This window comes from Lonchura striata, chromosome 1, assembly GCF_050655825.1.
Source record: "Lonchura striata isolate lonStrDom1 chromosome 1, ASM5065582v1, whole genome shotgun sequence".
In the NCBI taxonomy this organism is placed as follows: Eukaryota; Metazoa; Chordata; class Aves; order Passeriformes; family Estrildidae; genus Lonchura; species Lonchura striata.
The window spans coordinates 12463843-12535931 of NC_140703.1; the positions used below are offsets into that span (position 1 = coordinate 12463843).

The 72089-nt window shown below is 37.1% G+C and overlaps 1 long non-coding RNA gene across 1 annotated transcript; it reads right to left on the reverse strand.

The window, feature by feature from the left end:
* Positions 1-18687: 18687 nt before the first annotated feature.
* Positions 18688-25657, reverse strand: LOC110475177 (uncharacterized). Its single transcript, XR_014949403.1, has 6 exons — positions 25417-25657; positions 24811-24936; positions 22906-22953; positions 21970-22027; positions 21045-21164; positions 18688-20326 (listed from the first exon to the last, which is right to left on the reverse strand). It is a non-coding gene; the product is annotated as an uncharacterized LOC110475177 (long non-coding RNA).
* Between the last annotated feature and the right edge of the window lie 46432 nt (positions 25658-72089).

Consider the following 72089-nt stretch of genomic DNA (forward strand, 5'->3'; position numbering starts at 1 on the left):
AGTAATTTTTCTGCCTTTTTCTGCAGCTATTTATCATTCAGTGTGTGACAGCTTCAGCAGGACGTAGACAGTCCCCTCAAACTGCAACATCCATAAATGAATGTTTGCAGTACTTTCCTGGATACAAAGATTATCCTCGAGCAAGGAGAAATGATGGCTGAGATACCTCACCTCCTGATGTGAGTAAATAAGCTATTTGTCACTTGAGTGAGGACTGGTTGGGAACATAATATAACAGCAGGGCTGGGGGTTGGGAATGGAGAGAAATGTCTTGCTACAATTTAATTACAAGCCCACAGAGCAGGGAAAAAATTAGTAAGCCTGCCCATTTCAAATTTTCTAATGGAAACCAGGAGGCCATTTTCACCTGCTGCAGGTTGTATTTTGGAAATTCCTACTTATTTGCTTAAATCTTTTAAAATAGCCCTTAAAGGATTCATGATGCAAGTTTAGTTATATGATTTGAAGTTAAGTTTGAAGACAGTCTAACTTCCAGTTGTCATGCTGATGTGGTGGCTGGAAAGTAGGAAAAGATCTGAGGATTTTATGGGTTTCACATCTATTTCTTCTGGTACAGTTTGGTATAAGACATTGGCAAAAGCAGGATACTGAAAAGGATGATATTCAAACTTGATTTTGTCTGGTTTTTCACCCCAAACTTCTCCAAGATGAGTCCTTTTCACAGGCTACAGCTCTTCACAAACTGCTCTGGTACAGCTCCTTTTCCTTGGGCCCCAGTCATTAAGGAACACACTGCTCCAGCATGGGTCTCCCATTTTTCCTGCCAGAGGACTCTCTCCTGTGTGGAGTTCTCCCCATGGGTTCCGCCTCGGGTTGCAGCCTCCTTCATTGCACCTGCACTTCCTTCAGATTCACCTGCTCTGCTGAGGGATCCTCCAAGGGCTGCTCTATGTATCTGCTCCACTGTGGTCTTCCGTGGGCTTCAGGGAAATGTCAACCCCACCATTCTCCAGGAATGGCAAAGGAACCCTGCTCTGGCACCTGCATCCCATCCTCCTCTGTGTCTGGCACGGGTCAGCTCCAGCCACTTCTCAGACACTGCCCAGCAGCCCCAGCCAGACCCTGGGCACCTTCATCCTGCACTCTGCAGTCCAGGGATGCCATGCCCTAACAGTTCATCGGATTGAAAACTACAGGAATACTTGTGAAATAGGTTTGGGTCTGCATTTCCAAATATATTTATAGTGGAGACAATAAAAAGATTAATTCATTCCTTTAGAGTAACAGAGAAAAGTACTTTGCTACAAGATAAATACATTTTAAGCCAATGTGATTATATTTTCAGATGAACAAAAGCAATGAAATGTGGCCCTATATTAAATAAAAAAATTCTCTTGGATAAAATTTTAATATTATCCAAAGGACAAATCTAGAAAACTCTTCACATTTTTCATCCTCCCTCACATCAATAAACAACCCTCTGTCTACCTTTGGTCATCCTCAAATATTTATTGCATCTGATAGTGGTTCTCTAAAAAGCAGATGATCATCTCTTTGGGACATGTGCCAGACTATCAATATCCCAAAAACTTAGGTACATAAGCCTTATGAAGTGTTGCTGGCACTGGTGGCTGAGGCACTTAGTTTAATGAGATGGGCTTGCCATTGCTGAAACTGCTAAATGTGTTTTCAGCAGAGCCATGGAAATAATCTAATTCATTAGACCTCTGACTGTGTTCAACTATTGTTATTGTGCTGCAACATTTTGAATATAAATACAAAAGGCCCACAGAAAGCAGTATTTCACTGTTTGAATTTGCACATATTGCCGAAGGCCATTTCAGTTCTCCCGCTGATGTTGCACTGCCTATAGCATATGATTATATACCTGATGCCTATAAAACTATGACAAAACACACAGTTGTTACAGTATGTAAGTATTGCCCTCTGTGATGACAAATGACAGGACATTTTTGCAGTATGGTGCCTTGTCTCTGCTAATACAGAAGCTAACACAGTTATAAGAAGAAGAAAAGCAAAAATAATAGTGCCATCACTAATAGTTGAGTCTGAAATAGGCAGAAAATGAGATTAGAGACTTTACAAAAAATCATCAATCCCTTGGTATGTTTTTTCATTACTTTTTTCATAAGAAAAAGCGATATGAAGGGAAATCATGACTAAGACAATGAGGAATCAAAACCTGAACAACCTTACTTTTGAATATTAGCCTATAACACTTCTGGTTTAAGATATGACATTTTTTCACACAGTGGTGCAGTATTTTTCAAATAATTTGAAGTGAAAATGTGTCAGTTCTAGATTGAATTTCCTTAAAAAAATGGCATTTCTTATAGAATCTGTCTTCAGTTGGAAATGGGTGTGTGTATCCTATTCCTATCTGTTAGAGGTGGTGCAGTTACCTTCTGTTAATTGGGCAGCTTTCTTAACTCTTCCACAAACCAATTCTCCCTCCAGGAGATATCTTCTGTTAATGGGTCATTGAGTGTCACTGCAAGACTGATAAAATTACATCATCCCTGTGTAAGAAGCTCTGCCCAGGAGGAGGAGCCAAGCATTCCTACCTGGATATAATCTGAGGCTTGGAACACCACAGCAGCCTTTTCCCACTGGATTCCCAGAGGAACAGCTGTCTTCTAAACTAGATTCCCAGAGGAAGACCAGGCCCATCTACACCACCATGGGATATTCAGAGGAAAACTCCACCCTTCTACAGGATCACTGCTCCCACAGAACCACAGCTGCTACTGCAGGAGGGCTGCAGCCACCATTTCATGGGACTGCCAGCAACTCCCTGAACAACACGGTGTCAGGTCATATTCTGAATCTATCAGTAGTCTTTTTTTTTTTTTTTTTTTTTGTACTATTACGTTTGTATTTTTAGTTTTCCTAGTAAAGAATTGTTATTCCTATTCCTATATCTTTGCCCGAGAGCTTTTTAATTTCAAAATTATAATAATTTGCAGGGAGGGGATTTACATTTTCCATTTCAGGGGAAGCTCCTGCCTTCCTTAGTATACACCTGTCTTTTCAAACCAAGACAAAATCCCATCATTTTCAAAATAAGACAGAATCCCAGTCATAACTGATCATACCACCAGAAATTTTAGAGTAGTGAACTCTACCAGAATAGAGGGTGAATTATGTGAACAGTAGCTGCAGTTTTCTCAGTTTATGTCACATTCCATTTGGTTAGTTACTTTATTTGCATTTTATCTTTAGAAAACCAAAGGCCAGAAGTCCAACATCTTGTCTGAGGGGATGCAAGAAGTGTGCAGCTAGATTTCAGTGAACTCCAACCCCAGGCATCCTCCTTCTTCCATGTTGGCAAAACTCCCACTCCAGCGCCTCTAATCTCTCTGATCTTGGTTCTTTTCCTTGCTTGCTCAAATGGTTCTTATCATACCAGACACTTGACTGTTCTCTGGAAAGAGGTATCCAAGGAGAGAGATGACTCCCAGAAGTCACCACAAAACTCCAGATTACTGTGCAGCACCAAAATGTTTCAATTATTAAAGCTCATTTCATTATTAACTGTGGGGAGGAATTGGTTGTTCCTTCTTTAAAATCTTCATAAATAACTCATTTTCAAAATTTCATTAAACATTAAAAATTTGTATATTTAAGCTAAATTCTCACTTCTGTCTCAGACTATATGCAGGCTATGGTATTCATACATTGTAAAAAGTATAATGTACTCTTTATTTCCTGTCCAGCTAGAATATTTAGAATAAAATTAGAGAAAAAAAAATCAAAACAAATAATTCATTTCCATGATTCTGAGATCTGGTTCATGACACCCAACTTCACTCCTCTAGGCTTGGAGATCTCTTCCTTTATTTTAACAGAGGCTATGGCACTGACTATGAATGTCAGAAGTGGAACTGCATAATGTGTTTATGTTCCAGTGTGAATGGCCTTGATAAAGAGTCTTATCAGCAACAGCCTCGTGAGTTTTCCAGTCCATTATTTGCACGAGGTCCTCAAACCAATCCCCCAAAGGAGGTGCACTGTTCTTGAAGAGCTCTGCCTTGTGTCTTCACTTACTGTTTCGCTGCTTAAAGCAAGTTTCTACCTGGGAAGAACATCCTTTCCCCATTGCCACTGGAATCAGACACTCCCACAGATGCCACAAAGCTCTGAGAGTTCTCTTATGACATCACTAGTGAGTAACTACAGAAACCATTTTGTGGCAATTTCTATGCTTTTTCTTCCATTTTAACATTTGCATTGTATCTTCTGTGAAGTTGCCTTGAAAACTTCAAAACTTCCTGATTATTTTATTATTCAAATCTCTCAGTCCAAATAGATGCACATGAAAATCCACAACTTTAAACCTCAGAACACTACACAGGAAGACCTTCAGATCTTGTTCAATGGTGAAGCTCCTGGCACTCCTACAATATTGAAATGATAACTTTCTCAATAGTATACCATGGTGGTTTGTGGCTATTAAATATCTTCCTTGGAATTAACCTTTGAGATTCATACTCCCTCTCAATCCCTGATTTAAAATATCATTGAGTTTCACAGTAATTTTTGAGACATACTAAAATGTTCTGCAGCAATTATGAGGGGCCAGAGTTGAACAAATTTACAGAATTTTAATGAGTTTGCAGTGGTAATTATTTTTAATTGCCTTCCATCTCATTAGCATACCAGGTGGCAGCTATGTAACCTCACCATGGATGCTGATTGTCTACATGGACATATTTCTCTGCAGACACTAATGAACACACATATCCACAGCTTCTGTAGTGGTCTACTCACAGCAATTTTCTTGTTCCTGTGAACAAGGAGTTTGGCTCTGACCTCATTCACACCAAAATTAACTGCTAGGATAGCACAGCTTCATACAGCTTCCAGTGCACCTTTTTAAAAAATAACATACACATATTCAAATATATTAAGTTCTATTTCTGCTGTGAGCTGTTTAAAGGCTTTTACTTTTACTTACCACTTTAGAAACAAAGAGAATTATCCCTGTTCTCTGTTTACACAGCAATATAGCAAAAAAAAAAAAAAAAAAAGGAATGTTCCTCTACACTTTCCTCCCTTCTATAAGAAGTTTTTATTAAAGTTATTAATTATTAATGATCATATTTTAAAAGCATCAATTTCCTCATGTGATCAGAAGAGAGAATTTCAAATGTCAGCAAAAAAGCAATAACAACAGAGTCCTGTGTGACTGTTGATTGCTAGAGGAATTCATATGTTGTTACTTACTGAGGAAAAAAACCCAAACACAAAAGAAACCAAAAGCAAGCAACCTAGCATTGGTTTAAGAAACACGACACTGAAAATTTAATTCCTTAGTTATAAAAAAAGGTTCATCTGTTTAGGATTAGTACTTTATAATAAATGCAGATTAGAAGCTTCCTTATAAAAGCATGCACTACAGGAAAAAAAAAAATCTAATCTATAAAGAAACCTCTTATTTTTTGCTTCTATAATAAAATGATTGTTCCACCATGTTGTTAAGGCTGTTTAAGAGTTCTGGCTTCCAGATGTGTGAAATCAAAATGATTCCTATTTCAATTATACACCATCAGTTACAAAGTTCCAGATGCCATCTAAAAGCTCTGCAATATCTATCAACCTGTGATGAAATATCTGTAAAATTTAGAAATTTCCTCCACTGCTTTTTAATAGAAAGAAACTTTAGGAGATAAAACCTGTAATGAAGTATCATTAGGTTCTCCTCTTTCTGTCCAGATAGATGTTGACTTTACACTTTCTCTTTTTTAAGAAATATATTCTACAGAATAATTGATCAGTTTATTTAATGTGTCTTTCTTTTCATATCTATATGTTTTACCTTCTTCCCAGGAATTTATTTCAGACACTTCAATTGCAGAGTTAGAAGATGTATGTATTTTTCCTGTTTCATATTAATAATATACATCTATATGGTGTTGGTTTTCTGCTCCTAATTGAGCCTTAAAGCCACTCTTAATTAAAATACTTTCTTCCCTTGGCACAAGGCAGTGAATAGCCAAAGGCATTGTCATCTCAAAAGATATCTCTCACCCTATATATCATTTAGAAAATACAAATTTTACCATGACCTGAAGTATTTTGTAAGACTCTGAACTGGTTATCTTAAACTATATTCTTTAGCTAAAAGTTCCTTTTGCCTTGGAGTTCCTACACCTATGACATGACAAAAAAACCAATGTTCTTAAACCTACAAAGTGTGCTTCTGAAAATCAAGGTGTTTCAAGATGGGTCTGTTGTTACTACTTGAAAACATTGGCTTAGAAAATTTTTTCTTTTTTTTAGATTGAAATCGTACAATTTTTGCTTAAAAAACCTTTTAATTTCTGTGTATGCAGGAGTTTTTTTCACAACAGTCCTATTAGAAAACTAAACATAATAAACTTTCTTGCTACTAAATAATGGTATGTTTGAGAGAACAATTACATATGATTAGATGCAGATTAGATTAGTGTTCACGGCAACAATCTTTTCAATTCATTTCTGTGCAGCTGGGGTAATTAAGAGAAAAGAAGAGCAATAAGTGTCTGAATGGTTGGAGTCATGTCCTCTATCCCTTATGTACACATGAGTGCATGACATTTAGTTGTCATCTTCTTGGTTTAGGGGAACAGCCTGGTCTATTTTTATAACCTATATGATCACATAAACAGAATTTATCAGATTCATTCATATTGCAAATATCACAAATAACTCCAAACCCAAAGAAATGTTGCACCACTCTTCAAGCCAAACAAAACAAAACAAAAGAAAAGTAAATTTAGAAATAATTTCTCTTTAATACCAATTTTTATATGCATAAAGAGTCTTAAAGCTCACCCTGGAATAGTCTATGAAAGAAGCATGGAAAATGCAGTGAAGCTTCCATGTGAAAGGCTGTAGGTGAGTTTGCATTAACGATGAAAGATTTTGCAGTTCAAGCAGCACTCTCTCCTTTGCAAACGTGTATATTTTTTGTTATTACCTTACAATTGTGTCAGGACTTTGTGTATCAGCACAGCTTGAACTCATCAGCAGCTAAGCTTGTTATGGATAATCTTATTTATTCTACCACCTCTCTGCAAGATAATCACATTATGGTTCTCTCAAGGGCTTATCACCTTGAATCCACCCAGGACCTGCAACATGCACACAGAGGGAGAAAGAGATGTACAGATGAAAAATCCAGCTAAATGTCTTTTTTCCCTATGCTCAGAATGATTACATGAAGACTGAAAATTATAACTGCTACTATTAAATATTTCAGAATAACAGAATTAATTGGCATAGAAATTAAATATAAATGTTAAGAATTGCACTTTTGATTAGGAATGAACATTTATATTTTCTATTAAAAGTATAGGGAATCTTCTACTCCCTAATACTCTTATCTGTAATGAGTTACCAATAATATCAAAGACTACAGATATGATTTCTGTAAGAAGACCAAGATAATATTTGCCTTTCAATGAGGCACAGTGTAAAAGGAATACTTTCTTTCAACCTTCTACTAAGCACATGAAAAAATGCAATTCCTTTTTTTGAGTAACTGAAAACTGGACGTTGAAAGGAACTTAATGGAGTTAAATTAAATGTCCTGCTAGAAATTTTGCTCAATGTCCATTTCAAGAGACAGAATTATCTATTATTTCATCACTTCCAGCTGTAGTCCAGATTAGATTAAATGCTATTAAGTATTAGGTTTAAATTGATCTTCCACTGGCTAAGATATGTATTAATGTGTTTCTTTTTACAGAACCCAATACTATGCACAAAAATATAAGGATAATTGTTTTGAATGTAAGAGTTGTTTTTGTTTTGGTTTTTTTTTTTTTTTTTTTTTCAAAAGCATGTCAAATAAAGGTATCAGAGCCTGTGCTTTTATATACTTGGAAAACACTTCACAAACCAAGTCCAAATTAATTTTCAACTAGGGAATTCATATTATCCATTAGGACTTCTCTTTGAAGGTAGACTTTGACCCTTTGAGTTGTTTGATCCTATTTGATCCAATATGATGACTAAATTGGTAAAATTAAGCAACAACTCTGTCTTCATTGTATTCTCAGACTAATTTCCCTCTCCCTAGTGTCTATTAAGACTGTCTTAAACACACCAGTCCCTCTGCACACAGTTCAATATGTCCATATTTTCATATGTTGCCACTCAGCAGAAGTTCTGTGAAATATGGAACCAAGATCTGACTTCAGAAGCATTCATGTATTAGTAGAAATTTGCTGTCCCTGTGGGCAGAACATAACCTTAAATTCCAGGAGCTTTTTATTTGGCTGTATTCTTGTGTGACTCACATGGGTATTAGTTTGTATTTATAAACCTCAGATACTTAATTCCCATCTATATAACTACTCCTTACATAAGCACAAATGTTAGCACACCCTGTGCAGTGTGGAAAGTGATTAAGTGTGAAGTGCTATTTTGAATTTCAAGTGGATCCTTCTGAATGAAGTACAACACACTGTGCAAAGTAAAAGATTCAATTGTTTGATTTGGTTTTCCTCCTCCCTTTTCTCCACAAAGAATTTTCAGTGTTAGAAAAGGAAGTCATTTTAAGACATGTCTTAAAGCAAAAACAAAATCAAGCTATAGAATTTTTCAAAAGATATTTTATGATTTAGATGTAATTATTTTAAATGTTTGTTTACACAGTATTCTTTGGTGACATAACACTGCTGTGATACACAGCAGTAAAAATATACAATAATGAAATTATTGTTATGATTTACTTTTTTAAAAAATATTTTCCAGAGATAGGGAGATATATCTAAAAATTCACAAAAAAAATCACCAAAAAATCATTTATTAAGGAAGGTAAAGATACTTATTCACTTAAGCTAATATGAATAGTACCAGAAAAAATGCATATTACCCTTAGGGGGGTCAAAATGAATCAAAGTTATGAGATACCAGTATAGCTTTACTTCACCTTCCTCATGCTCAAACACTATTAGACTTTCTTTTTATATTTATAGTTCCTTATTGTGTTCTCCACATAACCCACCCTTCATTTACAATTTGGAAGGGTTTGTAACCACTGGCAAAGGAGATGGCGTAGGGACCAGGTCCTGTTCATGAGGCAACTTAATATGTCTCTCCTGACATATCTAGAACAGAATTACACAATATTTTGTTCTCTAAAGGACTTTTCTGGATCAGAAAGCAAAGTAGGACAGACAATGGCTTATTGGACAGAGAAGGTGTTTGCTTTGTGTAACCTCATTTTAAATACCTGAGGTAATGGTGAATAGTGATAAAAGGAAAAATGGTACAAACTGGGGGGAATACAGGAAGTGGAAGCCAGGGAAAGTTGAATCATTTTGGTTGGAAAAGACCTCTGAGATCCTCAAGTCTCCAAATATTAACCAAGCACCACAATGTTCAGTTCACCATGAGAGCTAGATATTATGAGGAAATGGATAAATTTGTTCTCTTATTTTACCTACACCTCAGTCATTCAGAGATGCTTTGCCTGGGTCACTCACTGACTGTGCCATGGCTCAGAGGAAGCTGCTCAGAATGTGGTGGTGCTCAGCATGCCCAGTCCCACAGGACTGCCAACAGACCTGAGCTGGCTGCCTCGAGTGTCCTAAAGGGAAACTTTCAAATTAATTTTTAATGGTCCTTGTGCATCTCACCTTACTTAAGTTATTGCAGGCTATTGTAAACGCAGGTGAACTCAACAGGAAGAAATGATGATGTCTGACTCAATTCAGAAGGCTGAATTATTTCTTTATTATAACTATGCTAAAATACATTAATATGCTATATAAAAGGAGGATACTCAAACTACATACTACTTTCTCTGACCCTATCTCTAACTGTTACACAACTCGTGACCCTCTCTCGAGAGTCCAGCCCTAGGTGGGTTGGATTGTCCATCAGGCTCAAACAATCTTCACTAGAATCCAATCAAGCAATCACCCCAGGTAAACAATTCTCCAAACACATTCCACATAGGAAAAACAAGGAGCAGAAATAGAAATTGTTTTCTCTTTCATTTCTCTCTGTGCACCTCTATAAAAAATCTTGAGAGGGAGAGAAATGTGCTTGCGATAAAGGGCTTTTTTATTTTGTGTACCCCTGCCCCTTGTTGGTCCAAGAAGAGGAGGGCTGACCTATCATCAAACATTTATGTTTAGTATCAGATGCTCAACAGCTTATTCAAGAAAAATGACCCTCACTCCTCTGCTCCTCCTGTGGGTACAGAAGTCAGTGATCCACCATGCAGGTAACTGAGCTTTTAAAATGAGGCTGGTGATTTTCACATATTACACCCTGTGAGAAGGGAAAAATTTAGCATCTTTGAGAACACAGATCTTGGCTTTTCATCACAGAAGGGAGATTTTCTTTCTAGACTTCACTACTGAGAAATGAAACTGATGATAAAAAAGAGCTCATCTCCTTCTCCAACTTCTCTCCCTGTTGGCAGTATCTCACCAATTTTCCTTGATGAACTAGAAAGTCTCAGATGACTTCTAGGATTTTTAAGGACCTTTCCATTTTCTCTGCAGCGTAGCCATCTTTTTTAAAATTTTGAAAGCTCTTTTTTCCAGATTTGCTTAGAAATAAGAAACCCAGATATAACAATAGTAAAAAAGGTATGTTATTCACCTATGTTGTTCACAGTTGCTCACCTGGCAACAGTCAGAAATCCTGTGGTACTTTCCACCATGCATTAAACATCACTCTGACCTCCCTGCTGGTCTGATACCTCCTGGTGCTATAAAGGCAAACCATCAGCACAGCTCAGAGCTAAATTAACACCAATGGTTTTCTTCACTTGGATCTATCTGCTCACTGATTCAAGCAAACCAGTTAAAACCAAAATGTGTTTCAGGCCCTTGGTTCTTCATCAGTATATATCCTGTTGCTAATCTCTGTATCCTGTAGCTTCTTCTAATTACTGATCTGCTGTCTCTGCAGCAAATGCAAAACTTAATAAAATATTGCTGACAGATTTGCCTTGTAGCAAAATCCTGAGTGCTTATTTTGAATCCAACATTCTGTCAAAATCAAACCTTTTATTTCTTGGCAACCTCCTTTTTTTTTTTTTTTTTTGATACTGCAATCTTTATTGACACAAATCTCAAATACTGCCCCTAAGTATACTTTACTTACATACTGATACATATTTCTGAAGAGAATACAAAGATCAATAATTACAAATAAAATGGCCTATTGTAACTTAGAGTACTTTAGCTAAAAGGAAATTTATAAAATAAAAAGGGCAACTTTTACATAGATTTTAATGTATGGCATTCTATTACTTCAGATCTTTTACTTGAATATACACTTTTGTATTACAAAGGCCAGAACTTCTGCCAGTGTGAATAATAATAGTTCCCATATTTTGGGTATATGGTTTACTGGAACTAAGAGTTTCAGCTTATAAACTAAAAAGATTCTTTAGTCAAATTCCAAAGACTTATTTTTCTTGGGTTTATTGTTTGTTTCTTTTTGTTTTGAGTTTGGGTACGCACGTGGCTGAAACATCTCTGGAAGTATACATGCACATCAGTGTTTACAGGGAATCTAAGGGAAGACCAGTTAAAGAAATATCATTATCTTAAGCTCTAATTTCTGACACGCACAACCAAAAGCATCCATGAAGTGGCTCTCTGACAGTCCCAGGAAACAACACAGCTGTACTCTAATACACTCAAGCAAAATCATTTGCAAGCTTCAAATATTTCTGTTCTCTCCTACAGAAAGGAGACCCTCCTGCCCCTTCAAGTGAACATTGTCACATAAAAACAAGCTATAGAGGTCACAATTTAGTCTAGAAGCTGTAAATTTCTAATGGATTCTGTCTAATAGAGACAAAATTCTCCTCTGCTTCCCTCTTCCCTTCAGACATCTTTGCATATCAGCTCTAAAGCCTGTCTCGTGCACCCTTTTGAGGTTACATATCCAGGTTCCAGCACGATCAGTCATCAATTCTGTGTCACCACAACACCCACTACATAAATAAAACAAATTAAATTCTCAGGCTGTTTTTAAGGTGAGCCTTCTTCTGGAGCTGGCCATATATGTAAGTGAAGTCTCTGTGACTCTCTTAGATTATCTTAAGGAAGGAATCCTGTCTTTCCTTTTCATCTTCATACAGCATTTAACACCCTATCAATTAATAGCAACATCAACTAATTAAATAGCTTGATTGAATTTGGTATGCTAAATAGATGGATAGAATGCTTTAATTGGTCACGCTGGATGGACGATGAGCGAGAGAGGTTTCAACTTCACCTGTTTCCACTTGGTCAAGACTGAGAGCACTTTTCCTTGTCTTCAGAGCTGTACGTACTTAGCAAAGAAATTTATTAATTTAAGACTGATACAGTAAATTCATCATTAAACAAAACAGTAAAAGCATTCCTGTACTAGAATACAGATAAAAAATATAATTTTTTTTCATGTCTTTATTCTTCACTGTATCACTCTCTCTCACCAATGAAAATTTTGCTGTGTAAGCAATCACATTGTTTCTATGTGCCTGTATGCAAGTTACTCAGAGCATTACAAATACTGAACGGTTTGAATAAAAAAGGAAAATCAAATCCTACAAAAAAATTCCAAGACAAGAGACCAAGATTTAAAATATCCCTTAAAATTCCACCCAGTAGAAGGCTGAAATTTTCACCTAGTGTCAAGGTTTCCATGCACATGTCTACATGAGTCAAAGCATACAAGAATGAAATATAAGAATGAAACATCTCTCAAGAGTGGCCTTGAAATCCAAGGACAGGTGCAGAAGAAACCAGAGTAATTCTGGCTGTGATCCTTGCTACTCTGGGAAAACATCCTAGCATCTCCTCTTTTGTTCCACTGCTCACTGCTATCATGGAGGTAAACAAGAACAACCTAATGTAGATAACAAACTCTGATCAACTGTAATTCACATCCAAAATGGATGGCCATAACTAACAAACAGTGGGTTAACCGTGGCAATGTTCCAGTGACATTTTATAGGGTATAGGTTCAGTGTTGCCAGTCAGGAACATTGTTTGTTTCACCCAAAAGATTGAAGGATCACCCCACGCGGCAGAAAAAATGGCCACTGACCCAAGCATGGGGGAGTGGGAGGATGGGAGGCACTCAGTCATGAGAAGTGTCCTTGGGGAGAATCCCAATCCCAAGGGAGGGCTTCCAGTCACAGAGCCACTGCTTTGAGGAAAACCACTTCAGGGGTTTCTGTCAGGGGCATTGTGGTGAGACAATAAGGGTATGAAAGGCTGGTTGGCACCACGACTCTACAAACTCCACAGGTGCCTGAAGGAAATAGTGCATAAATAAAATATTTAAAACTAATACTACAATGCTATTTATATGGCTTTACGAATATTACACTAAATGAAGCGTCAAAATCCGCCAGAATTTGATAATAGTCTCAAAACTAGATCCGTTATAATCAAAAATTATGAAACTCTTTAGTATGCACTGAAGGGTTTACCATCACAAATTTTATCTTTTTTTCTATTTGATCAATTAGTAGTTTATTGTATATGAGCTTTTCATTCTCTGTGTTTTAGCTCTCCATGAATCTGCTGCTCAGGTCTACTGGATAACTGAGCTAATAAAGACTACAGGTATCAGCGTGTGAATTCCTAGCCTAGTTTTCAAAGGCAAATTACAAGACAAAATTTTAAATATTATCTGTATTGCAATTTCTCTGTTAGATAGTTTTTTATACTATATACACCCAAACAAAAATGCATTTAAAATTAATCTTTCATGAAGATTTTTTTTTAAAAGACAACTTTATGTTACAATATAATCAAAATTCTGTAGTAATTCAGTTTTACAGAAGATAAACTGTCTATAAACTGCTTCTTCTATAATTCTGTGAACTAGGACATAATCCATGTTGTTTATTAAAGGCTGTTTATTGAAGGCTGAGTGTTTATTTTCTCAATCTGCAGTTATTTCTTTAAATTGTTAGAGAGAGAAAACTTGAGAATTGAAGTGGATCTGCAAACAACCAAACCAATAACAAATTGCAGCCTAGTCTAAGCCTAAAAGTTTTTCAAGCTTTCACTGACTAATTTTTCAATAAACCCCACTGAGTCACAACCACCTAACCAAATAATTCAAAATCCATTACTAGAGTACAAAAATATACCAACCAAAATTTTCTTGCTATTTATGACTGGAGTTCACAGATTGAAGTAACAACAGTGAAAACTAAATCTGAAATGGTTACTTGCACAGCCTCCTAGGGTAGATCCTTAACTAACATAAGCCAACATAAAATTGCTCACCAAAACAGGAAAAAGGCTGCTAGAGATCAGCCTCTGAGCTCAAAAGATTAGGGATTTTCTTTCTATATCTGTGATTTTTTGGTACTGCTTACAAGCAAGCTTAGCACTTGCAAGGAAAAGTCTGTAACTTGCAGTTTATCGTTATTCTGCCAGAATGAGAATTTTCTAAAAGTCTTTTGTATAGAGCCCTAAAAGCAAAAACCCATGCATCATTCAGCTTGCCTCATTCATAGAGGTAGTACATTTACTATATTAAGATAACCTTTTAAGGAATGACCTAATTAAAAAAATTGAATGAAGGAAAAACAAATCACTGGCACTTTAATCTAATTATAGGAGAAAACACTGTGTTAACTGCTGATCCTCAGAGAAATCCAAAACCAGCAAGAAGAAAATATTACCACTCAATAAAAGTCTTGGCAACTTCCCACTGAGACCTGAAACACAATATGTACCCATCAAACACACACCAACTTATTGGATCATTAGGTAAAACCCAGAGTCAGCTGAATGAAGTGCTGGTCTCTTTAAAGCTGAAATATTTCCTAGTACAATAAATAAAGCAGGCACAAATAGCCCCACATAATAGGAATCATTAGGAATAACAAATATTAGAAAGGAATGTGCTAAACTGTGTCACTTTGAAAAGTTTCACAGTGAAGTTAACTTTTCTTTGTTGTAATGTTCAAGAAATAATAGCAGTCCAAACAATGTTACTTTCCGTCTTCTGTAAACACAGAAACCAGAATGTCAAGGACATGAAATTCAAATGTTCCTCAGTGGAATTAAAAAAATGCAGATGGAAAGGAAAATGGCATCTGAAAATGTTATTGCATAAATTGCATAAATGTGCAAATAAAGGCAATATTTTTTCTTAACTATCTGTTCTTTGAAAAACATTTTTTGATCCCTCCCCTTAAGCTACTACCATCTATCCAGAAATCCTTCTGACTTTGCTCCATCCATACCTTCTAGAGCCTCTTCTTCTTACTTCCATTCCCCTTTATAACACTGCAGTACATCTCACAATTCTGTTTCTGCCTCCTATTGTGACACCTCTCTTCCTCCTTCACCATTAAATCTCCTTCCCTGACTAATCCCTCAAGTCTGCTTCATGACCCTTCTCTCATGCCTTGTCTCTCAAGTCACCTTTCCCCTCTCTTCCACCTCCACCCTTCCTTTTCTCCTTGCTGTTTATGACTGGGAGGTGAAGATAACCTGTGCACCACCTAATCAAAAAAATCCCTGAAGATCCTCTCCAAGAAGACAAGCATATTTCTGCACACCAAATACTATCTCAGTGGAGAGAAAAGTGTTCTTTTCCATTAGATTCCATTATCTTTCCATTACACTTTTTCTTCTTTAAACTCTTTTAATGTTCCTTAATGCTGGATATTAAAAAAAAATAATGTGGGAAAATTTTAACTAGATTAATCAGCTATTAGTGACTGAGAATGAGTGGGGAGGTGTGAATTCCTCTGACTTCTACAGGGGAAAGTCTATCCCAGCTGCTATCCACAGTTGTAGATCTGCTGACAGCCAGGGACCTAGGAGGATTTATGCCATTTGGAGAACTACTCCAGTATTTGGAATGCAAGAAAAATTGTGAGACCACCTGAGTCTTGTGTGAGGGAAAAGTCAACTTATTTTCAGGCATTTGTTCATAGGAAAACAGACTTTTTAGCAGCAATCAATTACATTTAATGTATTATTTTCTTCTTAGACAATAACAGAATGTGGTAACATTCCATAGCTCTCATTTAACTGTTGTTTTTAATGTGTACTCAAGCAGTTTCTTTCAGAAAAAAAGACACAATGAAAATACTATCATGCAGATATTTGCTTTCTTTTGATAAGACAACCTATTTGCTGTTCAACCCTCTTGCACTGTCTAACTCCTTGAAAACCATAAGGCACAAATGGCACACAAGCTATAACATTATTACAGCATTTGTAATTAGTTTTGCAGCACTTGACACAAAAAGAACAAAGAAATGTGCAATATTGTCATTAACTATTAACTGGACTCTCTTCATGTGCAACTACAAGTATAATTATTTTCTGCTTTATGCATTGTCTTTTGCATGAAGCCCTCTTCAACAAAAACTCTGTCACATTCAAACGATGGCATACAGTTTTCTTTTACTCAGGATTGAAGAAAATGTGTTCATCTTTTCATCCAGAGTGAAATTGTTGATGGGACATGAGGGAAAATAATAAATTACTTGGATGAAAATCTTTTTTGTGGAATAATTTTCCTGATCTAAGTTACAGTGGTTGCGTTCATGGGCTCCAGAGGAGAAGGGTTTCAGAGATAAGGAAAAGAGATTTGAGCAAGGTTTCTTCTTGTACCTTTGAACCCTGTGATATGCACAACTCAAACTCAGAGACAGCAGTGAAATGGGAAATAACTTCTTTTTTTACACTTATTTCTAGAGTACTCACTCTATTGAAATAACTTAGGAAATACTGGCTTCATGTCTTTACCCAGAATATACTACAAAAAAAAAAAAAAAGATTTAAAAAAGTTAAGTACACTTGGAGACAAGAGTTTAAGACAATACATTCTTTTTCAAAAATCTGCTTTCCCTCAAAAAAAGAAAAACAAACAAAACCCCCAACAACCAAACAACAACTCCAAAAACTTCAACAACCATGCCACTCAAAATCAATAGTGTCTTATATTTTTATATTTCAACGGCTAAGCAGGGGTGGAAACATCCAAGCTCTAGGTTATCTTTCCTTAAAAGGCAGTTTTAAGGTAGTTTTCTGTTCCATTTCAGCGTGTTTTCACCTGCTTGTAAGGCAGCACTGTCTTTGTGGCACACTCAGTTACACTCTATAGGCATTCTCTGGCTTATTTAGCCCAAATTCTAGTGACTTTTATTTAATGTGTTGTAGGGTTTCAGTGTCCTAGCACCACCTTTTGTAGGTGTTTAGGGTTGGCAAGGATGCTTAGCATCCAGCAGAGCTACATATAGAAAATTTCTCTGGAGTGATCCAGCAAGGAGATCAATAGGCATGAACATTGCAGCCTCCTTTTTTCTTCCCTTGGGGGAAGAAAAAAAACCAAACATGTAAGCAGAATCAAAGGCAATGTGATATGGATGGGCAGGAATAAGATCAGAATATTTATGAAAGCTCACAGCCAAGTGGATTTTGTTTATTCCTGACACAATACAACATCATTCCCATTTTTACTGTGCAAAAGTACAGTTTTGATGAAATTTTCTACTCCCCACCCAACAATCCAAAGAAAATCTATCTCACTTATCGAACATTGGCATGTCAAAATCCTTATAAATTTATGGGTTATAAAACATGGATGTAAATTTGTAGTTCAGAAGCATCTCACATTCCCAGAACACTTTCTAGTTCCCCATCTGCAATATAAAGTCAGACTGATCTCTCTAAATCAAAATTGGATTTTTCTGACACTTCATCTCTTTGTCATGTTTTCTCCTCACAATATCTGTGCTACAAAACTCCCTTTCTTTATCCATTTATAGCATCATAGGACACACATCAATTTTACAGGTAACAAGACTAATGTATATAAAAAAATCTTATAAATCACATTTGTAGAGAGGAAAACTGTTAAACAACACAGTCATTTAAGGAAAACCCATTTATTCTGCAATTTTTTCAGTTGATGTGTAATATTTTGAAGTCAGGCTCTGTTGGACATATTTATTGTGATGTTGTATATGATGTGCAATGCACATAAAGCTGTGATAGGGTGTATTTTTCCCAATGAAGGAAAACAACATTTCTATTCTCAAGTGCTGTAATACCTCTAACTTCTCTTTTCTTCTCTCTCATTACAAATTTTTTTACATGTTCAGCAACTCATTTGTCCCCTTTGCAACAGACAGAAGGATGAGTATCTTGTAATTCTGTCAACTACTTTCCTCCTCCAGTTACTCTCCATGAATTTGCATCCAAACAACCTTCCTAACTGGGCATAACACCATGAGTGAATGGATCACTCCAAACTCTGATCTCTTCCTGCCTTCTGCTGTACAAACATGCAAAAGGAATTATCAGTGTTAATTATCTCTAGCTATCTCTAGTGAATTTTAATGATCCAAAGGCAATAGTTTTAAACAATTCTTTTGAAACCTACTCATTCAGAAAAGTTCTTACCCCTCATTTGCTTTTGTTTTTATCATAAACAAATACCTTAAATGGATTGTGGATAAAAAAAAGCTGGGGGTAAAATGAACCAAAAATGGAAAGTTATAGACACAGTTATAACAGTACAGAAGTTTTAGAGTGAAATTTGGCTGCTACTCCCTGGATGGAAAGTGGCCAACATGCCCAACTTCCCCCACACAATACATGCTGAGGGGTGGAGCAGAGTGGAGACACCATGGCCAGGCTCTGTTGAAATCCTTGCAGAGATGTGAACTCCATGCTACCTTTTAGCTCATAAGCCACAGAGCAGCTGTGAACCAAGGGAGATAAAAGCACCACTGATGCACATCTCCATCCCAAAGTTACCTGCCTTCACCGTACAACCACACCTCACTGAGCATTATGTGTGACTAGAGTCACTCAAGCTGCATGTGATCAAAAAGAAACAGAATAAAAGTGAGTTAGGAGTGGGTGGAAGTCAGACTAGACTCCATCATAACTTCTGGAATCGAGCTGAATTTGTCTTCTCCCTCACAGGGCTGCCTGCTGGGTAAGAACCATCCTCTAGGAGCACTGAATGATTACCTGGAGTGAGCTTTTGTTAGGGATGAGAGCTATTCAAAGCTGTGTATTGCTTTGAATACATTTTTGCAATCAGATACTGCCACCAGCAATTCTCAAACTGTCACAGTGTTATTAATAATGAGCATTCCATGAGCCATCAGTGTGAGTCCTTCAAGGGAGTTAGCAGTTGTTGGCAGGGGGAAAAAACTCAAATGAAAGCATGGAGACCCAGGGAGGGGAGATCTTTTCTATTCTGTGTGTGTCTCTGAACAAGTCAGTCAAACTACTCTCCTATTCAGGGGGCTGCTCACTGAAGTGTCCCCAAAAGGGGATGATGACAGGCTGGTTGGGCACAAGGAGCTTGGCTTACCTGGGGTGATGACAGACTGATCAAACACAAAAGGTTTGGAGAAATCTCCCTCTTCACATGACATGGATCAAAATGTGCACTGTCTCTCCTTTTCTTGTACTGCTTAACTAAGTCCACAGAGATAACTGTGAGGGAGAGTTAGCATATAAAACAATCCATCCTTATTTTCAGAATATTTCAATTAGCTAAACTGTTTCATGTACCATACTGGTAGTTCCATCTGGATAATGATTCAACAGAATTAAATATATTTTTATAGAAATCCCTGGATTAATAAAAATGGGGACTAAAAACAACCCTTGACTTTAAGCAGCCCATCCCAGATGAGAAAAGACAGTTCTGTTTCTTTACATTTCAACAAAACCTGAAAACTTGCATCTTGAAACACTTCATTATTCTTTTCAGAAGAAGCAGTATCTTTGATTCCTGATTCAGTTTGACACTCAGCCTTTCATCCCTTATTCCCCAAGGCTTGCCTCAGAAAGATTAAGAGAATATTTTCCCATTGTAGTAATGACCAGCATAGCATGAGACAAAATTCTCAGCCATAATTAAATATCAGGCTGGGGCTTGGGGTCTAGTAAATTTACCTGTTTTAATTGTTTCTGTGACCTAAGGTACCTCCTGTTTCTACTTCTGTTTCTTTAACAACATTGCTCTGCATTAATCATGGAATTTATAGGGTTGAGAGGAGTCTCTGGAGATCATCTGGTCCAACCCCTCTGACAAGGCAGGGTCACTCAGAGCAGGTGACAGAAGAATGTGTCCAGGTGGGTTTGAATGTCCCCAGAGAGGGAAAATCCATGACCTCCCTGGGCTGCCTCTTCCAGAGCTCTGCCACCCTCTATGTCAAAAAGTTCTTCCTCTTGTTGTGGTAGAACTTCTTGTGTTTTATTTCATGCCATTGTCCCTCATCCTGTTTTTGGGCACCGCTAAAAAGAGTCTGGGACCACGCTCTTGACAAGCACCTTTGAGACATTTATATGCATTGATGAGATCCCCTCTCAGTCTTCTCTTCTATAGACTAAAAAAAAAAAAAAAAAAAAAAAAAAAAAATATATATATATATATATATATATAAATGTATATATATATATATAATAAAACTATATAAACCTTTTTAATCCCTTTTATTGCACCCTGGAAATCCTAGGCTGGTGTCAAAATGTGCAAAATGTGCAATAAAATTCTGTTATTAAATAATTTCAGAGCTGAGGATCCAGCTTTCTGAAGTGAGGCTGCTGCTGTTCTGGAGGTTTAAAAAAAGGTTGCACTAACCTGCAGGAAGTATGTAAGAACACTAATTTTTAAATTATGAAAATCCATAAAGGCTATTGAAAATGGAAATTTTATTCACACTCAAAGTCAATTTATGCTCTGAGTTAATAATAAAATCCAAAATCTGAAGAGTCTTCTGATGTTATAAGTACCCTTTAGATATTTTTGTATATCCTGTGGAGGGGAAATCTATTTTTTAATATAGGTGCTCAGCAAAATAACACTGTTAAATAACATAGCTGCAGTGGCACAGGTCTTCTGAGCTATTCTTTACTCTTCTCATACCAGCCTAACCCTATTGACATGCAAGTCATTAAAGCAAAATTCACACCCCTGTTCTTGGCCTATGCATCACTTAAGTTCCACTTAAACCCCCAAACCAGAGCTTTAAAAGGATTTATGAGGTGTGCAGCCTTATGAGCCTTCCAGGCTGGCAGGTGAATGTCACCACTAATTTGCTTTACCTCTAGAAATGCTTACAGCAAAGTTTCAGTAACTTCAGTTCTTGTCTTCCTTGAAACAGGTTCAGCAAAGCTTGGCAGGACTCTTGTGCTCCTGTCTGTTCTTGATCTTATTTCTGGAGTCTGGCATGAAACAACATTTTAAGTTTTATAAATATAAAGCTTCATAAAAAATTAAGACCAAAAAGAGCTACAGGTATTTTTTTAACTTAGTTAAATAGAATATGAATAAAACATAATTTGTGGGTACTTCTTTTACTATCATACTCTTTAGCTTCCAAAGAAAAAAATAATCTAAATGTTTTTTAAAATGACTAATTAGATTGTACATCATGCTTCTATATTGTTTAGTCAGAATTTGTGATAGTATCTTATGCAGTCTTAGATGATCATTTTATGATGCTCATAAATCATAAGAAAGCCCATAGATGATAATTTTATCCTTCCTTTACATCTGCAAAGGTTGCAAACTTTCAAACTAATTTTATTGTGCTTTTCATATATTACATTTCTCTAAGTTCTTTTTTGTTTAAATACATCGTTATCCTTGGATTCTGTCTTCCTTATTTCATACAAGACATGAGTAGTCTGATGGGTACTCATGTCCTGTTTTGCAAGGGTAGGATAAACAAATACTTTTGAAATCTGATTTGTCTAATTTAATGTGTCTCATCCTGAATGTGACCTGACCTATGTAACTAAAGAGTATTTAGTGACCTATGTAACTAAATACCAATATGTAACACCTGTTTGGATCATGCAATTTTGAACTGGCATATTTTCATCTGGCAAACTGTGAACTTTTTATCCACAAGATTATTTATCCAAAGTCAATCAGTTTTTCCCTTTAGAAAATAATTAACTTTTAAAAATTAGTCCAAATAATTATTTCACAGGAAAAATTGAAAAAAAAATAATTTTTTTTTACCTTTATGGTAAGGAGCTGTTCTGCACCTTAGGTAGTTCCTTGGGGTCATTAGATCAATCTGTCAATGCAGTTATCAGTAACATGAATCAGAACCTGGCACTATCTAAGTGTGTCTATCTTTCTACAGGATATTTTTTGTGGACCTCTCTGCAAAAAACCAACTTCCACTGATAGAGTTTCCTCTTTTTTCAGTATTCAGTCTTTCAAGAGCATGTGTGATGCCAATAATCACTGGTTTCCAAACAACCTTAATGTCAAACCACTCTACTATTTACTTTCATCTCTTTCTAATGAAATAGCATCTGCAACAAGAAAGAGGATATTTCAGAGCTCCTTCTCTGAAAATATGATATTTATTGAGAGAGATTGAAAAAGGTAATTTAATTCCTTCTATTTTAATCACTGCTACTGGGGGTCTGGACCATATCAAGAGGGATTCTGACAGTTTAGGATTAGTGGGAGAAGGAAGGAGAAAAATCTATCAGCAGTGAATGATTGTATTTAAGGTTGACAATGATGAAATAGTAGAGGCCATAGTACAATTTCTGCTCCTTCATTTGTCTTTGTTGATAAAATGAGCACTGTCAGAGGTTCAAGCTCACAACAAATTTAACGTGACTCTGTTTATTCCTGCACTAAACAAGGTGCTCACATGATGAGATGAAAAATGCAAAATTCTGGGATAACCCTTCCTTCTGTTTAACAGAGACATGCAATTTTCTCACTTTATTTTTTTTCCCATTAAAGGAATGAAGATGGAAAATAGCTAAGATTTTTTCAGCAAGACATTTCATCCAACAGTATGACCTCTCCAAAAGTATTACAAAGGTATAATATAACCAGCCTTTGAACACCATTTTTTCCAGAATAGTCTTCAGCCCTTGTTAAAAATATATATATTCACAATTATTTCCCACCGTTTGACAGACTTCTCACCTTGTCATTCAAAGGTGCTTCTTCAAACTAAAGGTTGAAAGAAGTTTGCTGAGAAAAATGAAAAAGATAAATTGAGATGGAGCTGAAATTAGGCAAGCCTGTTGAAACCATTTATAGGATTCAACTCAGGACAGCTTCCTCATCATACAATCAGATTTTATTTTTTCTGTGCAAAAATGATTTGCCAAATATCATTTTATACAAAAATACATCATGGCTAAAAGATAGGCACCAAAAGGGTTGAAACACCAAACTATGTTCTATAAAACACATATATAAGAGCACATAGGGGATGCTATACACTTTCATTTTAAAAATAAGGATGTAAATCTAAATTTACAGTCCTTATCATATCTCCATGATATTCTGCAAGACTTCCTTGCTTTATGCTGATCAAACTACAGCACAAAGCTGATATGACAGACTATTCAATAACCCCAAATTCATATTTCATGCAATCAATGTTGTTTTTTCCCAGCATTTTTCAATACCAGAACATGATAAGAATACCACAGGTATTCTGCAGAACTTTGCAACTGCCCCTCAGGTGATTTCTGGATATCATTTCAGTCAGTAACTGGTTTCCATGTGGTAGTAGTAGTAGTAGCAGTATAGTAGTTCACTCATTGAGACTTTTCTGAACTCAAAGCCTCCTTTCTGCCTTTCAAGAGGGGTGTAATACCATGGAATTTAAAGTTTAAAAGTTCCTTGATAAAAATGATATAATATAGATCATCACTTTTTATCATCAAAATTCCATTATATAAATTATTTACTTTTAGAGCTTCTTTCTGGATGGGATTTCTGTAAATTCTAACTAAGTGTAACAGAGGTACAGGTGAGAAAAGAAGAATGACAAAAAGTGCAGTTTTTTCTTTTTTTTTACATTACATTGATGTTAGGAGCCAAGGGATGAGAGAGATAGGGAATAAAATTTCTATTTTCAGGAACTTTACTGTTTCTCACACACAATAAACTTTATCTTAATATTTAAAAGCAAACATAAAAAAATCTGTGCTGTGCATCATCTACCCTTTGTAGGAAAACTCATCTTATTATCAATGATGAATAATGCCCTTTCTGTTTGCTACTGAAAACATAATATATTTTTAGCTTTTATATCTGATTTCTTAGAAATATTTTCAAGTGTCTTGTTAATGCATTAAACTTTGTCTTAAGTAGGAACAAAGTACCTTTTGAAGAGCAGTTTTCTAGATGCGTTTCTGGGTGGTGTTTTCTATCCCCACAACCCACTCATACAATACCTCAGATTATATTAATCTCTCATTACCTTTTCTTTTTAGTTGACCTGTGGGCCAATCCATTTTCCCATCTGCATTACTTGCTATGATATCCACCCAATTCATTTGGGAGGTATTAAATTAGATAACAAACCTAACTAATCTGTATCTCTTAAAAAAAAATATCCAGTACAAGTAGTTCATAAAGGAGTCTTCATAACTCTCTCTTAAAAAATAAAAAAAGCAATATTAAATCAAGACAAATCAGATAAGTAGTCTTTACATAATGAGGGAAACATATTTACTAATCTTTATCAGGAAGGTGAAAACCAAAGAATCAAATCAACACCACTAAGCAAACAAACAAACCTCCATCAAACCATTATTTATTACTCTTATTACTTCTGGTACCCTCTCAGCAGTAGCATTATTCCTTATGCAAGAAATACCATTCTTGTACTGCTTAGCTGGACAAGATTATTGGGAGATGAAAGTTTGAACAGAATAAAACTGTATACCCAACCACTGTGCTTCAATTCTAGCTCCCAGTTTTGGCTAACACAACCCACACCAACTGAGCAGGTTTTTCATTGTGGGCAGCTGGTCTGTGCTAAGTCAGCTTCACTCCAACACTGAACTGAGATACAGAAAGAATGATGTTTACCTACGTTCTTCAGAAGACAAAAGCTGCTTCACCTTTCATTCACCATTTATTTCATGGTAAAATACACAGTTGTGTGTGTGCTTATAATTACATATAGCAATATTCCTTTGATTCATATAGGCACGTCTGCAGAAGGAGATAAAGGACAGATATATAAACCATGTATACACACTCACATACATACATATATATATGTGTGTGTGTGTGTGTGTGTGTATAGGTATGTATCTATGTATATATATATGTATATATATGTATATATATGTATATATATGTATATATATGTATATATATATATATATATATATATATATATATATATATATATATATGCTGGATTTGTAAGAGTAATCAATAAGTGATCTGCCAGTTAAAGGCTTACTTCCCAGCCTGAAGAGAAGGAAGCACAGTACAGCTTCAATGGAAACTAAAGGAGGAATTCCACACACTTTCCTAATTAGGTGGGTGTTACAAACAGCACCCAAGGAAGGCTCCAGAGGGTGGATCCATCCCGAGATTCCTACTCTCTCCCGCCCGGATGCGCCCCGCTATTCCTGCCAGGATCTACCCCTGGATTCCTGCCCAGATCCATCCCAGGATTCTCACCGGGATCCATCCTGGGATTTCCACCCGAGATCCATCCTAGGATTCCCACCCGAGATCCATCCTGGGTTTCCTGCCCTGGTCCATCCCAGGATTCCCGCCGGGATCCCTCCCGGGATTCCCACCCGGATCTCTTCCGATATTCCCGCCCGGATTCCTCTCGGGATTACCACCGGGATCCCTCCCGGTATTCCCGCCCGGCTCCATCCCGGTTTCCCGCCCGGCTCCATTCCCGGTATTCCCGCCCGGCTCCATTCCCGGGTTTCCCGCCCGGCTCCATCCCGGATTCCCGCCCGGCTCCATCCCGGATTCCCGCCCGGCTCCATCCCGGTATTCCCGCCCGGCTCCATCCCGGATTCCCGCCCGGCTCCATCCCGGATTCCCGCCCGGCTCCATCCCGGTATTCCCGCCCGGCTCCATCCCGGATTCCCGCCCGGCTCCATCCCGGTTTCCCGCCCGGATCCATCCCGGATTCCCGCCCGGATCCATTCCCGGTATTCCCGCCCGGCTCCATCCCGGATTCCCGCCCGGATCCATTCCCGGTATTCCCTCCCGGCTCCATCCCGGTTTCCCGCCCGGCTCCATCCCGGTTTCCCGCCTGGATCCATCCCGGATTCCCGCCCGGATCCATCCCGGTTTCCCGCCCGGATCCATTCCCGGTTTCCCGCCCGGCTCCATCCCGGATTCCCGCCCGGCTCCATCCCGGTTTCCCGCCCGGATCCATTCCCGGTTTCCCGCCCGGCTCCATCCCGGTTTCTCGCCCGGCTCCATTCCCGGGTTTCCCGCCCGGCTCCATCCCGGTTTCCCGCCCGGATCCATTCCCGGTTTCCCGCCCGGATCCATCCCGGTTTCCCGCCCGGATCCATTCCCGGTATTCCCGCCCGGCTCCATCCCGGATTCCCGCCCGGATCCATTCCCGGTATTCCCGCCCGGCTCCATCCCGGATTCCCGCCCGGATCCATTCCCGGTATTCCCTCCCGGCTCCATCCCGGTTTCCCGCCCGGATCCATCCCGGATTCCCGCCCGGATCCATCCCGGTTTCCCGCCCGGATCCATTCCCGGTTTCCCGCCCGGCTCCATCCCGGATTCCCGCCCGGCTCCATCCCGGTTTCCCGCCCGGATCCATTCCCGGTTTCCCGCCCGGCTCCATCCCGGTTTCCCGCCCGGATCCATTCCCGGTTTCCCGCCCGGCTCCATCCCGGTTTCCCGCGCGGGCGCACAGCGCCCCCTGGCGGCCCCGCCGGGCCCCGGCCCCTCAGGCCCTGCCCGCCGCGAGTTGTTCTCCCTCAGGATAATAGTTTTATTTAAAGTACCGGTCTAGGGAATATTATTGCTTTTAGAGATGCCAGGTTTTCTGCATTCTGTGTGTGATAAGTGTCCGTGCTGGCAAAGCCGTCGAATGGAGCGATTTACTTTTATCCATGTAGCACTGAAGGAGGGCCCGCCGCCTGCCTCTTCTGTTCTCGTAGGAAGTTTAAAGAAGCCAAAAGGGCCTCAAGTTCACGTAAAATGATTTTGTGCTCCTAAAAGCTCTGGAACAGCAGGAGCAAGGAGCAGCTCCATCCCTGGATGATGAGCAAGATTCACCCCCTCAGCTCCTGAAACAATGGAAATAGAAATACCGTGTTCCCTTTGCCATCCCTACGTGAATACTGCTTAGAGAGACCTCAGACAAATATTCAGCATAACTGGAGCTCACCTGTCAACGTTAAACTCTGCAAGTTGTTTCATTTTATTTCCAGCATAATCAAAGGGGGTTTTTTTCTTCAGGGTGGATTGTCTTTCTCAGACTGTAAACTGCAGACAGCTTTTAATATGGTGTTTGAATTTTAAAAGCAAACACAAGATACAATCTCTGTTAAGCAACATCCTCTAAAGCAAATGCAAACCAACCAGAACAAACAGCTTCAGGCAAATTAGCAAAGTAAACAACAGAAAGCAAAGAGAACAAGAGAAGACTAGAGAGAGGCTGTATTGCACTTTCTTTGGAGGTCTTAAAGGGTTTGGCAACTCCCAGCTCCATCTGTCTGCAGGAAATCAGGTTTTTGCCACTGGCACGAGTATTAAAATTCTGCCATGGGACTGGGAAAGATGATGCTCCTGGTGCTTTGGAACTCTCTAATTAGTTTCTCTCCCGCCAAAGAACACAACATCAACATATTTTAGTGCAATAAGTAGTCTCAGACAATTTCTCAATCACTCCTCAGGATGTGACTGGAATTTAATCCACTGACATCAGCTCCCGAACTGTTGACTTCACTAGAGCTTCAGGGATCATCACTCATGACCAGCCTGCACAGCCAGGGTGTTCTGTCTACTTTGCTGGTAGAGGTTTAACATTCTTTGAAGTAATTTAACTCCTTCCATAGATGTTAGCCTTGGTCTTCTGTTCTTACATGCTTACCTAGCAAATTATCTACTACTTAGATTTTGTCCTGAGGCTCTGAACTATCAATTAGTACTTTATTATTGCCATTTGTTTTTTTGGTTTTGTTTTCTTTTTTGTCCAAATAAAGATTTAAGCCAAGACAAAAAGCTTTTTCAAAAGGTAGACTGCTTTGCAAAGACATACTGTCAAAGCACATTTGTGAGTCAGACTGGATAATTCATGGGTTTTTGTTTGTCTCTGAAAACACTACTTCAGTTGAGAAGAATTGAGGTAACAAGATACACTGCCTCAATTCTCAATAAATTTTAACATAAAACCATTAGCTAAAAAAAACCCCAATCTTTAACAGGTACTGAAGAAAATGCTACTGACTGTACAAATTATATTTTAACAGATGGATTGCTACAGTAAGATGTAATTTTTTATGTGTGTTAATCTATGTGATACTATAGGTGACGATGGAATGTTCTTTAGCTCCAAGGGACATTCAGCATCTTTAGAAACACGAATCCTGTAACAAAAAGGTCCATTATTTTCTACTTTATGTATTTTCCTTTAAAATCTAATGATTTTCAGAAGTTGTTAGGGTTATGGGGTCAACAAACAGTGTAGGAGTCCATTAGATGTACGAGAAAGCAGAGCTATGAAAAGCACTCATGAGGAAGAGCATAAAAAACAATTACCCAACAAATGTTGGAAGTATTGTCATGTGTGGTTGTTGTTTCATAAAGCAGGGCACTCAGACAAGGAAAAGCATCCTCAGGCTCTGCCATGGCCTGTCAGGTAAATGTTTTAGGGCTGTGGGAGAAAGTTCAGTGTCTGAACACCAAAGACATCTATTTACAATCCAAATGCAGAAGTTTGTGAGAGCAGGACTATGCTACACCCACTATTTCATATTGCTGCTTTCCCTGGGCTCTGCAAGTTGGCCTTGGAGCTTGTGATGGTGATGCTTGGTGCTCTTCCTCACACCTGCAAATTGTTCCAGCTCTTTCCTATAGCTAAGCACTATCCTTTAATATAATTAGACTTACAAATTATTTCCCTGGTGGTGGTGGGTTGACCTTGGCCAGATGCCAGATGCCAACCCAGCCACTTTCTCACCTCAGTCCTCAGCAGGATGAGGCAAGGGGAAATAAGACTGACAAGCTCATGGGTCAAGGTGAAGGCAGGGAGATCACTGTCATAGACAAAGCAGACTTGGCTTGAGGAAAAATAATTTGCTGATCTAATAATAGATTTGGATGGTGAGAAACAAAGTCAAAAATTAAAACTCCTCCACTGCTTTGTCCCAGCCTCACCTTCACTCCTTCATTGCTGATTCCTCAGACTGTCTCCCTGTGAGTGCTGTTGGGAGAATGGGGAATGGGGGCTGTGGTCAGTCCATGGCAGCTGCTCTCTGCCACTCCTTCCCCTTCACACTTCTCCCCTGTTCCAATGTGGATGCAGCGAGATTCCTGTTCTGCCATGGTCTCTGGAGGAGCTGCTGGATAACCCCTGCTCTGGGACCTGGGTCACCTCCCTTTCACCTCCCCCTCCTTCTCTTGGGGCCCACAGGGATGCTTCTCACACTTTTCCCCTTATTGCCACAGAGCATTTTGCCTTTCTGTCCCCACACTTTCCCTGAGGTTCACCCTACTGGCTGCCAGACTCAGCATTTCTCAATAGAAAGTGCTCCTTTTCAGAGAAAAAGGAGGAACCCCATGCAAGCTGAGCTGAGGAGCTGGATTACTGGTGAGGAGAATTACTGGGAAGGAGAAATGTGCATCCTTTTGCAGATCACAAGGGTTCTTGAGCTGCTTTTGCTGCAAAAGCCACTGATGTCTGAATCTTACAAATAATTTCAAAAAGAGTTTCCTAAAAATTATTCCTGGCCTAATGAAAGGACACAAGGCAATGGGGAGCCATTTGACGGCTCACTGCTCCTCCCCTCCTCTTTTGTTCTCCTTGCTCTGGCTACTGTTCATCCATATCCCTTGCCAGAGTTTTTCCCAAGCTGATTTGTATCATGTAAGATTGCAAAAAATTGTTTGAAAATTAGACTGCTTTAATTCACTAATGCAGAATGAAGAGATCAGTTTATAGTAAGTGTGAAGAGAACATCAGATGCAGAAGAAAAAATGTCACAGGAGTGCTACCAAAAATCTCAAGACGTAAAATGGAATTGAGAGCAAGGCATAAAATGAAATGAGAGAGCGTCCTCTTCCAGGGAGGAGGAGCCATTAGGCTGCCCATGCTGTCCAGAGACCATACTCCATCATCTTCCTCACTCTTCTACTCCTCCTTGGGTTGGCAGATAGATTTAAAAAAACTGTCAGCTTTGCAGACATATCACTTAATCCTTTGGTACACTAGACAAAAATTACTTCCCTATAAAAAGACATTAAGATCTGTCTTCACTCACCAAGTCAGGTATCAGTAACTGAAAGACACAAGTTTTGCTTGGGAGTCCAGTTTCTCTTTTTCCTGTTTCAGGAGGTGCTGTTTTGTATTGACTTTGTGGAAAAATGAGGCAGCATTCATTCAAAATAATGACTTGTCAGATAAATCTGAAATCACACCAACAGACCTCTCAGACCAACCTTTTGAGATTCCTACTTACACATTTTTGAACTTTGGTCATCCTGGAAATTTTGGAAAGTCAAACCCAAGACACATTGCAGCTCCTGCTGGTGACCCTGCCATCATTAGCTCTTGCACTGCTGTCTGTCAAAAGACAAGAGGCATATAAAGACATCAGATAAACAAGGTTTTCAGCTTACCAGATGTCCATTCTATGTGCCCAATTCCAAATTCCAAAACTTTCTCTTCTTTTTTGGCCATTTGTTTGTAATTTAAGTGAAATCTTTCTTTTTGTGAGCTGATTGCTGCTTTCCTGTACAATCCTCTCATGCCAAAATGACAATCAAGAATGGATTAATCCAAAGCAGTCCTATTTTTTACATGCTTTAGCTTCAATAAGGCCAGATTTCTGAGCATTAGGAATAAAAAAATGAGAAGAAAAAAACAGACTGTAATTTTTGATAAATTATCAAAATGGACATCTGAGACAGTCCATTCATTCTAAAAATTCATTACCAAGTACTAGATTAATTCTCACTTAGAACGGAGAACACCAATGTGCACCAAACTCTCACCTGAATTTAAAGCTCTTTTTTTTTATGCTCCCCCTTTATTCATTTCACTCATGCTAGTTTTGCAGTGTTCTGTAGCTTAAAGCTCCTGATGGCTCTGGAGCCTGAACACTGAAATTCCATTGAGAAAATGTATCTTTTTGTCTTTCTGGGCAGCTGGATATAGGATCCACCTGAACATATTTCTATAAAATGCTGTATGTTTCAGGAGATTAACATAGATTGCATAAGCTTCAGATAAGCTTTTGAACCAAATTTTACATCTTTAGAGGATTACCTGCATGCTGTTATTAATTATTTCAGTGACATTATTATTAATGCATTTCATTACACAGTTAAATTCTTTTGTGCTTCTATAATGAAAAATGCCACAAACTGCTTTGGTTTTGGGGAATGTTGTGATTAACATAGAAGCATATAAAGAAGAAAAAAGTAGTAAGCATTGCTATTTAAACTGACTCAACTATCAAACAATGGCATTTCAGATCACAGAATTAGACTTTTCCCAAGCTTTAAAAATTTGAAATCTCAATTATTAACATTATGCAGATGTTCTCAAAAATTAAATAACAGATTTCTGTTTAATTCCACTTCATTTCTGCAAGTAATTAATAGTCCAGGTAACTTCTGTCATGTGAAAGGTAGTAAGACTGTGTTTCACCATTGTTGTGATGAAATGTCTTCAATGCTTGTGGTAAGGATGACCACTACATTTTAAATGCTTTTATGGCAACAAAGAAGGTCCCAGGCTGTGGAATGAAGGTATATGTAAGAAACTGTAGAAATCCCATATGAACTCCAGTGTTATTTTTGAAACTTGAAAAAGCACAGATATTTTATCTGACATTCTCTCCAGTCATTCTGTTTTCTGATCTACAAAGGAACAAGCATTTTCTGATGAAGGGGTACTTACATGTCACTCAGCATGTGCACCATGTTGGTATGCCCAGAGCAGTCAAACAAACAGGTAAAAAATTGGTGACAAGCTTGTTTTTAGGGAATCTTGGCCAAGGGTATAGGGTGATTTCAGTCACAGCTTTCAATATCTGAAGTACAAAAGGCAAAACTATGTAATATGCTAAAATGCCTAGTTATTGGTCCAGTCTCACAGCTGAAGATCACTGCCTTAACAACTCACTCCCATATGGGTAGTTAATTAGGCCAACAGTGTACTGTATTTTCAAGTTAAACACTTTGTAACTGGATAAAAAGGTGTCTTTGTCTGTGGATTGTTTCAGTTCCTTTTGCTATTCCTGATTTAGATCTGAGAGCTGAGGGCTTACCAGGCAGAAGGCAACATAGCCAGGTCAGCTCAGCAGCCAAAATACCAGGGTTGAATTTGAACAGTGTTAACTGTTTTACCCCACACGGCTTACAGCAGCAAAATACAAGCAGCAAATGTCATCTTCCCACAAATACTTTTAACAACACTTGTTCTAATTTTGATGACAAGCCCTTTTGGAAAGCCCCAATTCTTCCAAGAGTCGGTGTACCAAAGTAGGGTGATTTTTTTTTTCTCCTTTGAGCCAACAGTCAAAATATGCATGAAAAAAAAGGTTGTTCCAAATGTATTAGAGGTTTTTAGTCTGTTATACCTACAGAAAGATTTAAAGGAAGGTGCTATTGTACTGTAAAAGAACTAGAGGGTAGCATTGTATAGAGTAGTGGAAGCTATCCTAACTAGAATGCTTCACATCCACTTACAGAGCTACTGAACTTCAAAGAAATCAATTACAAGTCCAGGATTTCCATGGAAACCTAACAAAAACAAACACAAGATACCAAAGAAAGTTAGGCTTGAAGGCATCAAAAGAAGAGCTCTAATTATAGAAGCAACACATCATTGGAGGGAAATATTAGAGTCAGCACCCACCTAGCATGTGTCATGAATAAATACCGCATTCTAAGGGGAAAATTCAACAGTCACATCTGCAGATGTGTGTCTCTGACAAGTGATTTAAGTAAAGCTCCTTGTGGTCTCTGAAACATTCAATGTATTCTTTGCAGGAATCTTCTTAGGCTCCCTAGCATACTTACCTCTAGACATAATATTCAGCTGTGTGCCCTGGAAAGTGTGGAATTTGAAGAAAAAGGGTTAATTTTAACACAAGTCTTCTTATTTTACCCCATCTGATCTCTTCCTCCCTTCACCTCTCCTGCTGTTCTTGCAGGAATAAAAGGAAGTGAAATACACCAGGTTACATTCTGGAGCAGCAATCCTATTATGCTTTAGTTTTTTAAAAAGTTATATCCTAATATGTTACAGGAAAACTAGAGGAATAGCAGAAGATGGAGATACATAATTTTAATGCAGAGAGAACTAAGAAGTTACATGATTTTACCAGAGAATTTGGATCCCCAGGACTATCTCATTATATTGCTGAGAGAAATCAGTTGTTTAGAATAAATCAGTTTTAAGTTGAACGAGTTACATAGTTATAATACTGTGTGATATAGAATATAGTATGTTTGCGGAAACCTCAGGCTGCAAGCTGAGACCTTAGACCTAGACATGGTTTTAGACAGAATAATTTTCTCAGTAGTTTTTCTAGTAGCTGTTTTGTCTTTAGTATGAGAAGAATATTGATAACACTCTGGTGTTTTTGTTGTTGCTAGGTAACGTTCATCCTAAGTCTAGGGCTCCTTTATTTTCCCGTGCTCTGCCAGCAGGCAAGTGAATTGCAACCACAAAGCAGAATATAAGGAGGATACAGTTGTCAGCAGAAGCTTCAACTTGACAAGATAATTAATCAGTTACAATTAATGGCCAGCCTGCCTGGACACAGAGAAAAAGCCCAATGTTAGAAGACCTGAGGCCAAAAATTACCACTGTGCCAAGACACATGAAGAGTGTGTGAGGGGCAGGTGCAAAGTTGTCAGGATATGATTTCCCAGGGATTTCTTTGTCCTGGGTCTCCCTCCAGAGACACCCAGCTCAAGCTGATCTGCTGGCTGGAACCACTTTGAACCATTTGTAGCTGGTTGGAATCAGTTTGAACTGGTCTGAACTGGTCTGAACTGGTTTGGTCTGATTTAATTCTGTGGTGAGCCAAGGCAGGTAGCAGAGGTGCAAGCACTCTCAGCAAAGGTGAGTGCAGAATGAATATCTGAGGTGTGCAGCACATCTGGGGTGAGGGGAACGAGTCAGAGAGACCCTGACAAATTAGAGTGTTGCTGTGGCCTCGAGGGCTGGCCACAGTAAAAGATGAAGTTTGGCAGACCTTAAGACTCTGTGTGAGAAGGGCTGCTCAGCAGAGGTAAAGAGACAGTGGGAGAAGTGGGAGGCGACTCAACATAGTCATGGAATATGAATGATTGGGGGAAAGCCAATTCTGCCATGGAGTACTTAACAGTTTATGCCACCAAAAAGGTGACATTTTAGTTGTTGCCTAACATACCAGAAGTTCCCAAATATCAGACTGATCTCAGAGTTAGGTGGATGGCTGTGGACTACTTCCCTTTTCAGCAACTGTTCACAAACTCTGCAGACCCACATACGGCTGGGTACAAACATTTACTGGTGATAGCAGAGCAGCTGTCAGACTGACTGAAGCCTTTCTAACAAGGAGGGCTGACATAGGAGCCTTGCTAAAGGAATTTATACCTAGATACATGGTTCCAGAGTCAAGTGAATCAAACAGAGGTGCTCATTTTAGAGTGAATATAATTGATTAATAGTTTTTGGGAACAAAAGGCTCTTTAGGAGGCACCTATCAGGAACTTATATCCCAGCTAAGGCCAGCGTGTTGGATGGATTTGAATGCATAACCCAGTATAAGTAGTGAATGATCAATTGGTTCATAGTTAATGATTTGAGAATCCTTTGTGATTTTACATTGATAATAATTTCCACCCCATGACAATCTTGTTATCCTTCATTCTGGAATAGTGATTTGTAATAATGTATGTAAGGGAAGAGGTCAAATGCCTTGAAAAGCTTCTGTTTTCCCTCTTAATATGTTAGCAGGTGTGCTCAGTTAGAATAAAGGGAGAACTGTAAAGGAACATGTTCTGTGCAGGTGGTTGGGATAGCTGCAAGTCAGGCTCTGGGTGGGGGCCTGAGAGAAGAGGCTGTGAACTGCCAGCCTGGGGGCAGGGGGACAGAGGGACACTGAAAGGAACTTCCAAACTTTTGCACACTTAGACTGTGAGGGTATAAAAGCCCAGAGGTTCCTTTGTTCAGTGTCCCTTTTCAGTGTCACCTGGCTCAAGTGTTGTGGGTGTGACTGCCAGAGTGGAACCTGCATGGTCAGATAGGGAAGTTTCCATAACATTAAAAAAGGATAAAAAAATCTTTGAGTATGTTATCTCCTACCTGTTATTCACTAAGTTTCACTTAATTATCCAGCCTCTGTCGGTGTCCAAGGCAACCCTACAAAATTTGATTTATTTTTGATCTCATTTAGAGGTTGTCATACAGTTAAAAAGTGTTAGTTCCAAATAACTACAGTTCCAGAAATGAACAGAACAGAACGTATCAATTCAGTTGCTCTCTAATGGAAGAATAAAATGTGTGATATGTTTGAAATATGGAAGGCTGCATATGCTGGAAATAAATTAAATTATTTTAAGTATTCCTACTTTTATGGTTCTCCAGTTCTTTTCTGATTCTCTTCATTCAGTCTTGTTAGGCATGAATAAGAGTTCTTACAAAACCATAGAATTTTAGTTCACTAAAGAGGTGTTTTTCCCCTTCATTGTTAAACTCTATCCAAAATTATACTTTCAAACTTTTCTTCAAATGGAACAGCAACCCCATTTCAATGATACATAGAGGTTTTTTTCAGTTTTTATTCCTTCTATCATCTCCACCTTTCATGCCACATTCATTAGCTGGAGTCACAGACCTGAGACAAGTAATTTAGGAAATGCAGAGGTTCAGGATGTAGCTATTGGACTTGAAGTCAGTCTTCTAGGTGCAAATTTTCTTAAACAACAAGGTCAGCAGATCTGATTTTTTTTCTTGTGTTTTGGGGTTTGGGGTATTTTTGTTCTCTCTCTTTTTTTTTTTTTTTTTTTTTTTTTTTTTTTTTGTGATTTATTTTCTATTTAGGAGTTTTATCTGGGAGTATTTGGGAGTTTTCCAGACTTTGTCTTTTCCCCTGGGTCTATATACAAGGTTGTACCCCTGATGGAGTTAGTTCCAGAAATCTCAGTCCAATACTCAACAGACATGTAAAGATCATATGGCTGTGCAAGTGAAAATCTTGTCCCTAGGCTTTTGCTCTTGGGCAGTGGATCTAATCTATCTGGGAAACTATGGGCAAATTGCACATGTATCACACAGCTGACTGGCACATGAGCTACAACCCTGATGTGTTTGGAATGGATCAGATAATGCATTAGCACATTGAATTCAGTAGAAAAATACAGAAAGTATCAATTACAGTCCTTCTTTTCCCTCAGTACATTAAACTCATATATTCAGTTTCCAGGAAAACCCCTATACCCTGCAGTCTTGCATTGGAAAGGAGAGCAGAGAGCAATCCTTTCATCTAGTCTGCTATATTTTTTAATTGTGTTTTTCTAATGGATTATGTACAGAATGTAGAGCTGCAGAGAGATGAAGCTTGCCTAAAATGAGTATTTTCCCCCCAAAGACAGTAGAATGATAGCATTAATCTAAGGGGATGAAGGCATTTTATACCCAATGAAAGGGCTTTGCTTTTCAACAGGAGGCTGAAATTTGTACCCTGCACAGTCCCCAGCCAGAACTGCTTTGTGCTGCATAATTTACTCCAGCGAGCAGGATATTCACTTGAGAAGTCAGTTAAAATTACAAGTTGCAGAGGATTCTAGTTTATGTTTCCTGTGAACACTTGTGTTACAGAACAAACCAGTGTCAGCTGGAGAAATTTGTGCTGGCTGAGAGTAACTGGGATGTCAGTGGCTAAAGGAGAAGCTTCAGGCAGGGGTGGGAGAAGGGTCCAGTTTAAAACTCCTTAGGCAGAAGGTGGAAGCTACTTTCACTTCCAGGGCAGGTGTAGAGAGGCCATATTCCTTTTTGTCTCTCTTGAGCTTTAAAGACTAGAGGGAGGGAAGGAAAATAAAGATATCAGGAATTTCTCTCCCCAGAAAAGGTCTAAAATGACTCTTTTCTATGTAGGAAAAAATCTCCAAAAACAACAGTTAAGGTTATTATTTATAGGGAGAAGGAGAAGAGGTAAAATCTATTTATGTTAAACCATACTGGAATGTTTTTCCAGTGTCTGAGTTTAGCTGCCACCCAATTAGACTTAGGACTAAAGAAACTGTGTGAAAACAGAACATGAAATCTAGTCCATTCCATTAGCAGCATGGAATATTGCAGCTTTAACTTCTTTTATGGCACAGCCACAAATGTTTCAAAACAGTTACTGATACTTGATGAGAATAGAACATACACCTGACTACATAATTAAATAGGGTGTAAATCTGACAAACTGTAAGCTATAGCTTTTACCATGACAAACAGAACTATAAAGTAGTGGGAGATCAAATCCAATAAACTGAAAAAATTGTCCTTACTGCTGCTGAATGTGACATGCATAAGGTCCCTGAGGATTTGTGCAAAAAATCTTACACTAGGGACTTTAAATACTAGAAATCATCTTCTGTGAACTTAGCTTGTCGGGCTGCAAGAAAAGGGGTTTAAAATTCCTTCTATTATTCATGAAAGAGCCAGCATAGCTGCTAAAGTGAAAGCAGACCCCTGGTAACTCAGCCAAGTCCCACTTTCTCAAATCAGGAGTCTGATTCTCAGCTGAACTTCCTGGCTTTGCTTATGGCACCTCAAACTTGCAGAAATAATTTTACACTCAGTTTATATCAGCATCAATAGCTACACAAGCTTTCCGCATGGCATATCCCAGATGCATCAGCTCATGGTGTGAGGTAACAAAAAAACCCTCAAAAAACCATCAAATAAATGAAATATGTTTACATCGTGGACAGAAGGAATTAATTTCAGAGCTAAATTTCATGCCTCTTCAGGCAAGGGAAAACAAATTGTGTTTGGGAAACCACTTGTTGGCCAAGTCAAGCCTCTTTTGAGGCTTGACCATCTGTAGCAGGAGTTGAGATCTGGAACAAAGTAAATTTTAGAATGTGGAAAAAATCCAATAGAGAATCAATTCAACAGTATGGCCCATAAAATATGTACTTTAATTTTAAGAAAGCAGCATGTGTGTTTGTGACAGTGGCAATTTGCCCATATGTGTTAACATTTGGGTTCCAGCAAAGCAACTTGAAAAGTTTGGACTACTTGCTAATACTTCAGCAAATTTCTCTGCCTCTCACTGGACCTTCATTTTTGAATGATAAGATTTAAGTTCTTCTCCTTTTCTTTAGTTTGAGAAAATGCATGGCGCTTGGTTTCAAGGTATGGAAACATATCAGGAAAAGTATGGCTGATGTAATGATGTGATTTCAAGTCATTTTGGTTATTTCTGAACAAAGAAAATACCTTTTTGGGAGGGAGCTGAAAAGGACTCTAATAAAGGAACACATCCTTCTCACCCTAGTGCTGAGGATTTTTGCCCTTTTCAATTTTTGGGTGGTTCAGAGGAGAAATATGCCCAACTAGACCTGCCACAGTAAATTTTCTAAAACTGTTAAATTAAAACCAGGCTTGCTACACTCATATGTATTCTGTAACATTGTGCCTACAGGGACAGTGGCATAGAGTTTTATCTGCAATATTATTTTTCTGGCATTTGTGACAAACCATAAACTACAGGAATGAATTTTTAAATGGACATATTTCCCATTATTAATCTAGTGAAAGTAGGATTCTGTTACTGTAAACAAGCAGCAAACTTGCTCTCAAACCATATTTTCAGTAGCTCTCATTTTGCTGCAGATGTAAATTCAGAGAGATATATGTTTCTCTCATCCCAGTGCTACTGCTGAATTAAAATATCAGCAATATCTATGAATTAAATGGGCCTCATCAACACTTTTTACAGCAGCTGAGATAGCATTTTATATTTTTTGTTTACAAACAGCAATAAATATAGTCATGTCTATTGATCTTTATTATCTTTAAGATTTATCAAGCAGCTCTTACGCTCCTGGCCTTGCACAAAAGGAAGAACAAGAAAAAAAAAAATTATGAATCCTCTACATGCAGTTTCTACAATACCACCAACATATTTAAGATGTTGGAGTCCTACTTTTGAGCAAGGTATGTTTCTAACTATGCTTCTGTTTGTTGGCAAGAGAATGTCTGAGGACAAATTCAGCAGTGAGTAGCACATTACACATTCTCCTAGTGGCAAAAATCCTAAAGGATGCTTGGTACCTCACTACCTGGAAGCTGCCTTCATCCATCACGCATATGCCTGGCCTTCCAGTACCTGAAGGGAGCCTACAAGAAAGAGGGAAGGAGACTATTTATAAGGGTCTGGGGTGACAGGGCCAGGGGGAATGGATTCAAACTGACAGAGAGCAGATTTAGATTGGATATTAAGAAAAAATTATTACCATGAGGGTGGCGAGCCACTGTAACAGGGAAGAAGCTGTGGCTGCCCCATCCCTGGCAGTGTTCAAGGCTGGGTTGGATGGGGCTCTGAGCAACCTGGTCTAGAGGAAAATGTCCCTGCCCATAGCTGGGATGTTGGGACTGGATGGCCTTTAGTGTCCTTTCCAATGCAAACCATTCTATGATTGTAGGGTTCTACGTATGAACCTTTTCAGACACCAGACTACTGTGAAGTGCCATTTCCTTATGCAGGAGCAAGCAAGTAGGGTTCCCCCTCTATTCTTTTTTTGGCTAGAAAGAAACAACAGAATTTGAAGGGCTCAGTTCTAAGCCAGGATGTGCTTAGACCTCAGGTCTCTTCTAAAGAAGATGAGAAGAAGCTTCAGTGAATTCCTGCCAAGAGGAGGGTGCTCAATGAATGGCACAGCACACAGTGCTGAGTTGTTATCTCAGAGCTGCATCCAGCTGATGAGGCAGCACATGAGCTGCACTGAAGCAGAGGCTGTATAACAACTGTCTGTGCATGGATGCATTCTTCAGGATAGATCATAGGAAAAAAAATATTCTGGATCACTGTAGTAATTTTGAGAAACCAAATAGATTAGCTGATAAATTATTACAGAAAAAGTCAAGAAATTGGCCCCATTCAGAATTTAAACATATAGCCCATCATTATATTTTATTTCCCTCTTTCCTCCCTTCCTCACCATCATGTGAAATTTACTCACACCCACCTAGAAGTCTGGGAGCATTACACTGAAGATCTAGCTGCATAAAAAAAAAAAATAAATTAAAGCCTCATCACCTGCCATCTGGATGAAGTAACACCTCAAAAAGAGCTATGCTTTTCAAAAGGGCTAAGCTTTGGCTAAAGGTTGTTTTCCCAGATGTAGCACAATCCTACTAATTTTAATGGAGCATGACAAGCAACCGAAGGCAGAGTCTGATCATTAATTTGGGATTAGAACCACTTTATTCCCACATTTAAGCATTTTATTCAGTGTTTCCTGCCAAAACTTTATACGAAGCCAAATTAAATTGATTCAAGATTGATTTAGTTAAAGTGGTGCGAAACTCCCATGTAGACACTCTTAAATTGTTTTAAACCTGAAGCGTCAGCCTAGGTTAAATTGATTAGCTAAATCAATATATCATCCATTTTTAACCTGTTTAGTGGCATCCACTAAGTAAATTAGTTTAAAAAGCTAATAATTTAACAACACATGCTGAGACTAGTGTTTATCATGATGATCACTACTGTCTTGTTTCCTTTGAAGCTGGTAACTCAGATCATGTACCCAATCTGGCATAGTGGGTGTGCTGGCATTGAGGCACTCCTGGGTACAATCACAAGGATTTTAACATTAGAACAGTGCAAGTCTGCATGAAAGTGTGGCCTTACTTTGAATTAACAGCAGTGCATTGCCAGCATTTGGGGTTTTCTGTGTGTAAATGCTAAACTTCCTTTTTTCATTAAAAAGGTCCATTTAGACCAAACACTGTTTTCAAATGGGAACAGTAAAAGCACTGCCTGAGGAAAAGAAGGTCTGGGGGAGACCTTGTTGCTCTCTACAGGTATCTGAAAGGAGATTGTAGCCAGGTAGAATTGATCTCCCAGGTAATAAGCAATAGGATGAGAGGAAACAGCCTCAAGCTAAAGAAGGGGATGTTTAGGTTGGACAGGTTCTTGTCAAAATTCTTTTTAAATTGTCGCTAAGGTACTAATCCATATATGGTGAAATGACAAAAAAAAAAAAAAAAAAAAAAGTGATACAAGAATTAAGATGAAGACTGAAGACTCAAGTTTTTAATGGATTAAAACAAATTAAAATTTAGGGAAAGTAAAAATATCATGAATAAAGTGCCTCATATGCAGAGATAATGAAATTATAACTGATACACAGCTTCAAGCAGAGTAGCATCTTTCCAGAGAGGTGCAGGAAAACATGTTGTTTCTTTTAGTTGATTCTCAAGGTCTCATTTCTTGGCAAGTGCAAAGCCACACCAGACAGTTCCTGTGGAAAGGAACATGTGAGTTTGACAGCTCCACTAAAGAAAGAGAATATATCTTTCTGGGTACCATGTAATAACCAATATATGGCACAAGCTTGGGAAGGGGAAAAGTAATTAAATTCTTATGATAAAATCAAAATTTGATTTTCCTATGGCATAGGTTGTGATATAATTGATCCAATCTTTAAAATACCACTGTAAGGAATGAGTTAAATCTTATTTCATATTTTTGCAATCAAGAAAACTTTTGAAGATATGCACCTGTAATTTTCAATATTGAAGAAGCTCTTGTCTTTGATAGCCACCTAATAAATGAGGGACAGTGAATCCTTTTCTGAGTTTTATTCCAGTAAAACCTACCAGACACCAAGGAATTCATACCATCAAAGGTTTATTTTGTGTTAGGATTTAAAAATGACCAGAATCTTTAAGGAAAATGGCAAGACATTAAAATAGGAGGAGAAAAATGGGATTTCCCAGTTAAGCAAATCTGTACTTCTTGTAAAAATTAAAGTGTCTCCTGTCCTAGCACAGTATGATTGATAAAAATGATCGAGGGTCTAGACAGAAGAGCACAGAGTGAAAAAAACATTGGGGCGGGGGACAGGCAGAGGGCAGGAATCCTTTTAGATTGACCTTTAGCTGATAAATTGGTGATGTCCTCATTAGCAGCAACCCTGCTGCTTGCCCTCAATAAAAGATAATGTCCTGTTGTTAACACTATTCCCGTTTGTGTGATTCAATGCTCCTATTACAGTGCAGATTCCATTTAAATGGATTAAGGTTTAAATGAAGACAAAATATTTTTGGGTCTGAAGTGTTTGTCTCTGAACCAAGAGGTTCACTTTCATTGCCCGTGACTGGAAATTGGCAGGCTATAAGGGAATTGACCAGATCACATTAGAACCAAGGTTTTCACAAGGTATTACCTATAAAAAACCCAATTTGGGTTTATGCTCTCAGTAATATTTCATAGGCAGTTAGTCTGCTTATGATAAACTTTTAATGCACAGTTAGCCACATCATCATCCTCCCTTGGGAAAATAAAAAAACAAAAAACCAAAAATCCTTTACTAGAATTCCAGTATTATCTTAGTATGCAAAATTTGTGAGGTTCAGAATGTAGCAAGATAATAAATCACATTAATTACTACAGACAACTGATACATGATGCTAAAAATACAGAAAGAGATGTCATTACTGATCTATGCCTTAACTGGGCAAGTCTTTTTATTTTTTTTTTTTTGCTTTCTGAAGAATTGTTTTGAACAAAGAAGCTTAAGCCTTTCAGTTTGCTCCCCAGATGTGCTTACATTTCAATACTGTACCCTGAGAGTCAATTTGTATTTTCAAGACAAATTACCAAAGTTCTACAGAACAAAGATGTTTAGCAATCTCTCTCATCAAATGTAATTATAGAGTTATTTTAAATACACACAGAGAGAGATTATAGGATCCTTTATTACCAATAGCTCTTAGCATAACAAAATCCTTCATGTTGGTTGAATCTCCTAATAAATAATGTAAGAAGTATCATGACACAACAGAAAGCAATGTCATCACTGGAAAAAGCAGACGATTTTAAAAATCTGATCTATTATTTCTGTGTTCTTTGCCTTTTCACTTGTATTTGTCATCCACCACAAAATCCTGCACTCAGCTTTGATTAAATGCACACCAGATGAAACCATCCCAAAATGGGACATTGTCCTGATCTGATGAGACCCAGTAGCATGGTCTGTGAGGACACCAATCATCAGTGATCCTTTGGAACTGCTGGGACCTGGGACCACCTGTGGGAATTGCCCTGGGGGCAGGCAGGATGAAGATTTCCCCTTTTCCCAGCCTGGAGGTGGGAGAAGGGAAAAGGGGTTGAAGCAGCACAACTCCAGCATCTCCCCTCCCTCTTTTGAGCAGGGCTGCACACAGCACCAGCTGCCCAGAATGTACAGAGCTTAGAGAGATCAGATCAACCACCTCCAGAATTTGGTTGTGCATGGACTCTTCAAATCCCAAATCTCTCAAATTCTCATTTCCCTCAGCTTTCTGCATCTTCCAGAGGAAAGAGCAAGTGATCTTCCCTCCCTCTTCAGGCATATTTTCTGCAGCTTTTTGAGCTCTCAGTCCCCCAGGTAATCAGCTCTCACATGTGCCATTTCTCTTTCACTATGCTAAAAAGGGCTTTAATTAAAAGGTTCGCTGTTTCATCCTGGATTCTTTTTCAGGAAAAAAAAAAAATCACACAATTGCATGAAGCAGCTGTCACTCTACAGAAAGATATGCAAGCAACAGAAGGGCTGACTTGAATAACAATATCCAAAAGACTTGAATAATGTGAAATTATTCAAAGTGACTTGCAATTGGAACTTGTTTCCTTTGAGAAATTTGGTTGGAGGAGCAGGGGTGAGGGAGGGTTCTCCTTGACATAATTAACTTAAATAATAGCTGCACTTTCTTCTTTTGGTTTGTATCTGACAGTAGAAAAAAAATTAAAAAAATCCATCTCTGTTATCCTGGCAAGAGCACAACCTGGATTAGTTGTCCCAAGTATGGGCTGTTTTGCCTGGTGTGCAAGAAGCCAATCCACACGCAAAGTTGAGATATTTATTTCAAGTCTATATTGAGCTGGGTGCTGGGTGGCAAATCCACACATCTAGCACAGCCTCAGTGTGCCAGCTGCTTGCTTTTTTACACTTCCACATAAGCAGCAAGCTAAAGCTCTAAGCAAAGGCTACAGCTTCCTTTGTTTCCATTTCATTATACTGATTCTGAGAATCCTCAAGTATTTTGCTATGCATCCTCTATGGGGAAAGAATTTCTGCAAGATGGGGGGGATTCCACTGTGTTAATGACTAAATGTTAGCACAAAGTTCAAGTAAAATTCTTCTTTGGCTCTCTCAGCAGCTTGTTATAGCGTTATCTCACTTCTTGATTGGATTTATGATGCTTCCTATTATTACTTTTCAAGTGTTGGCTCCTAGTTCCTACTTGCAGAGATAAAACATTTTATGTATTGCAACAGATTTGCCAGAAGATTTTCACAAAATTTTACAGGATTCCTACTCTCACAACCAGAATTTCTGGAACTTTGTTAAACTGCATTTTGCCACTTTGGAGTATCATATCCACATTATATGTCCCAGCTCTGCCACTACATGCAGGATAAATTTGTCAGGAGAAATGGCTGTCTGTTCCTTGGTGCTGAAAACCTGAAACTCAGAATCTGCACAATTTTAGTTATTCAGAGTCATCACTGAATAGTCCTGGCTTAGTTTTGCAATTGTTTTTATGTGCTTTAAGTATACTTAGAATTTTGTAGTTATGTATTGTATTTTTTTAATATTACTTCATTATAACAGCTTTTAAAATGACATATTTGCTATCATGTATAGTCACACTAAAGACAAAAATATTTCTACTTGTGACATCCCACCTTTAAGGAAGAAGGGAGCATCTGAGATTCATAAATGCTTATTGTAAAAGGAATGGAAGAAGTAGGAGAGTCCACAAAAAAATCACAAAATTTTATTACTAGGTTGCATATTGGGTATAAAAATGTTTATGGTAGTCCCTGAACTACTCTATAAGCGCGTGGCTGTGGATTTTGTATAAAAGTGGAGAAAGGAAGAGATTCATGATAGAGATTTTTTTTTTTTATTTCCCCTCCAAAAATTAAAGATCACTGTTTGATAAGCTGCCCTTTGAAATATAATTGAGTAGATTAAAGATGCACTTACAATTATTCATTTATATAGAGATGATTTCGTTCTCATTCTATTTAATAGCAGGAGGTTACTTTATAATTTTATGAACTTAGCAGGAATGAGAAAAAAATCTCTTTATATTAATAATGTAATTACTTCTACTGTCCTGTTCCTGCAGTTACCATTGGGTTTTTTTTGATTACAAAAAAAATAGCTTTAAAAATGCAAATGTTTTGAAGTTCCATCTTCATAGAAGCAACACAACTGTATGGACAGAAGAACTGAAATGCAATACAAATGTCAAATGCTATCAAAAGTTAGAAGTTTTAAAAGGCTTTGTAAAACAAGTTTTTAATGTAACCTAAACTCAAGGGAATATTTTAGGAGTGGATTTTTGGTTTTATTTAAAATTGATGAATATTGTCATTAGTGATGATTTTGGAATGTTGCATTAAAAATCAATTAGTGTCAGTCAAATCAATAATAATTTCTATTTTTCAGGCCTTTTCAGGAATGATTGCTGTCTTCAGCATGTTCAGGAGTAAACTTTTAATGATGATCAGAGGTATGTTCTGGCTCTACAGAAACCACTGGCAATACTCTGCTTCCTCTGTGTTTTGCTTTATTTCCCCAATTGTTCTGGTGTTGGCAATTTCTCATTGAAAGTGCTACTCTTTGTCTTTAAAGACAATGGAATCTAGACTATTCTTAATATTTGGTTAACAGTGTCATCTACACACACTGAAAATCTAAATTAATAGGCATTAATAGGACTAGAGCACAATGCAGAATTATGAGTAGGGAGCACAGCATCAGCTAATGAAAGTCTTCAAATACTGTGATGTACTTTTTGTCAATCAGAGTCTAAAAAATAATGTCAGATAATTTGGAAGATGAGAGTATAGTGGCTGTTTTTACTGCTAAGTGACATAGAAAAGTAGCAAGGAAAGGCAAAGTCATTCCTACTAACATCTGGCACCCTGCCTCCAGATGATTATGGCACATCCTTGGCACTCTCTATATGGAGATTAAGACAGAGCAACACTGCAAAACCATCTCAGCAGAGCAAAATACTAAATAACAGCCAAACAAAACTCCCCCAAACAAACAAAACCTCAAACCAAACCAACAACAAACCCCACACCAAAAAGCAACTCCTATCCAAAATGTAAATAGTTCTTTCAAATATATTTTTTTTCTCCCTCAACCACTTTGCCAATAAATGGCTGTATAATTAACACCTTAACTTAAACAAACCAGAATGCTTACAATGAGTAAAGAGTAAATCATACATTTTTTTCATGTAATTGGTTTCATTTTAGAACACAGGCTCATTTTTTCTTTCTTCTCCTCCATCTATTTGCTGCTGATATATAAGCTGAATTATGAAACTTAAGGTTTTTTAATTTTTTTTCTTTTTTTTCCACTCTTTTAAAGAAATTTGGGGTATGTCAGTTAGTGTTGGATTCTTCTGACCTTCTTCTGAAAATAAATATCCTGAATATTTTTTTAATTTGTCCAATGACATTAGTCTACTAATTGCAGTACTTGAGGTTTTATTGTGATGAATCTTTAAAAAATCAGTTTTGCATGTATGCATGTATTTCACAGAGAATATGTGGAAAAGCAGCAGTGTAAAAAAGCTGAAAAACAGAAGCTTAGTCTTTGGACTAAGAAAAACGTGGAAAAGTGGAAAGGGTCTTCTAAGAGGTAGACATGCTAGTAAGAAAGAGGAGCAAGAAAGAGCAAGCATTTTTGGAGATGTAAAGGTGCTTTATGCTTTTTTTCAGGTTAGTCTTGAAGGTTTAATTCTAAAATGTTTTAAAGGTGGCAACACTGAAAGTAAAAGCAGCAATTCACATGCAGCTTTTTCCTAGCACTTGCAGTGAAAGTCTAACCTGTGATTCACACAGGCTTGTGAACACTTATGGGAAACCCTTTGCCTCGTATGTGAGCAGCTCCTGAGGGAGAATTAGTCATTTCACACAGCACTAATGATAGCTTGCCAGTGTTAAATTAATGGCATCCTTGGGGAAAAAGGTAATAACATTTTTTCTTATTAACCTAACTGGCTGCAGGACTCTGCTCTAGTTCTGTTCAAATTCATCAGCAAAATCATTTTTTGTACATCGCCTTGAGTTGGAAATTTTGATTCTCAGAGCTGAGAGGGCAAAAGGCATTTCTGACGTTCTGCTGGTTTCTGTAATTACCTGTGATCACAAACTACATTTATTCTCCTATGATGCAACTTAAATGTAAAACCCAATGATATTCCATAAATCTTCAAAATAAATTTTTCCATCATCAAATCATTCACTTAGCCTTTTAAAGTCAATCATTCATCTCTGTTGTGAAAGACACCATAGAAACTAAAGCTGAGTTAGGAAACTAAAACATAAAGAATATACAGGTCAGAAAAACACAATTCTCCAGATAAAGAACTTATAGACTTATTCATTTAATATGCACTGCTTTATCAGCCATGAAGAACAATACTTTGCCTCAAAAGATTGAGTCCTATGAGAAGAAATTGAATTGAACAGAAAAGAAAATCAAAGCGTGGACATTTTCTTTTAGAAAACTTTGTTCATTATACAGTACTATGCTACATGCACACTCTTAGAAAGGAGTAGGGAAAATGTTCCTGGGAAATTCTGTGCAATATGATGTCAAAATTCAGTGGAATTGAAAAAAATTATGCTACCAAAAAAGCATCTAGGTTTTCAGAATAAAGGACACATTTAGTCTTGCTTCCTCTAAAGCATCTCTGTAGTAAGTTCTTTTACATTATCAACTAAATTTTGACTTGTTACTAATAAACTTGCCTCAAGTGTTGAAGTTTATTATCTGTGGCATTTGGAAATTGTTGCATCATATGAAACATTAATTTCACAAACAACCATGCTACCTGCCAGACAAGGGAAGTGAAGGTGAGCTTTATACAAGTGTTAAATCCTGCTTTTTTTTTTCTTCTGAGGGTGGATCATCTGAGCCAGAACCTAACTATTTTTATTTGTGTTTGAGAATGTAGGACTTTGCCTATGTGAAGCTGAAATCAGTAGCCTCAGCAGTCAGCCCACTTGTTTCAGTAATTGCTGTAATTGAACTACGATGAGCAACGATTGGTCCCCACTTAAAAGCGGAGGGAAAATTTACTTTGGTGAATTGCAGCACCACTACTCAGGCTGCAGTGTGATGATAAGAGTGTCATGAGGGTAGGAGTGTCAGCTCTGTAGAGCAAAATCAGCTGTGAGAACAGAAATTAGACTAGAATGTTATTGCAAACTAACTCTGGAGAGGTGTATTTAGAAAATTAATTCTCTTATTAAGCTAATTCTCTGCTAAAGCACCTTGCATTTTTCTTTATAAGTCAATACAAGTCACTTCACATCCAATTACCCATGAGAACTTTAGAAAACTCCATTTAAAATTCATGGGAGACTATTATCTAATGATTCATTTCATTAATAACTCATCTCCCTGGTTTCTAGGCCACAAATGCTCCAGTCTCTGCAAACTTATGCCAGTGGCTCACAAGGACATTTTAATTGCCTCGTTTTTGGAAAACGTAGAAGGCTGGATCAGTCTGTGAAATGCATGACAGTAGTGCCAGAGAAAGCTTTCAGCACATAAAAATGAAATCCACATGTAATAATGATGTAGGATTGCTCCTGCTGCTATCCACAGGAAAGGAATCTCTGTTTTAATCATCTCACTTTTTAAATATATAGTAACAAAGCTAGGAACAAAAACTTTATAGCTACTACTATGAGAAACTATTGATAACTATTTTAAATATGATTTTAAAAAAAGGCTAAATCAAACTGAAGAAAACTTTAACCACAAATTCTCAAATTTCTCTTAGGTATGTACATCTAAAAGCAGAGCTCTTAAATGTATCAAGAACTGGATGTTAATTACAACTGTTCTGACTAAAATCTCAGGTAAGGAGTTGATACATCATGTTCTCTGCACACACTTAGTACTTTCAGCAAGAAAGCTCCAAGTGGTTAACGATGCCCTCTCCTGCAGAGGGACAGTCCCATAAAACACACTGTGCTCTGCAGACCCCCTGCTCAGGGAGTTCTGCATGTAGCAGGAGGGACTCCCAGCTGCAGAACTGGTTGGGGACTGCAAATCCTACCTGTTTCAGGTTGAGGTAAGGATGTTGCTTTATGAGTGGATGTTTAAATAATCAAGTCAGAGTTAGTTGCATGTCTCACATCTGAATTAACACTAAAACTGGGCTTAATGGAACAATTTATCTCATCCTTTCTATAGCAAAGGTAGTTCTCCTGCTTCCTCTGCCAGGAAGCACAACAGTCAAAGTTTTTTTAAAATATCAAGGGGGATCTGATCTTTTAAAAGTGTTTTCCCCCTGAACAAACACACTTAAAGGAACCCAAATCTCTTCTAAGATCATCCAGGGACTGCTGCAGCACATTTAATATCTCATCACCTGCATTTGCCAAGCTGCCAGAACGGACAGATCTCCTCGGAGGACACAATGATGCTCAGATACAGATGAGGAACACACAGCTGGTACACAAACCCTCCTTTTCATGCCTGTACTCATTTTAAAGAAGTGACAAGATCCATTTGACACTTCATCCATTGAAACTTTATATCTTAGAAACTGATGGAGCAAGGAGTGCTGTAATTCTTTTCAGGTGGGCGCCATTCAGATTTTCATTGGCATTGAACTGAGCCTCCAACCCTTTTGTGTTTTGTGTTTGGTCAGGAGTTAGATGTGCTCTGCAGACTCCTCCTCCTGTCTCATTCCACATGAGTTTCTGCAGAAGATTATCCAGCTCAATATGAACCTTGTTGTTCAAGGCAAAGCAGCTGTTACGTTTCTGTTCTGGATACAGTCTGAATAAAAAGACTTACATGGTAAATGCCTCTGAATAACCTGGAAACAGCACGAGGAGCATTCCGTCCCATCTTACATATTTAATTGAAGCCTCTCATAGTTCTTTGGATCCCTATAGTAATTCAAAAATGAGCTAAACCCAAGGAATTACTGTATTTCTAAACAAATCATTTTGAAGTAGACAGTCTCATAACCAGAGGAAAGTCATTAAGTTGAAAATCCATGCTGAGCTGTAAAGTGCATTATATACCTTGATGTATTACCAGAAAAATACTTATTAAAGCAAAGTATGGTAAGAATATTCAATTAACTCTACATCCATACAAATTAATTTTCTTCTGATATTGAATGTTTAGAGCCTTTTCCATTTCTTTAAAGGGTTTAATATTAAAAATAAACAACCAATCTCACCGCCCAAAAAAAAAAAAACCCCAAACCAATCCCCACAAAAGCTAAAACAAACCCAAAAAATAACTGTATATTTTTAAAAGAAATACAGGCTTTGAAAGAAATACAAATCTCACAAAAAAAAAAAAATAGAAAGTATTGGTTTCTAGTAATACTTCACAAAAACTGGTAGACTATTTATCAGTAGGATCTTACTATTTATTGGTTTTTCATTTAAGTAATTAATTTAGTTAAAAACCAAATTATTTAGGTAAAATAAAGTAAAAAGAGAAAAAAGAAAAAAAAAATTATTCTGGCTTCCATAGTTGTCGTCTCAAATATAATCTTCTAATAAATTAATCGTAATAGTCCCAATGGAATGTTATCTCATCTGAAACTGTTGAAATATGAATAGGAACCTTCTCCATTTTCAGTGGCTGGAAAGAAGAAAATTTCTTTAATTTTTCACCCCATATTTGAGATGTGTACATGTATTAATTGAAAGTAACTCTGAAAGTTACAAGTATCAGGTGTGTATTTCTTGTAAGACTGTAAAATTAATAGCAATAACAACATTTCATGTGAAGTTAATACTTTCCCAAAATAAACAAATTATTGTTCCCTAAAGCCTTTCATGCAGGAAGAAACCAGTGACCTTTGCAATCTCCTTCAAGTCCCAATGACCATTTGGGACTTTTTAATAGTTTTAAATGACACCTTATAAACCATGTGCTTCAAAAAGCATCAATTGGTTTGGGTTTTATTCCATATTTTGAGAACATGTTTCCAAGTCTTAATCAAGGACCTAATCTGTTATTTCATTAGAACTGATCTTTTCTTTTTTATGCTGTTGAAGATTTTATCAGATCTGGCTACTGAATACAAAGCTCAGTTATGTGGGATTTGCAAATTCAATTACAGCATTGGATGATATAACCTTCCTTCAGACTAAAGTGCCTTTATAAGCTGCAAGGTAAATATACATATTTTCATATATATATATATATATATATTTAGAAATAAAATTAATTAAAGAAGTGAAGTGTCAGAAACCCAAACCCATTCATTTAAACTTTATTTAAAGATATTACATTTATTTTACATTTCTGTTAAAAAAAAAAAAAACAAAAACCTGCCTAACTTTTTCATCAAAGCTGTTGAGATAACTATATAAGTGAATCCAAATGGTAACTTAGAAACTCAGCATTTCAGGGATTAGTTTTGATATAGAGTATGAAGAAAAAGTGAACAAATATGTGCCTTTGTTTGGAAAGTTGACATGGATTTGTAGAGCTGAATTTTCTACAAGCAATCCCTGGCTCAATCCTCAGTCACCTGGATAGGTATTATCATTCATAAACAATAATCACAAATACATTTTCTGGACCTCAAACAACAGGAATTGCTGAAAAATATTATTAAAAAGATGACATTTTTACTTTTATGGGGCATAAAGTAAAGTCTGGCTTTATATTTGAATATAAGCTTATAAGCAAGTGGCAAATAGACATTCAAATTGCAACACAATTCATGAAACAATTTCAAATAGCATCTAAGCTCTTCAGAGCAAGTTTTACCTGGGGAAATTGTTTCCTGTTGAACAAAGTAGAATTTCTCCATTAGTTCCAGCATTACCTGGTCATGTGTTATGGCAGAATTTGTGCTGAGATGCTCCCTGGATATTATCTGAAGGAGGAAAACTCAGGGTCCACTTTTCAAGTTTTAGCAGTGAACAGAATGATAAAAATTGCAAGTCATCTTACCCTGGTTCATTCACTGTATCATAATTCTTCAGTGCTCACCTCTGGAGCTGATAAGGATTAAGCAATAAAGGTGAAAAATCCTTGGACTCAGATTAAAAAAAAAACATTTAGTGACACACTGAGCACAACTCATCTATTAAGTCTGTATAAATCAAACTATATTTTTCCCTCCATGCTCACTTCTGTCTAATTAAAGAAAATCTCAACTTGTTCAAGTGCAGTGAATAAGGACTTAGAATTGTTTGCTTTTTTGAAGTCCCAAGCTACCACAGGTATGCAACAAATCCCATTTTTGAACTGTGTTGGACTGCAAAACCTAATCACAAGATTCTGCCTCCTTTTATTGTCAGTGTTAAGGGAAAAGCAAAATAAAGAAAGACAGTTTAAAAACAGGGAAAACATAAAGGGCTTGTGTACAACTCTTCTTTACCATTTGTAATAAACCTGCAAATATTGGTGTTACCCAGGACGTTAATGCTATGGGTGAGACAGATAAGAAAGCAAAAACCTTAACACAATGCAATTTAATATTTTAATTTTGTGTGTGTTTTTATATGTTGTGAAGAGCTTGGAGAAAATCTAACAGAGGCTACAAAAGTAGCCTCTCCTCTCTCCTCTCCTCTCCTCTCCTCTCTCCTCTCTCCTCTCTTCCTCTTCTTTCTCCTCTCATTGTGAAAAGAGTATAAATATCATTTCAGGGATGTCACTATCAAAAAAAAAAAAATTTAGGAAACCCCTTCTGTCAGCTCTGTGCTAGAACTGGTCTTCAGTGTTTGGAGTTATAAATACCCATGCTTAGATTCCATCATGAAGGAGGTAGGTACATTTAAAAAAAGTCTATCAATAAGTAAGAGGAAAATGAATAAACTTTTATTCTTAACATAGGAAGTGAACAGTAATTTTACTGAATACCAGAGTTATAGAAAATATAACAAAAATGAAAGAAAATAGATTAATATAAAATGCATTCCAGGTCTAGCCAAGCCCTGAAGAGAATAGGTAATTATTTTCAGATTGTGTATCTGATGTGGAAAATTTAAAATGCAATTGTTTATTTATTAGTTATTTGTAAGTTCAAGGAACTGCAACTTTATTTGGTTTCAAAGAAAATCTACCTTCATTATCAGGTTTTTCTTTTAGTAAAATTTTTTCTGATATCATTCATATTTATATTAATCATATTTGTGTTTATGCCTTTATTTGTAAAGGAGAGTAATGGAGTTTTTAAATACATTCTTGTCTAATATATTAAATGCAACATGTTTAAATTGTTGTGCTTCTAAGAAGTATCTTATTATACATATTAATTTTGGTAGTGTCTTCATGCAAAACCCACTTAAATTTACTACAAATTAAAATAATAACAAAGCTTATTCAAAATTAAAAGGTTAAAGCTGTTCTTGAAGGAACAATGATTATTAGTTTCAAACATTATTTCCATCATGAGATTAAACCTATGCAAAAGACCTGAAAACATACTTCAGCTGCTAATAAATAGCAAATCAATCAAAAAGCAATGTAAGTGAGTGATGAAGCTGTAAAAAAAAAAAAAATCCAAAACAAGAGAATATGGATGCTGCTTTGTCTAACTGATATTTTTTAAAAAAAATAATTTCGTAAATGGAAGAACTATTTCATGTACTTTTATAACTGGGGTGGTTTGACTATTAGAGCCCTTTGTTCAATTACAGCCTTGAGATGAGACAGTGCTTCAATATATGTGCTCTCCTAATATATTTGCCTAAGAGAAACACCATAATGGGATCTGATACAATCACTATAAGAAATAAATAGATATTCTTAGGGAAGCACAAACCCAACTGTCCAAGAACATATTTCAAGGGGCTAAAAGACTTGTCCACACTAAAATCTCCTAAGGAGTGTGAAGGTGTATTATGAAGTGTGAGGGAGAATTGATTTTCCTTTTTGTAGCTGTATAACACAGAAGACCAGTCATTTAATTTGTTACCATAAAGTCAATAAGCCCTGGTTTTGAACCAAGAGTAATGCTGGATAATACACAAACAGCTGCAGAGGAATGAGACAGCAGGGGAGAATATTTCTGGTGAAAAAAACCTCCACTTTAAATATAATCAATGTCTCTTAATTTTTAAGTTGATTTTTTGTTTTGTTTTTAATAAAGGCTCATGGTGGTAGTAGCACTGGCAGCTTCAGAAGGTTCCATCAAGCCTTTGCTATACTTTATTCTTATTTAATGCCAAAAGAAGCAGAATATTCATAGGAATTTACTAGACATTGTGCTAAGCAGTATTTTTTAGGGATTTGATTAAGAGTTCTCTTCCTACTAAAGTTGTGAGATTTTTAGACGAGTAGAAAATTGTTGAAGATGGTGCAGGCAATTGCTGAAGTTAAGAGGAAGCAGGAAGAGATTAGACCCTATCTTACGACAAAATTAGTCAAAATCAGAAAATTGTATGTATTAAAATGTGTAGTAAAATATACATTTGAATTTTTTTTTAAGTTCCCCTAGTGAAATTAAGCAGTTTTGCTCAGAAAGACTGCTACCAGACATCAGCCAGGGCTCACAGGGGCTCACAATACCTTTCAGAGAGGAACAAAGTAAGCTTTATATTTTCATTCAGGACTTCCTAATTAATGCTATGACAGGTCATTTTGCAATAGCACAAAGACAAAGAAGATTAGAATTGAATAGTAATTTTTTAAAAACACCCAAACCCTTCTGTAAGTGTTTGAAAAGCTGCTGAATTGATAAGGAAAAACCTCAACAGTTTCCAAGGATGCAGAGATTGGAAAAGAGCTGTAGCTTTTTTCCTTGAGGAAAGAAAAATCCCCAGACTTGCCCTAATGACACAGATGATCTAATTAACAGATCTCTTTTAAAAACAGGGGGTAAAAAAACAAGAGTTCTTTGTGTTGTTTACACAATAGCTGTGGAAAGACCAATGAAAAATCCAATATATAGTCTTCTGACAAAGAAAATTAATGATTAGCAGCATTTACTATTGATGACACCCACTGCTTGCCAGGGCAACCAAGTCACAGTTATTTGACCCTTTGGTTTTATAATATTATCTTCTCTTGCCTCTTTTTCCTTCTCAACCTTTCTCTTCTGAGTCAAAGAGCAGAAAATGTTGTATATAGTGTGCTAGCACAAATGAAATTAGCTAACAAATCCCAATTATGAAAGGTTTTCCATTGATCCTCAGACATCAGAGATTAACTACAAGGTTCAGAGGTCATTTCAATCCCTTCCAAATGTGTCATGGCTTTAATCCTCTTCCCCAGTGTCCTGAGGAGGAGGGTGAGGGATATATAATGATATAGCAAGGGATTAGCTTGTTGCTTGGCTTATGCTTCAAATTGTATGACTGAATTCACGGTGTCACAGACTGGGTCAGCAATAATTAGCAGTATTTTCATAGAGCTCATTAACAAAAAAAGAAAAAATCGTTCTTGAAGCATTGCCCTGATGGAGGCACAAAGGGCACGTGCTGTGGTTATGCTTTTGGTGACAGGTCATATGTACTGCAGACAGTAGAGACATTTTTTGGTTTAGGAAAACAAGATAATAATTTATCAGGCAGGAAGATATTAATGGCAATATAACAAGAAAATTACATTTTCCACCTGTATATTTAATTGGAATAATTTAAAACCTGGAATAGACTATAAGAGCCATTGAATCTGTTGTCATATTAAAAATTAAAACAACAAAAAAAATCAAAACTGGATTTTGAGAGAAGCTGTTTTTGCTGAAAACCAGCAAAACAACCAAGTATTTTAAAATACTGAATACACCAGAAATCACTTTTAAAGAGAAAGTGCTTTGATAAACCCGCAGGCAAGCAAAACATAAAAACAATTAAGTGATGTTCCAGTAAGAATTTTCACAGATTTTCATATCAATAAAGTACTCATTCAGTGGTTGTTTTCTCCTTATAGTAGTTTTACATGAATACTCCAGAAAATTATTTTATTCACAAGAATTCCAAGAAAACTTTATTACATTCATCAAGCCATTTTCAGTCTCTCTTAAACATCTTATTGTGAGTACTTTATCAGAGAGCTATCTGCTTATAAGGAATGAAAAAAGACAATTCTTTGCACTGAATTCATCCAGCAGCACATCTCAGAGTCTGATTTTCAGACTAAGACTAAGAGCTTGAAGTGCTGTTGGTATCAATAGACATTGTCATACCAGTTACTCACATAGAGAGTTCATAATAAAAAATATTGAAAGCAAGAATTCTGCTTCACTTTCTCTGTTTTATCACTGTCCTGACTTTCCCTCCACCACACCAAAGTAACTCCTGCTGCTTTTTTTCCTACTGCACATCTCAGTCTTCCTCTGGGAGCACCCTGGGGCAGGGATTATTCACCCATGTACAGCATGGACTTTTTTCTGTTTCTGGACTTTGCTTTAGCACAGCAGAACCTTGAAGTCTTCCATAAGCCAATGCAGAGATGAAAAATGGCAAAAACCAGACATATGAAAAGCATAAAAACAAATAAACAAAAGAAACCTAAGGTCTGCTTGGGAAATATTCAGTATAATATTATAAATTTATCTTATCTTTCAAAGATGCACTAGGGAAATAAAATATTTCTTCCTAGTTCTATGTGTTTTGTCCAGTAACCTTGAATCATTTTATTTTGTGAATCCTGTCAGTGTAACTTGAATTTGCAGCAAACCATTTTGTGAGGTCTCTGGATTTTCTCATTATTGAGTGTAGGTTTGGGGATTTTCTCTTACCTGGGGTAGTGCATTGTTGGCAAATTGGACCAGGGAATATATTCCGTGTTCCTTCCAGACCTCTTCACCTTCTTGCCCCCAGCAGATCTCAGGTGGCACTAAGTCCCACTGAAAAAAAACATAATCTAAGAGTGTGGGAACTTTCAGGGCATTTGAACAAAAGAAAAAGGAAAGATCATACTTTGGGGACTTTCAAAACCTTCAAGCAAACAAACACAACTTTCCCTTTCTCAAATTACATTTTGCTTCCAATTCTTCCAACATAACCTCCTACTCCCTGAGATTATCCTAAATTTTGAATGAACCACTGATTACTGTTGATCTAAGAAAATACTGGATAAATTTTACTTGCAGCACCAAAATTTGTCAGGAATAAAAAATAATTGCCAAAAACAAAAGGAATTTAAGTCATTGTTGATCTTGTCATAGATTAATGAACAATGACAGTCTAAAAATCAAAAAAGGTAACATTAGAAAAAAATCAGATTATTCCATGGGCTTTCTTTCATGCTTAATTGCTAATGGATATTGTGGGTGTCAAAGGACACTCAAACCTTAAGTAAAAATGTTTAATTAACTCTAAACTATCTTTATGGTATTTTTTTTTTTTTTTTTGTAGCTCAATTATATTTTTAAATAGTTTCAAGGCAAGAAATGGGTATTAAAGAAGAGCTGTGACAAAGTCATCAGCAATTGGAAGGGACCACACAGACTAAAGTAAAAGAACTATTAAAACACACATTTAGAGGGTCTAAAGACCATCCAGATCTTTGCATGCAGGAGTATTTTTATATACCAACTATGAATAAATTATTCTGGTTGAAAGGACAGAACATCCTTCACATGAATCTCTGTGGGATTTACTGAAGAACTTTAAAATGGCAATGGTAGAAAACCTGAAAATAAAGTTTCCTCAATATCACAGTGCTGCTCATGGTCAGCTACACCTGCTTTCTTCAGTGGTAATGCCATCAGCAGTGCATGAATATATGTTATGGAAAAGAATCTCAGGGGAAGATCATAAATTTAGGCTGCAGTTCCTTGTACTTCTGGAATTAAGTGAAATGAAATTAACCTATTTTTTTTGGCAAACAAATTTTTCTGAATTCTACCCCAGAACATGGTAATTATATTTCTATTTTGGTGTACCCTATTTCACAAAATGTATATTCCAGGGTTTTGGTCTTCCAGTATTTTCTAAAGAAAGATAAAATGGCTATTACTTACTTTTCATATTTCTTTCTGTAAAAGCAAAGTTACCCATGCAAAATTCAAGAAGATAAATAATATTAATTAAAGAGAATGCATTGGACATTCTGCTTCATTACACTTGTAACAAATCATTATCATATAAAAATGAAGAAAATTAAATTGCATTAAAAAATTGGAAAGATGAAGACACCAGTTATTTTAATCAGTTTTATAACTTTTCATGTCACTTGTAGACAATTCAAACTGACAAGCATATCCCAATAAAGAAAATCTAAAATGGCAAATTACCTTTTAAGATGAAAATTATTACTAAGAAACCATAATCAAATAATATTATATCACATAATATTTGTTATCTTAAAATTAATTGAGAAATTATTCATTTCTTGCAAGGGTAACACATGCTCAAAATCCAAAATTAAACATAGCTTTAATTTATTACAGTTGAAATTAACTATTTAGGTTATATGATAGAATAAATAATGTTGATGAATTCTTAACTTATGAAATAATAAGTTCAATTCTACGCTGAAAGAGCTATGAGGAATCAAAATCTTCAATATTAATCTAGTTAAAAGTAATTAACTGTTCATAGATTTTATCTTAAATTTCTCTGTTATATATACACAGTTTGAGCTTATGTGCAAGTATAGAGAAAACAGATATCCTTGCCTTTTTGTACATTTTTGAGTTCTCCTTGCTGAAGGGAATTAAGCATAGGAGTCAGTTGATTTTGATTATCTTTTAATGTATTTGCACAGCTCAAAAGATCATTTGCTCTCCCAATATTGCCCATGCTACACATATCCATGAGAAGCAGAAACTGCAATAATGCTCCATATCGCACCTGCATTTAATGACTACTTTTTTAAATCTCACTTATCAATAGAGATTTATTTACCATGGATATAAATAACTCTGTTCACTAATTCCCACCACAACTGGAGGATTAAGTTTTGTTTGCTAATTTGTATGGATATATGACAGAAAACTGTAGAGGTAATGTAGATCTGGTTATATCTTTAGCTTCCACATCTTAGACATGGATTGTGACAGAAAAAAATCTAAAAAATCCCCAAACCTAAATAAACAAGCAAAAAGAACTGAAGCATCAGTGACACTGAACTGCACACAATGGAGTTGTTTTTTATAAGCAATTACCTCAATAAGTATTTAGTAATAGTTTTCAATCAATAAATAACTGTGGAAATGTTGAGGTCTTGAAATTGCCTAAGTTCTCCAAAAATTATATGTTCTTCCTATTCCACACACAAGAGAAAAGAAAATTAATAGGAAGCATTTATGACTGTATAAACTACTTTACAGAGTAAAAACTGTTAAAGGATACCTAAAATAAGACATGAAGAGGTCAGTAACTCTATAATTTATTCAATACTTGCATCAGTTTTGTGAAATAGAAGTATTTTAAAAACATTTGCCTAAACTTAAATATTAGAACAGCCATGGGGGAAACCAGAGCATTTGGAATTTATATAAAGCACACAGTTCTCAGCAGTATTTTTTCTAACTAGCAGCAGTCTATTAAGGCTGATTTCCTTTATGTAATACAAGAGGACTGAAACCCAAGAGAAACAGTTCCTGACATCTTTTAGTTGCTGCTATTTTCTCTCATGACCTTTTTATCCCTGCCTTGTGTCAGCAGAAGTGTCTTGGTGGCCATGGGGTATAGGGCATGCAAGTTAAAAGAAGCCTAGAAACAAATAAATAAAAAAAATCAAAATTAAGAATTACTCTTTTCAGTAGTGATTACTACTTACTAAAGGTTCCTGAAAGTTATCTTGTATCCTTTACAGCTTATTTATTATTTTTACTTGCTTGGGGGTTTTATTTCTTCATATTGTTCTGTTAAATGTTTAAATCCTGATTTAAGGAGATAAGCTTAAGTGAGAATGACAGACCTAGAGTTACTGGGGTTCTTCTTCTTTGGGATGACTTTAACCAGCTTCCACTCAGGTGGGACCTCTCTGGATTCCCAGGACTGCTCAAAAATCGTTGAGTCCTCAAAGATCATCTTCATATTTCTGTCCCTATATATAGTACAGCTGCTTATATTCTTGAAGACAGCCAGACAAGAATAGATGGATTGGAAAAGCACTGCCCTAGGGGACCAGAAGGAGGCAATGGTTTGAAACCAGAGTCCCCTGTGCACACCCTGTGCACCTCTTCCAGAGAAATGAGGAATTCATGAGCTGTAGAGGCTGAGATTGAGGGTATTGAGTAAAAACCTAACAGCTGTGGGTTCACAGCTCAAAATCAGCCCCCAAAAAACCTCTTACCTTGAATGACATGATTTTTCAGTCGTTGTGGAATTCTTTTGGAGGATAAAGGCAGAAGAAGGTGCTTTGCATTTGGTTTCCCTGCAGAAAGCAGGCCACAGAGGACAGGGGTTGGCTGCTCATGGAAAGAAAATGAAGACATTTTGAGGATACATTTAGCAGAACACTGATGTTCTGAATTAGGGCTCCCAGAGGTACTCTGGGAGAGTCTCTAACTAGAACCTGTAAAAGAGAGAAAGGAATATTGATAAAGGTGATAGGGGATTGTGAGGATTAATTCTGCAAAGCCCTTAATAAGGACTTGAGTCTTTTAGGAGTGCCTGGAAACTTCAGAAAACTGCTGAAAGGAATGATGGAGAAAGGAGGCAGCTCTTTGGAGCTACAGACTCACCTGGACATCTTCAGGTAAAACCTTCCTTCTGAAGTGGGTCACACCCTGTCCCCTTTCACATCCTCATCTGCTCTGAGAAATGCATTAAGAGCCACAAAACAGAGCCATCACTGCTCTTCCCTTAAAATTTGATTTCTAAACTACTTAATGCAGTGACTAGGAAGTGGATTAATTATATCACTTTAACAACTTGTCTCCAAGCAAATTTAGACTTACAATCACAAATACCTTTCTCTTTTCTTCCTCTGTTTCTCTCCTAAAAACCCATGAAACCCACGGAAAACAAATAAAAAAAGAAACAACAAACCCAGTTTTATCATCTTTTTCCTTCCACTTAATAAACATGCCTGACATAGTTTGTATGGATTTTTTTGTCATTACTTAATTGCACTAGAGCCAGTTGTTTTGTTTGCTACTTTTTTTTTTTTTTTCACTTTCCTGTAAATAGAAAAGAAGAGAAACTCCTGTTACTTCAAGACAGCATCAGTGTGAAGGGTTTATGGAAGCACAGCCTGTACTGAATTAACTTGCAGGGGAATTTCAGCAGAAACAGGCTAGAATTAATAAAAGCTCAGCCCCTATTTGTGGTATACAAATCTTATTCATCAGCAGCTTTTTGAATTATTATTCACTAGTTTAAAGACTGAATCTAAGTTAATCTGACCCAAACTGAACATTTCCTCAGAAGTGAAAAGTTCCATTGAATTTCTGGCTCTCTTAATACATTTTTTCCAATATTAATGCTTTTTATACTTTCATACTTTCAGCAGTTTCTTCTGCTAAAGCTGCTCCAGCAGAAATACCTTTGACACATCATCATAAACTACATCTTGTAAATAAAAGAATTGCTAAACAAAGCCACAGCACTTTTGTTTGAGACCATAAAATCTGCACTAATCTGTATAATTTCATACCAAGAGTCTTTACTATAGGAGTAGCAGCTCCTCAACTAATTCAATTTGTGAGTATAATATTGAATATTAGCATGAAGCTAAAACATTGTTCTGGTGCCTACTAGAGCTTTATAGCTCAAAACAGTTTCAAAATATTCAAGTGTAACCAAATCAAACTGTCATTTTAGAATGTATAGCTGAATAATATCCATAATGAAATGAACTGTATTAAATAAAAAGCACCCTTATTTCTCTATTGGCAACATAGAAATTAACTTGAGGGAAGCAAGCTATATTATTTATATGCAGCTGTAGTAGTGATTTTACTTCACATTTGCATATTAAAACCTGCATTCCAGCAAAGCAAATGACTTTGATAAATTGCCTTACATATAATTATTGAATATTCTTATGCATCTTAAAAGACTTCAGACACTTTTAAAATTAATCTGAAATTTCACACAAGGATAATTTTATACCCTTTACTTTTTTTAAGCATTTCTCTTTTCTCAGAGAGAATTGTTAATGAATCTTGTCATACACTTTTAAATTAAAAAGTTTATGAAACGAAAATTTGGTTTATTTTTTTTTCAGTCTGTTGCTCATTTTCATTATTGACTGATAAGCCTTCAAAACTTGTTTAATTTTATACATTTTCAAGAATGGTGACTCCTGAAATGTTCTAATATAGCAGTATTTTACTATCCTAGGTTTAGGGTACTTTTTCTTTCCTTGCACATTGGAAGCTTATCTTCTGTACTATTTTTCTGACTACCCCAGTACAGAGCTATGTCATGAGAGTATTTCTGGAATTATCACAGAAAATTTCTTTCATATTGTTTGTTATTTCTAAGAATATGAGCAAAAAACACTCTCTATCCTTGTGCTAGGCAATAAAAAAAATACCTTCACCATCTCTCTCATGGTTTTATAAACCAAGATGTCAAATATCTGCCTACATGGAATTTATATGGACTTTTTATCACATTTTATATAATTTTCTTTTTTCAGACAACATCATCTTAGTCAAAGTAGTCAGCCCTCCTGGAGAAGCTGCTCCCTATCTTTGACATTTGCCCCCTGAATGAGGAAATCTGAGATAGGCAGCAAGGTCAAAATGCAGAACACCATTGATTTATATAGTGTCTTAAGCATGTCTGAATTTGTTGCTTATTCCCTTACATCCCAAAAACTTGTCATTTTTGTGCTTTGTTGTCCCTTACTGACATTGGGCATTTATCCCTTGGTTTATCTGAGTGTTGCTAAAGCCACTACACAGCTCCTCCATCATCACCTTTCCTTGTCCCAGTCCCATTTAGACAGTGGCCCACAGCAGAACAGACACCAGCCAGCTCTAGTACACAAAATCTAGATGCTCTGATGATATTGCTGAATAATTACTTGCCATTATGGGCAGTAATTTAAACTAAAATGCACAGTTCCTTTGTATAAGGATCAACTTTTAAAAAACAGTCTCTGCTGTGCCCAAACAAGGCACATTTCCTGTGCCTCCATGAAGCTCAGCCAAAATTTCCTCACCAGAAACCATTTGCTTTTTCATGCATCCTCTCTACATGATGGAAATGCACAATGTTGGGAAAACTTGGCAACAGTTGAAAAGAGGACTTGTCCCATTTTATATTCTTTCCAATGGAGTGACAGTGTCTCAAAACTGAGCCAATATCCCAAATCTGGTATCAATCACCATTGTAAAAATTCAGTGAGCAATTTAATCTGGTCTGTGTCATAGTTAAGGAGACTTTACTGTCCTATAGGTTAGGAATAGGAAAATAAAAGAAAAAAATAGAATAAAAAAAAAAATCCCCTGAATCTTCCGGAGTGGTGATGGAAGTTTTGCACACACTGGCACTGTTTCTGATGAAAAGTCTTTAAGATGAAGTTCCTGTTGCATATCACTGTAAATAGCTCCTTTTTTTTTTTTTTTTTTTTTTTAATCCCTCTTGCTTCTCTGTCTCAGCTGATATTTTTTTTTCTGCAGCCTAAGGATGCTAAGAATTGTTTTTGGGGGCTTTTTTGTCATTACTATATACCCTGTATTTTAAATACACTGAGCATAAATGGATTCTATTAGGTGTCTAAACACAAGAAAAATCTAAATGGGAATGTAAATTAATACAAGGGAAGGACATTTAGAGAATGCCTCATGCAACACAATTATTTTGCTCCAAAAGCAAACTAATATCCAGACGATTTTTTTTCTGTTGTTGTTGCTGTTTTGTTGTTTTTCTGAAAATTAACTTTACAAGTTGATATTTATTTAAGCTTTGATTCTTTTTTGTGTTTTGACTATGTAGTTAGAACTGCTGCCAGTAGTAATAGTACATCCTTCCTTAGAGATCCTCAAGAAATAGCTAACATCTTCTCTTTTTACTGAACGTTAAAAGGTTGTTATCAGTATAGTAAGAGATTGGCACTTCAGATATCTGTTTAAAACAGTGACAAAAATGCAAAATTTTACATTGTCAAACCTATGATTTTCTGCCTCCTTTGACTATAGCAAACTGAAATTCTCAGCCATTTTGGGATGGGATCATTTTCCTCTGAAGGTCAGGTTCCTATTTATCTTCTAAAGGAAGAATTTTAAGTGTTGATTGTTGTAAAGGATTTTTTTATTAAATTCTTTCATAGGCTTTGTCTGGTGGAATCTGACAAATGTCTCTAATGCAAAAACTAATACATTCTCACACAAAAAATTGCTCAGGCCACAGTTCTTCTTGAAACCAAAATCATAAAATAAATTTATTTTCCAATAATAAATAATAATTATAGGATATAATTTTTAATTAGTAGAGTTATCTGTAGAAGGCAAAGTTCTTGGAGGATAATTTTTTTAAATAATAAGAGTGAACTAAATGGCATCAATTTGTCAACTTTGCTGATTTAGTTCTTCTATTTCTCCCAGAAACTTTTCATTCTTCTTGTAAACTCTCCCAAGTCCAAGAATAAGCTATTGTGTATTGCTCATTAGACTCACCAACTTTCCCCACAGATTACTGGGAAAGTCCTCTCTCTTTTTAGAAAATCCACCTACTATCTAACAAAATCAGTCAATACAACAGCCATTCTCTTCTCCTCTATCATCACAACATATATTACTGTGTATAGTCTAAAAGTACATATCTGGTCTTATTTTTGGTAAACAAAGCAGTTCTGAGTCGAGGAATGGTGAGAAGAATGAAAAAAGGCTGATGTTGACCTCTGGTTTATAATAGAATAATTGATTTTTTCCTAATTTGTATCAGGTAAGGTTTCTCTTAAATATCCCATGAAGCAATTTAGTGAACTCCATTAACTATTTTAAGCAATACTAATTAATTTTGAATAGAACTTGATGCAGATTTTAAAATAGAAGTTGGAAGGAGATGGTCTTTATGGTCCCTCTCAACCCAAACCATTCCAAGATTCTGTGGTCTTGCTTGCACTATTGAACTTTCCCACACCTGGGAGATGTGGACATGCTCCTAGGAAACAGCTGTTATAGGACATATTCTGAATATCTGCCCACTGGGGAATACATCCTCATCTTCTAATAATGGAGGGGGATTTTTCTATGCAAAGAAATTAATCCCTAATTTGCTATAAGTGCTGTAGAAATTACAGGCTTTCACACATGTGCTGATGAAGGCATGCACCCTGAGAATAAAAAGAAAGCTGAGTCTTCTTATAAAAGAATGAGAAAATACCATCTGCTATCCTCACCTCAGTCAATCACTGCTCCCCCGAAGCATCTCCAATAAAACTTCTCATATTGGCTGTGTCACCACAGGGCAAGGCTGGCATGGATTTGTAATTCTGTAGAAAGACTTTCCTCAATCAAAACAAAAACATGTTTGGACAACACCCACCAGACAACTCCACGATGCTGGAAGGGAATGAGAGAGGTGGTTTGCTGTCAGTGCTTTTGCTGTTTCTTGTGAAGGTGGGTACAGAAATATCAACAAGCCCTGGTGCTTCTGGGACAGGCATCAAATCCAAGGGGAGCAGAGCACAGCCCTGGAACAAAGCATTGGGTCCTCTCCACAGGTGAGGAAACACAGTTACCTCAGAATAGGGAAGAAGAGATTAATTAGTGGATCAGCACTATTCCCAAAAAAGGGATATTTTTCATGATGTAATGAGAGTTCTCCTTCAGCACCTTGGGTGCCATTTTTCATGGTGACATTCCTAAGCAGCACAAATCTACAAACTCAAGGTTTTCAGCAAAAATATTGGTAAACTTCCCCTTCAAGTGATATAATACATTTATCTATTAATTTCTTGCTTTGAATATGCAAAATTTTTGCTTGCCTCCGTCAGGATGACTCCTTCATAGTCAATGCTATTTATGCAATGTATATGTTTATGTGTCAGAGTCTGTGGTATTGATGAGTCTGAGATTGTAGAAAGTCTCTGTCTTTCTGCCCCACTGCCAAAAGAAGCCATAATTGGTCTGTGCTGGTTTCAGGGTTGTTTATTCTGTTTATCTCTAACATGTTCTGCTGCCCTGCCCCAGCTCTGTCCTGCAGGGCAGCGTGCGGGGCTCTGCCCTCAGTGGGATGTTACAAACATTAAATACCAGAAACTCCCTGGGCTGGATTTACAATAACGTGCCAATATCTGTCACCTACGTTGAACAGTGTGTTCCCAGCCTAAACCAACAGAAAAATGCCAACACTCCAGTGAAACATGGAGGGCATGAAGAAGGAGAAAAAGGACAAGACACACCCAATTCCCTCCATCTTGTCCCCTTTGGACCCCTAATCTAGAATCCTAAAATTTTACTTTTGCACCCGTGCCACACTTAATTTTTACTTATATCAAACACTCAGAGCTGGTAATTCATCCTGTAAGATTGAAAACTCTTTTGCATGGACAGAGATCACAGATAGTGTCTCTGGGGGCTCTGTCCAGGGGGGTTCCTGACCTCTGCCAGGGTCCCAGGCCTTCCAGGGCAGCCAGAGGGAAGCCCTGGATTCCCACATTTATGCAAAGAAGAAGAAAGTGCTTTTTCACAGAAGAAAGTAGACTTAATGCAATTTAAGCCAAACCCACAAAGGTAAGGCACAGTTCAAGTCTCACCCCAGAAATACTGATGGCAGAATGATCCCAGGCTTTATGCTGTTATTTCCTCTGGGGGCATCACCTTATTGTTGCAACATGAGGATGGGCTATGGTAGTGCAAGGAAGACAATATTCAGTGTTTGCATTTAGAGTACAACATTAAAATGAGGGGGGAAATCAAGTTTATCATCAGGATAAAGATTTGGCATGTTTTTCGTGCTCTGCTTTTGAACAAGAAGGATGGCAGTATGACACCAGAGCTGGGGGTTGGGGAATGGGGAAAGAGAAGCTTATATTAAAAGATGATATGTGACAACCATATAATCACATAATTGTTCAGGTTGGAAATGACCTTTAGGGTCATCGAGTCCAACTGCAAAACCAGCACTGCCAAGCCCACCACTAAATCGTGTCCCTATGCAGTACATCTACACATCTTTCAAATGCCTCCAGGGATGGGCACTCCACCCCTTCCTTGGGCTTGTTCCAATGCCTGACCACCCTTTCAGTGAAGAATTTTTTCCTAATACCCAATCTAAACCTCCTGTGGTACAACTTGAGGCTGTGTCTTCTCATGCTAAAGTAACGCTGGGGTTTTTGGAAGGGAGGAGACTTCCTTTAAATCCATTATGTAGTCTGACCCATTTATGACACAGGAATTCTCTTTAGACCATACTTTATGGAAACAGGGAAATGAAAAACACAGCCTAAATGGAAAAAAAAAAAAAAAAAAAAAAAAGCAGAGCATCACATTGGCAAGATCTTTATATTATTACTAAAATATATTACATGTAGCAGGTAAGCCACAGCTTTATCTTCCACAAAGTTAAACGTCTTATTGGAAAGACTTTTCTCCAGTTGCTGTTGATCAGACATGTAAGTGTGCATCCTGGAGGAATCTCTGATATTTTCACTTTCTTTTAGTTTTAAAATCAGTAAGAAAAATATAACTTTTTTGTTTTTTTATTTTAATGAACACAGTGATTCCCTGGATCTTTTATAGGCTGTAGTATGACTAAACTCCAGTTCCCAAGATAAACCACAGAATATTTTTTTTCAAGAAAATGATGATTTTCTGGAAATCACAGTTCCCTTCAAAAGCCAATCTGAGAAACTCAGCTTTTGATGGGCTCTAAGCACCATTTCTTCTCAGCCTAGTTGTTCTTTGTTCATCCCTGCTGTCTGTTCTGTGAAATCATGCCTGAAAGCTGTAAGTGTAATACACTTATCAGTCATACAATTTTAAACAGAGTTGTGCTATCTAACAGCTTTGTGAGCTTGGAGTGTGTCCACGACTCCTGAGATACGCAGAGTAAGAGACCTAAACTGTTCCCTTATCTTTGTATGACTGTTATTTCCTATTAAGGTACATATTTGAAAAGAAAACTAATTTTGATGTTATTTCTGATACCTATTTCTGATTACTTCTGATAATAGTAACTCTTTTACGCAATAGTATTTTATAATTTTATTATCTGGCATGTGAACAAATATTTATCTTCTTAAAAATTATAGTTTTTTTCTTTTTTTTTTGAACAAGAACTGTAAGTCACCAAACCAGTCCTGTCAATCATAGTGCATTTTGCCTGTCACAGAGCGTGAATTTAATTGGGCTAATTAAAGCTGAAAATCAAACACAGATCTGACCATAAAGGCAAACAAGCCCATTCTTGTTAAAACAGACAAAACGTGAAGGTCACAACTTATATATTAATATATTCTTCCATGTGACCTTCAGTAGTAAACAAAGAATATTAAATGCTGTTATTCATCTTCTGCTAATGAACATATATTACTCTAGAGTCTAATGAATAGATGAAACATCTCAGTTTATAAAATATTTATAAAAGTAATGTTTTCTGTGCTTACCAATTAAAGGGGTATTTTATTACAAATTTAGAGCATTCCAGCTTCAAAATCCTTGGAGACCAGGTGCCTGAGAGTTCCAGGAAATTAAGACTGGTCATCAAGTCATTACTTTCACATGGCTATTTCCAATAAACAAATATGAAAATGTAATAATAAACATAATATTAAGCCAAGTGAATAGCCAGTGGGTTTACTTATTCCTCTCTCAAGCCTTGGTCTGGCAGCAGCTGATGATTTCATTATTCTTTGAACATGTCTAAATACTAACCCGCATCAGAGCTATTTGCAAAGTATTTGTCCCTACTCTCATCCCATTAGAGATATTCAGTTCACCATCATCCACATAAGCACAATACAATAATTTTTAACTATTTAGAATACATATGCATACACCTATAAGTAACATTTAATATCATGAAAGCATACAATATAATATTTACATGGTAAAATTAAAAATATTCACATGCCTACACGGCTCCGATCCCCCCATCCCACTGATCCCTTGTACCTGGTGGAAGTTGACAGTCTCAGGGGCATTAGGTCTTCACAACAAGCAGAAATACCTGTGCTGTCTGTTCAAACAGGCATATTAATACAAAATAAATGCAATGAATAATCTGTGTGGGTTTTACTGTTTGCAAACATGTCACCTTCAGTTTATGGATATAAAGTTATAAAGTGTAAGTTCAGGAACTTATGCATAGATTTCCCCTGCCTAATATTTTCTCTTCTGTTACTACTAGTTTAGATGAAAATTACTGTCACATAAACCACAATTTACCAAGTCTTTAAAACTTTTAAATTATTGATATATAGGGCACAGAATATTTTCTATGAGGAATAAATACTTTTTCTTGGGAGGTGAAAGGCTAAAAATTCCCAAACAACAAACTTTTATGAATAGATAACCTTCAGCAAATGTGTGAGCAATAGATTTTGACAAACAACAGTTTGGACATTTTTCTTGTTTCTGTCTGGCATCAGATGGTGGAAGCTGCCTTTCTGCTACAAGCATACAAGCACATATCTGGAACACCCCAAAGAGTCAGCCCTAAGAATCTGTTAAAATGGACATATTGCTTTGGCTTTTCTGCATTAAGCTGGTAAAAGCAAACAAGGATTTATTGGACAATTTACAAGGGGAAAAAAAAAAAAAAAAAAAAAAAAAAAAAAAAAAAAAAGCCATTTTCCTCCAATGCAGGCCACTGGTGCCCTCTGCTGTCACTCTGCCGAGCATCAAGGGTTCACTTTGTTTCTCTCCAGTCCCACTCAGATTGTTTCCAAACTGCTGTTACTGTTTCTCAATTATACTTGGAAGTTATGGTGCATACGTTAAAACTAAGGGTATTTCTTTTCCTCTTTCAGTTTGTGTTCCTCCCATCAAAAAACAAACAAACAAACAAACCAACAAACAAAAAAAAAAAAAAAAAACAAAAAAAAACACCTTGTCCCAGACAAAGGCTTTCATAATTTATGTGCTCTCTGTGGTTATGGAGCATTGCATCCACAGGCAGCAAATAGTTGAACATACAGTCTGGAGGTTTTCTCTGTGTCCTGAGGTTTTTCTTTAGCCTTAAGAAATTAGTTGGCATTCTGCTCAAAACTTTCTCCATCTTTATTCCCAATAAGTGTGGGAATCCAGGGCATCCCTCTGGCTGCCCTGGAAGGCCTGGGACCCTGGCAGGGGTCAGGAACCCCCCTGGACAGAGCCCCCAGAGACACTGTCTGTGATCTCTGTCCATGGAAAAGAGTTTTCAATCTTACAGTATGAATTACCAGCTCTGAGTGTTTGATATAAGTAATAATTAAGTGTGGCACGGGTGCAAAAGTAAAATTTTAAGATTCTAGATTAGGGGTCCAAAGGGGACAAGATGGAGGAAATTGGGTGTGTCTTGTCCTTTTTCTCCTTCTTCATGCCCTCCATGTTTCACTGTGGTGTTGGCATTTTTCTGTTGGTTTAGGCTGGGGACACACTGTCCAACGTAGGTGACAGATATTGGCACGTTATTGTAAATACAGTACAGGGAGTTTCTGGTATTTAATGTTTGTAACATCCCACTGAGGGCAGAGCCCCACACGCTGCCCTGCAGGACAGAGCTGGGCAGAGCAGCAGAACATGTTAGAGATAAACAGAATAAACAACCTTGAAACCAGCACAGACCAATTATGGCTTCTGCTTTGGCAGTGGGGCTGAAAGACAGAGACTTTCTACAATCTCAGAATCATCAATACCACAGATTCCAACAAATAAGACGATGAAAGCATTTTTTAATGACCATAACATGTACTGCAGCTTTCTCAAAAGCCACTGCTGTCCTGTGCTGCAGTCTAGGGTGGCTGTCTGCCACTTGTACATTTACACATCTACAGTTAAAATTAAAAGCTGTCAAATCTCACTGCATCCCTTTCCTTGGAAAGAAAGATGTGCCTAGCAATGGGCATCTTTATCCAGTAGCCTTTAACTTAAGAGGAAATTTAAGTAAACTCCCACATCCACATCAAAATGCTGAGATGGCTACAGGCCACAGCTGCCACCTCTGTAACAGCTTTTCTCTGATAACAAAGCTGATTTGTACCTGGTGCTCAGACATGATGATGATGGATGTGTCAAAGAATGTATATTCAGGTCCCATTATAAGCAAGTTACAGACTTAAGAATTAGGCACAAAAGTTTTGCTGCCGTTGTGAAAGCAGCGTGGACATCTGGTGATGTGCACTACAGCTCCTTGTCTGTGGCACTAAGCTTCTTAAAGATCTGAAAGCACAGCTAATTCCATTCTTGAAGAGAATTATGCAGGAGGGTGAGAATCAACAGGATGATCTGAGTCCAGAAGTGCAGATTTAAGTTTTAGCCCAGTTGCATATTAAATGGAGATTTTTGAAAAATTTAAGAGGTTAACAGATTGCTCCCCTCTGAAATGCAAAACTGTATTATGGAGAGTTTGTATTACTTCCTTTTTACTGGGTCGAGTTCTCCTATTCTTTGACTAGAAATAAGGATCATTGACCAGGAACAGTATGTCAGAGGCATGGAGGGTTCTGTCTTTCAGAATATATTCAGAGTCTACAGGCAAAAAAAATCAAAAAGGAGTAACTTCTTGAGTCATGAATATGTGCAACTCTTTTTGTGACAGTTATTTTTTACTTGTCTCAAAGAAGAACAAACTGGACCTTTTGCTTAACTAGAGGTAAATGAAAGGAGTAACAAATACAGAAATAGACTCTTTAAATTTTTGAATGTTTTTATACATTTAGTTTGACATAGCCTTTAAAGGCTTTTCTCAGTTCATATTTATCCTGAGATATGTTTGCACAAGAACCCTTCTTTTCAACTAAATTCAGTGTTCTTGTTATCTTTCATATTTCATACTTCATTCCATTTATATTTTAATATATTTATGATTAAAAAAACAAAGTCTATTCAAGACAGAGCTTCTACCTTTAACCACCTTACCTTAGAGTCCCAATGTTTTCTGCAGAGTGCAAACACCTGT